This window comes from Triticum urartu, chromosome 7A (genome assembly GCF_056163025.1).
Source record: "Triticum urartu cultivar PI428250 chromosome 7A, HENAU_Tu73, whole genome shotgun sequence".
NCBI classification, from domain to species: Eukaryota; Viridiplantae; Streptophyta; class Magnoliopsida; order Poales; family Poaceae; genus Triticum; species Triticum urartu.
In genome coordinates this window covers 39,206,007-39,278,095 of record NC_141879.1, presented here as the reverse complement: position 1 = coordinate 39,278,095, position 72,089 = coordinate 39,206,007, and the positions used below count along the sequence as shown (strand labels likewise).

The window sequence follows — 72,089 nt, the reverse complement described above, 5'->3', positions numbered from 1 at the left end:
TTGGAGGAGGACGGCGATGTGGAGGAGGAGGAGGAGTACGAGGAAGACGACGACGAGGATGAGGAGGTGGCCTCGCCCGTGTGGCAGATTGAGCGGTGCTGCGACGGCTACGTAGTCCTCTTCAACCGGAGGGCCAAGCAGATCACTGCCTACAACCCTCTCACCCGGGCGCTGCATCTCTACCCCTCGCCGCCCCGCCTCTTCTCCGACGCCACTAACTTCGAGTTCCACGTCATCTCCTCCCAAGAGGACCCCGGCGCACCACCCCGCGTGCTGTGTTTCGCTTTCGACTTCTTTGAGTTCTTTCAGGCCAAGGCGGTCGTGCACATCATCTCGCCGGACAGCAGCGTCAAGTCCAAGTGCCGCAAGTTCCCTGGCACTGGGAGCGGGGTCACCGGCAAGATGGTGAATGGGTCCGTCTATTGGACGCACGTGGGGAAACCTTACATCACCATGCTCGACACCGCGACGCTGAAGTTCACTAGAATGGATCTGCCGCCGCTCTTGGCGGATCAGGAAGGCCCTGAGTGTGCTTTGTGTTTGGTAATACCAAGGATGGGAGGCCCTGTATCGTTTACCCAGATTTTTGCTCGCTTGATGTTTTCTTCTGGAGACGCGAGGATGAGTTTTATGACGATGGTCGCAATTACTGGATGCTGGACCACACATTACCCCTGAAAACGATTCGCCAGTTCGTTAAGTTCTCAGAAGGAGATGATGAATTTATCATTGTGCGGCTTATGGATGTTATCGATGGAGTCATGTACCTGCGTACTGAGTATGACGGGTGTACCGAGGCTCCTCAGTTGTTGCTATCCTTTTGTCTCGAAACAGCGGAGCTGAAAATGATCTGTGAAGATTATCACAAGCCTATCTGTCCCTACATCATGGCGTGGCCTCCTTCTTTGGTACAAAATGACAAGGTGAGCCCATGCGTATACAGTTTCTTTCCACGCTTGAAATCAGATTCTACGCAATTTTTATTTACCTGAGAGCATTGAATTAATGGATTATGTGGGAATCTGCTATCCATTTTACTGTATATGATTCCATTTTGCAATTCTAGTTCACTTGAAATACTCGATCCTATAATGTCTAATACTCTTTGACAGTGCTATATCTGAGATGGACAATTCTATCCTGACAGTGTGCACATATGAATATGATATATCATATCCTTATGGCACTATGGTTTGTTATTCTGTGTTTGATATAAGAAGCACTTGAGTTCCCTAGAGCAGAAATTCAAAATTAGTCATGTAAAGGAATCCATTGGTGAAAGATTATATGTCGATTGAGCTAACATCGATGGATCTTAATTCAGACTTGAAACACAATAGTTGTTTTGGGTTGTTCACAATACTTACATCAGCTGTTAATTCTTTAGGGTCCCTGTTCAAAAGATGAAGCTTTGTCTACCCCAGGATCTGAAGGAAGTGATGTGAAGGCCGGGGGTGGCCCAACAGAGCCTGCATCTGTTGCCAGAGCATAATAGGTAACAATGTGGACCGAAGGTTATATATAAATCCAGAATGTGGATGGTTTGCATAACTTAGGATAGTAAATGTTGATTCTGTTTTCCATAACCTTGCATCTTCAAACTTTCTAGAATGCACCTGAGATGATCTTTTTGTCGCTTTACTTTTTTGACAATGCTAACATTTGGATGCTACCTTTCGGATGCATGAAAGCCTGCTATTCCTAGCTTTTAAATTAGCCTAATATTTAAATATTTTAGGATTAGATGGTAGACTTGACTTAGATTTCCAATGCACTATACTGATGAATGATGCACACTTGTTTATCTTCTTTTTGTAGGATTACTTCGAGACTTTGTGAGATGGTGGTCTTTTGGCGATGCTGATGCATGATGACTCAAGCAATATGTTGATACTTTGAAGATTGAAATCCTGATACCCTTGTTTTATCTTAATGTGCCTTCTGCGTATGCAGTATTCTGGAACTTTAGACCTACTTGAGCCTCCTTCGACCTTAGTTGATTTTGTCACTCGAGATTATGAACAGCATGGTAATTTGAAGTTTTAAGCCTTGTTGCTGCTGGTTTGGTGTATACTGGATTTCTGGGTTGATATATGTCCAGTCTTACTGCTGCTAGTTAATTCTTGTTGAGGATTTTCTTTGCCAATGATCTGCATGCATGGATCATGTGTGGTAATTTTGCATGCTGCGCGCTGACGCCTTCTATCCTCAGTGTTGCAAACCAATTGAGCAAAAAAGCCTTAGCCTTGTATTGTGTAGCACTATCTGGCTGAGCTAGTCTGTTTGGACTCAAATCCACCCTCAGTCGACTCATTTTCTCATATGGTGCGCCTACTAATGCTGAATGCACAGTGATTTTACAATACAGTTCATATGATCATACGAGTTTATGATCATGATTGAAGTACCTGCACCAGTGTTAGTGATTGCATTGCTGAACTTACGACTAAGATAAATTCAGATTCTCATGTTGTGAGGCAACTTCAAAGATCTTGATTGATGATTTACAATTTTTTTTCCACAAGAAGATATATGAATATTTATTTTTCCGTTGCAACGCACAAGCATATTTCATATTTAATCAAAAAGTAACAGAATGTTTTATGAAGCCTGGAGACTCCAGAAACCAAACATGTCGACCGGGAGCTAAATCAAGCGAAAATCTAGCAACACTATGGGCATAACCATTAGATTCTCTACCCTCAAACTTAGAAACAACGTTGTTTAAAGACAGTTTCAACCTCTGATCTTTCTAATGATCGTAGCATTTTCATCTAGAGACCTTTCAAGAATACTTTGACAACACCAGCATAGTCCCAAGCGATTGTCAGGCCAACTCCACCGTGCGACCCTAAACGGACGTCTGTTTTGTCCGGATTCTGTCCCTTTGGGTAGGGATTTGAGGTCGTGTCCGGGCGTGTCCTGGGATGCGGTGGTCGTGCGTCCAGCGCGCGGCCGCAATCTTTTGCCCCATCCTGTCCGCGTCTATTTAAAAAAAAGCGACGTTTCAAATGCCAAGCCTCAGTTCACGACCCCAGTTCATCACGCCGGCAACAAAGCCAGCGGCCTACACATCAATCGCCGGCATCGGCGAGCGGCCGGCAACACAGCCAGCCTCCAAAATGAATAATAGTCCTCGCCGGCAACACAGCCAGCGGTCGGCAACACAGCCGGCCTCCAAAATGAATGTTTTCTTGGCGGCACACTGCCAGCGGCCCAGCGGGCGGGCGGCATCCATGCCAGCCTTCAAAAAGAACGGCCACGCCGATCAGACGTCCTAGTTCAGTCCTTCGGCGTCGAGTATCTCCTTCTGCCTGGCCTCGAACCAGGCCCTCGTCTTGTCGCTCATCTTCGACAAGGCCACGCTCATGATCGCAAGCATGAGGATGGCGTGCGCTTTATTGACGAGGTCCTCCTTCTCGTCGACAGCGGCCTTGCGCCGCGCGGCCTCCAGCTCCTCGCGCTGGGTGGCGAACTTGGCCGCGGCGGCATTGACCTTGACGACCGCTCTCCGTTCCCTCCTCTTCGCCGAATCCGCGTCCAACTTGGCGATCTCCTCCGGCGTGCACTCCGACCGCGGCTTCCTTGGCGCCTTCTTCACAGGGCAGGTCGACGGCCAGGCCGCCGGAACTCGGCGGGGCGTCGGCCATGGACGAGGGAGAGAGGGGGCGGCGGGAGGGACGTGGGAGGGTTTGGGGGAAATGACGCCAAATGGGCGTGGGGGGGGGGGGGTTGGTTTCTCCCACCGACAGGCGGGCCAGGGGAGGACAAGCGCGCGCGTCCCGCCCGTCCGCGCGCTGTCCGTTTCACCCCAAAACAGACGCAAACTTGGGCCGGAGATGGATCGAAAGCAGACAGAAAGCGGACAAAAGTCCGTTTACGCTCGCGCGCTGGGCCGTCTCGTCTGTCCCTTTTACCCCAAACGAAGGGGGACGGACAGGATAGGGTCGCGCGGTGGAGTTGGCCTCATTGAACTCAAGCCTAAATCTTTGGCCAAGCGGATCACCTCCCTGGAAGCTATGGCTTCAATTGTAGCCGGTTCCACTGCTCCATTAGTGACTAGCACTTATGCGGCCATGAACTGTCCCTCTTCTATACGGAAAATCGCAGCAGCTGAACTCCTCATCTCTTCTGATAAAGTCCATCTACTCCATTAGTGACCAGGACCGATGCGCCCATGAATTGTGCTTCCTCTCTTTCCGAAAAAATATGTGCTTCCACGAGAAGCAAATTTGTACTTCTTGTGAAAGCACAGTTTTCTCATAGAAGCACAACTGTGTTTCTAGTGAAAGCTAATCTTGAAGCCTAGATTATTTTTCTCTTTTCGAGAAACATAGTAGTGCTTCTCACGAAAATGAATCTGTACTTCTACAAGAAGCAAATATGTGTTTCTTGTGACAAAATGGTGATTTTCAAATAGTGAACAATACATGAACTGTTCACCTTTCCAAAATCACGATTTTATCATTGTAAAACCTGGCGAGAGGCAGAAGCTGCAGGACGCTGGCTACTTCATCATGGGAAACATATGCGACCAGTGGAGCGACATCCTCTGCGCGCCCGAGGGCGCTCGCACCTTCAAGGTGCCCGACCCCATGTACTACATCGGCTGGGCCTACAGCCATCGATTGCTCGTGGTCTGTTGTTGTTGTCTGGTTAGTTTCCTCAGTTGGGATCAATTGCTACTATCAATAAGACGTACGGGGAGGAGTCACTGCATGTTGCTCAATCAATGGATCCATGGCTGCTTGTTTTCTTTTTCTTTTTTTCGAGAAATTCATGGGATATTGTTGCTTGATGTGTGGTACGTCTGTCATAGTTTGGATCATGTACAATTGCATGGCATAGCGATCTTTTGATGGTTATGCTTAAGGTACTAGCACTAGGTAATAGAATATTGGAAGTGTTTAGCTGCCTGCATATAACTCCTCATGTTTGTAACAATTATTTGATGTCAGGGGTAGGTGACAATCTAGGATTAGTGCTTGCTCCAAGAGATTGAGGAACTAAGGTCTTCAACAATTTTTTCGCCTCTTTTGATTGTAAACTTCTCCGAATATTTGTTCTCAAACCTTTCCTGAGCCAAATGAAAGCATTGGACTTCTTGATAACCTCGATTGTACAGTCTGAATTTCACTTCATATTGCACCGGTTTTACATCAACTTCTCACAAATACTCATTGATAATAGAGTAGCAGGATAAAAGGTATATTGTCATCCCGCAAGTAGATTTTACTGCTTAATTTTCTGCATTTTCTCTCTCCATATATTGTAGTTACATGACCATGAGCTGTAACTTGCAGCTGATTATGCATGCTTCGTTCCAGCTGTAACTTTGAACTAATCATGTATGGTTCACATTTCTCGACTCACACATTAAACATGCCTCAAAATGTTCAAAAATGAAAATGCAATGGTGGACCCTCACGAATATGAAGCGGCGCAGGGAAGCGCGCTAACGCTTCTAATAACACAAGCATTCAGAAAGGGTTGAGGTGGGTGTGTGGGGCTACAAGATAATTTTCCTGACACTGAAGCCCAACAATGTATATCAGATAGTGAGGAGGGTGCTTGGTGTTATTCTTTTCAGGAATACGTAACGTATCATTGCATTGATAGAAGTTAGAATGAGTACAACAGGTGGTACAATAACTGTTTACTTTATCGAGATAATATTTTGGCTGACATGAAATTTTTCAGTTGTTTCGTACTGCATTCTGTGTCCTTATATATGACTCGTCAAACTCCCGGGTTGATCGTTTTGCTTTGCAGACCGGCATGGGATAATCAAAGTAGAAAGTTCCAACACCAGCAATAGTTTCTTGAACGTGACGACCATTGCTTACTCATCCAACAATGTTGTTTGCTGCAGAAGCAACCATGCAACAAATGACTGGATACCATCCTCTGAAACAGTATGATATCAAAATCATGTGAATTTAACCAAACACCAAGCTACTGATCTGAAAGAAGCCGCCATGGTACCTTTTCTTACTACTAAAAGAGAAAGATAGTTTTGTTAAAGAGATCACCGCATTCCATACTTTTTCCACCGATACAAAGCCACCATGGTTGCGCTCAGTCTTATATGAATCAGCCGACCAATCAATCTTAATTTTATTCGTTTCTTTGCTCTGCACGGCGGGCGCAGACAGACATTTTACAAGATGTAATTGTACATTTGACATCATAAACGGAAAAACTAATTTTCAGCTCAGTCAAAAATCAGGTCTCCTGTCGCATAGATGTTGTAGAAGACGATGGCGCTGAAATAGAGCACCGCCGTTAGGGTGAGGAAGGCCTGGAAAGATCCCAGCCACTGGATGAAGTATCCTGCTCCTACCGTGCTAACTATGGCAGCCACCGTTCCGATGCCGTTCGTCAGTCCTGTTCAAGCAGGACAAGAGATGCCAGATATAAGGGCTGAACAATAAATTCATCAATGCAGCAAAATATGGATCTTGTTGTCTACTGATGCTATCAAAAAGGTTTGTGAACATACCATGTAGGGATCCATCGTATGTAGGGGCAATGTCCTGATGGAAAATAATGGAAACACATTCAGATTGTTAATGGAGCTACTGATCCGAAAGAAGAACAGGCACTGGGTAGAGATGATATGATCAGGATACGATATGAGGAAACATGAACAGTAGTTACCTGTATATTACAGAAGTAACCAGCTTGACTGCAGGAATTCAAACCCAAGGCGGCGGTCATGATAACTGCCGCAACCGACGGTGTTTGGGCAAATCTTAAACATAGCAATGACACACCTGGCCCAATAAAACCAATTGACTGCATAATTTTCCGGACTCGCCCAATAGATAAGCCGGATTTGATAATTAAATCTGCAGAAGCTCCTGCAACATATCCTGATAGAGCCATGACGCCCCAAGGTATGGCGCTAAACCATGCAACTTGTTTCAAATTCACATTATATACCTGTTTGGGATAATTGTAAGAAACAACAACATATGGTAGAGTTGTAAGGCAGACCTATTAGAATGATTTTAGAAGCTTAGATGACATACCGTTTTGAAGTACACCGGCATCCATGATAGTAGGACAAAATAGCCCTGCATGGTATTTGAATTTGCAGATGTTAATATCTATAGACATAGTTTCACAAAATATTAATTCTGCTGGTCAGTCATTCATACCCACTTATTTATAACATCAGCTATAATGATGGCCCACATTTCCATCTTTGAGAACACTTGTCTTAAGGATGGTGATTTGCTGCCTTTGACTTTTGATTTACTTCGTCCAGCCAGAATAAGTTGCAGCTCAGATTTTCTTATAGTGCGGCTGTCTATAGGGTCACTTTCTACATTCAACAGCCATACAGAGATCCACAAGTAACCAAGTGATGCGAAGAAGGCAAATGTTCCGGCGAGGCCTATATGTGACATGATGATCGGTGTTGCTAGGAAGCTTACGACATTCCCAAGATGGAATCCTCCCATGGAAAGGCCGACAGCAGTGGCACGTTCATGTGTTGGGAACCACCTGTTTCATGTTCAAAAATGAAATTAAGAGCCTGAACTGGAGCTGCGTTTGGCTGCATATATAAATATATGTAGTGGATTTTTTTTCTAGATTCTGTAAGGAGAATTCGTTACTGATATCGGTGAAAAAGAACATTGCCTGGCATACCCGAAAGTATAACCATGAGACAAAGAATACTTGTAGGCACAGCTAAACTAATTCTTCTAGCACCCTATGTTTTAAGTTTTAACTATAGTGAATACTACTGTGATTGATCTCAAAAAAGTAACAAAAGAAAGTATTTCGCTTATGCTGCTCCAAGTGTTGCTGGAGGTTACTGCTTCTGTCTGCTCCTCTTTAGGCATCTAAGTTAATGGGTGATATGAGCTACTTACTTTGGTAAGAGAGTGCTCATTGTCGGGAATGCGACACCTTGTGCAAGGCCAAAGAGCACGCGTATAGCAAGCAACATGATGGCGGATTGAGAGGCAGCCCATGGAGTGAGGAAAGTGGCCAAGGACCAGAGTGCAGCAGCACCCGCCATCACCTTCTTCCCTCCGTATCTGTCAGCCAAAGCTCCTCCAGCCATGGATGATAAAACATAGCCCCATAGATATGATGACTGCAACAATACAGTAGTGGGTGAAATTTAATCTCGAGCCATTCAATTTGAACATCATTAATCATGCATGATATGACAGTAAGAGGGTAGATATATAGGTTGTGTTTGTTTTGGCTTAGCTAGGTGCTCATGGATATCAACAATTTGCTGTGTTTGTTCTTGTAGGCTTAAGTATATTTGAATCTCCAACCACAATATACATCAAGCAATGAACTCAACAATGGTTGGAACCTGCCCATTTTGTTGTTACTACTTGCTTAATGTCAGATCGAAAGGACCTTTACTTCACTTTGTGCTCATGTTCAACAGTTGAGGTGTAAATTAACAGGGCGTGACTAGGAGTCAGTTGACTGAATTTACAATTTCGGTCAGTCACTTTTTTTTCCGTCCACATCAGCGGCACAGGCATTTGGCTCGACCAGCTACTGGGCTGTGGCAGGTGCTTTTGTTATGTTGCTTCGTCCCACCGAGCGCATGCGTGCGTGTTGCATGATGTGTGCAGGGAATGCATGCTAGCTAGCTAGCTTGCTTGCTTGGAGTACATTAAAGCACAGCCACACCACGTTCCAGTAGATTTAGACAATAAAACTACTTTACGTTGGTAAATACCACCTCTATACCGAATAATGTCAGCATGGCACTATGAGCCTGTTGTTGTTTTTTCAATTTCGAAGAAACGAACTTATACAGCTCAAAATTTCACGCATACAATGTAGTATATCATGCGCATTTGCATAAAAAAAATCATGTTTGTACACGAGAGATACAAATGAGAAAATTTGCACACAATTTACACAAAATTTGCACATGCTCATAATATGTAAAATAAGCAATGCGACATAAAACACAAGCAAAATGTTCTTAGAATATCATGACTTTTTTATTACCATCATTTTAATTATTGTGGGATGTTAACCTGATAACCAAAAGAAGACAAAAGACCCAGTCACCTAAATTTCAGATAGTTGTCATGGTGCCACCTTAAAGAATAAATGAATAAAGATCAACAAAAACAAATGTGAAGTTTTCTAAGAAAAAAATAAAACAAATAATGGCCAAATTTGCACACAGTTTACAAAAAAATTGCACATGTTAATAAACTGCAAAATAAGCAATGCGGCATAAAACACAAGCAAAATATTTTCAAAATATTCTTAGAATATCACAATTTTCTTAATTACCATCATTTTAATTATTGTGAGTTGTTAACCGGATAACCAAAAGAAGAAAAAGACTAGGTCACCTAAATGTCGGACAGTTATCATGGTGCCACCTTAAAGAATAAATGAAAGAAAGAATGAATTAGTGGAACTTGTATTACCCTTTCAGAAGAAATGAAATAAAATAGAAACTAAAAAATCAAAATAATAAAGTTTTCTAAGAAAGAATGAATAAGTGGGATTGGTATAACCCTTTCAAGAGAAAGACAATGAAAAAAGACTATAAAAATCAAAAGAATAAAGTTTTCTAAGAAACACTAAATTAGTTGCATTGGTACTACCCTTCCAAAAGAAAAGAAACAAGAAAAATATTAAAATAGTTCAGTTTTATATGGAAGACAAAATTTGTGGTATTGGTATTACCCAGGAGTAGCACACAATTTACACATGAATTGCGCTTTGTTATAATATGCAAAAATAACATATAATAGTGAAATATTCGCAATAAAAGAAATTTCCTAAGGAAGAATGAAATAGTAGCACCGGAGTTACAAATAAATAAGAAATAAATTAAAAAACGAAATGAAAAATAAAATAATGAAGTTTTTCTACGAAAGAATGAATTAGAGGCCTCGGTATTATCATTTAAGAAGAAATAAAATAAAATAAAAAACAAATAAAAACCAAAATAATGAAGTTTTCTTAGAAATAATGAATTAGTGACATTGGTATTACCATTTAAAAATAACGAAAACAAAAAAAATGAGAAATTTGCACACAATTTACATAGAAATTGAATTTTTATAATATGCAAGAAAGGTACATAATAGTATCATTCTCACTAGAAAGAAAGCCTAAGGAGACATTGATATTATCCTTTAATAAGAAAGAAAAATAAATAAAAAAATGGTAAATTTGCGTACATTTACAGAGAAATTGCACTTTGTTATAATATGCAAGAATAAGTATATGATAGTAGAACTCTCGCAAAAAAGAAAGTTTCATAAGAAGGAATGAATTAGTTACATTGGTATTACCATCAAAAAAAGAAAGAAAATGAAACAAACACTAAATCAAAAACAAAATAATGAAGTTTTGTAAGAAAAAATGGATTAGTGGTTTTGGTATTACCCTTCAGAAAGGATATGAAATAACTACTAAAAACGAAATAATGAAGTTTTGTAAGTAAGCATGAATTAGTTTTGATATTACCCTTTATAAGAAGAAAGAAATTATAAAATAATCAAACAATAACAAAATTTACACACAATATATACAAAAAAATTGCTTTCAATAATACGCAAGAATATGCATATGGTAGTGGAATTTTCACAGAAAATACAATTATAATGAAATCACGCTATTTTAATAGTATGTAAGAAATAAGCACATAATAGTGCATTTTTCACAGAATTACAATTTACACGTATTATAAATTACATACGTTTGTACATTCTGTATTCACCCAACATTTAAAATATACCCATAAAACCGAAAAAAAACAGAAGAAAAAAACGCCCACAAACAGCCTAATAAGAAAACACACAACAGGCTTCAGCCCAACAAGAAATCGACTGACCCAAAATAGGGGTCAATAAAAAATGTCCAGCCCAATACAAGACAGCATACACAATAGGAAAAAAGAACTAGCACGCATCTTGGAGCAGCAATCAACGGCTAAAAAATCGACTAACCCAAAATCTAAAACTCAGTCAGCTGACATGTAGCTAAAGTGAAATTAACATGGCAACAATGGCGACGGACATGACGACCCGGTCGGCGTTGCAGAGCAGCATGACGGCTGCCACGAGTGCCACCAGCTTGGCCCGCTCGGGCAGCGCCGGCAGGCTGGGCACGGCAGCGGCGACCGCCCCATGGGAGACCCCCTCCATGGCGCTGCAGGTGGGTACCACCTCCCCCCCGCCCCTCCTCCTCGCTCTCCCGCCATCTCCAACCATACCAGCAACGCCATTGACCCTGCCGCTGCTACTGACGGCATAGCCGACACCTTTGCCGCAGCCATCCGCGGCCGAGCCTGATGAAGAGGAAGAATCAGCGGATATCTGCAGCCTTGTCGGCTCCAAGGTGGTCGCCCCGACCCTGGCGGATCTGTTCCTGGCCGGGCCAGCGGCCGGCTTGATGGACACGCATGATCTCACTGACGCCATGATCCGCGCGAGGAGGGAACTGAAGCTGACTGAGCGTGCTCAGAGAGGCGCGGCAGAGATCAGAAGATGCTTGGTGCAGGCCATGGTAATTAAGGAGTACGAGGAAGTCAGAAGGCAAGTGGTATATATATGTGCATAATTGATCAACTGGGTTGGTTGGTGGTATAAATTTAGGACCTTGGTCACGGATCCCAGAAGATCTCTACTCGGATTTCAGATTTGATAGCTTTCTCCAAGGTTTAATTTCATTTCACTTTTCAGTCTCACTTGCTACCATTCTCTCTTTCATCTTGGTTTTTTTGCCTCATCTTTCACGGTTCTATTTGACTGGTTTATTTTTGCCTCCGTCCCACCAACCTCATTCACTTGATCTTTTTCCCTCCCATTAAAAACCAGATCTCTACTTCTAAAGGGCGATTTGAAAACTTCCTCTCCACGGTTTAATTTTGTCTTTGTTTTTGCGCCTCATATCCCAACACCATCTATTTCATTTGGGGTTTTTTCGCTTCACCTCCCACCATCCTCTCCCACTGGTTTATTTTCATTTCACCTCCCACCAACCCCTTTCACTGGATTTTTCTCCCTCCCATTAAAAAAAATCAAATTTTATTAAAGGACGAGATCTTGTTTCATACTTGATTTGCGATGTGCTGATTTAATTCAATAATGTGAATAATAGGTAATTAATAATTCAGAAATCACACCGTACATGTGAAATCACCTTTGAAAATACAGACACGGGATTTTTCTCGATAATCTTCCAAAACAAAATCAGATATTCCTCAATAACAAATCATTAATCATGCGCACTATGTCATTTATTATTGTCATTATCTCTACTCCCTCCGTTTTTAAATATAAGTCCTTCTAGAGATTGCAATATGGACTACATACACAGGGCCGGTCCTGAGAATTCGGTGGCCCGGGGCGAAACTAGATCCCAAGGCTCTTAAGATAAACATAGATAAAATACGAGAAAATATGTTGAATTGGCAGCAAAAGAAAATATAGTCATTTGTTGTCTTACAAGCCTTTTCTTTATTAATATGCCCCGTAAAGATTATTCTAATTTCTTGGATCACAATCATCTATAGTAAAAATGGGTACATTGTCAAGACTAGCAGATGATTTAAATGCCCCTGATCACTATTTTGTTATGTAGATCCCTCTCGTCTTATATATTAATATTAGTTTATTCTTCCATAACAAGTATCAGCATGTTGCCGAACTTACAATTGATAATCCAAATGGTACCTATGTATAAACAGTATCTAATAAATCAATTATGAGTGGCCAGTTGCAACAGTGAAGAGGCAATACGGATGACCATTGATAATTTTTGATCAATCATCGTGATAAAAATCTGATACGGCATAGACTGACTGTATAGATGAAGATGAGAGACATACTTTCTCTTCTTGTAACTTGTACGCGATCTCGTATCTCGGAGAGTCAGGAGTGGCGCAGGGAATGCAGCGACGTGCTTATCTCTGGCAGTACGGCACTCCTCCGATTCAAGCCTGCTCCGAGTCTAGGCGGCGGCGCCATGCACGTACATGAGGTGAGTACGCAGCGGCGATCCATTCTCTCGCTTGTAGCGTCTGTTCGCCCGCATATGACCTGATAGTACGCTAGTACTCTCGTGGATTAAGGAAAGAAATCAGGAGCGATTATTTTTCATAACTACCCCTAATTAATCAGACACAATAATTGGTATGCTTCTTAATCGTGTCCTTGCCGGTAAGGAAGGAAATTAGGATAAAACAAATAGGATCCTATTTTAGAAACGAAGATTAAGGAAGGAAACCATGGATTAAGGAAGGTAATTGTAGCGTGAAGAAAATCAGGAGCGGACCCCTCCGCGGGCCCGGGGCGGCCGCCCCTCTCACCCGAAAAAGAATTCTATGAGACCAGGTCTCACGCGAGACCCATTCTGATGGATGACACGTGGCATTCACAAATCTCAAAGCATCCTTCACCCCTCATTTAGAATCAGGGGGTAGGGGGGAGAGAAATTAGATGCTTTGTGATTTGTGAATGCCACGTGTCATCCATCAGGACGGGTCTCATCTGCTAACCGTGAGACCTGGTCTCATATAATTTTTTTTCCCTCTCACCCCCTCCCCCCTCCTGGGCTGGATGCATATACACATAGTTTAGAGTGTTAATTCACTTATTTTGCTCCGTATATAGTATATATATTGGAATATCTAGAAAAAACTTATATTTAGGAATGGATGGAGTATTATTAATTGACAATCATAAATTTCCTAACACAACAAAAATAACATATCTTTTTTATCTTACAAAATCACATATATCTCTACTATTAAAGTGGATTTGGTAGGCTGGTACACATGTTTTTTTTTCAAGTTCATGATTTATTTTCGACTTCACCTCCCACCAGCACCCCTCTATGCTGGTTTTCTTTCCTTGCACACTTCCATCAATTTGTTCTCAACTGAACCCCACTTTTCGGTTTTTCATACTATTTTTTTGATATTTCCACTTAACATCATGGATCTACCTTGCTAGATGGGTTTCATTGGTGGCCTTGTCTTTCGATGCGGGTGCACATGTTCTCCTTTATGTATCAATTACTAAGATATTTCCTTAACAAATGGTTTTTTATCGCATTGTCATTCCATGCGAAAGCACACATAATCTCCTTGGCTCGTAACAAATTAACTTGCAAAAATCTGAATGGATCGGAACTTTTCTTACATTGATACATATGTTTCATTGATGGCTTTGTCTTTCCATGTAGGTGCACGTGATCCTCTTTGTGTATAAAATTGTGTTTATGAACTTTCCTTAACGAATAGATTTCTTTGGTCGCAAGGCCTTTCCATGTGGATGTACACATAATCTTCTTAATATAGCACTTCGGGTATGTGTTTTCTTACCTCTCTTGTCTGTCTTGCTCATCGCTCCGCCGCCAGCTCCCATCCAGTATGTGGCAATAGTGGAAAAAATGAGGTTGTAATAGTGCTAAAGTGGTAAGAGGGGAAAAGTGACAGTGTGACAGTCATGAGACTTCATCCTGCTGAACATTTTTCTTCTTGGTGTCTAGAAATCTACTTATCTTCCGACAGTAACCGGAACTAACTTTGAATCCGGTAAGGCACATGAAGAATTGATCGATCTCCATTGGACTTAAGGTGAAGCAAGACAGGGGGTGGCTCAATAATGCTCATTCTTCTCGTTGACTTTTTTGCCCCTATCTTTCGTCTCCATCTTCTTCGTTGACTTTTTTTATGGGGGATGTGGAGGTCTTTCTTGATATCCAAAAATTCCAAGTCTTTTTTTGCCTTTGGCCCATCCTTGATCTTCTCCGGCATGTTCATCAGTGTGTCAAGCAAGCTCTCAAGGACATTCTTCGTGATATGCATTTGATCAAGGCTATGAGGCGTGTTGAGTTTGGGCTAGTACTCCAAGTCCTAGAAAACAGACCACGTTATACCTTCAGCAGCAGCTCCAGCGCCTTTTTCTTCGGTCCCGACGTGGGGCGGTCTTTTCAGTTTTTTGCCAACTAATCGATTTCGACGCAGCTCCTCGATGCTCAGCCTCACCATTGATTGATCTTCACGCTTTCTCCACGGGTCATCCTTCTCGAACCATCTTTGATGCCCCATGTACATGATTTTCGTAGACCCACCATCTTTTGTTAGCTGCTGAGATGTTATATCATCCCTGCACATGGTGCATCCGCAATATCCATGGCACACCTGGCCTGAGACATACATGTAACCGAGATAGTCGTGCATCGTCATCATCAGCGTGGCTCTCATATCGTAATACTCTCCTGCGCTGGCGTCCCATGTCTTAACCAATGTTGTTCATAACGTGTGTAGCTCCTCTTTCAGTAGCTCAAGATACAAATTAATATCATTTTCCATTTTGTTTCGGTCCTTGAATCAGCATACTCATGTGTATGTACTTTGTCTTCATGCACTTCCAGGGGGAGGTTGTACATCCATACAAACACAGGCCATATGCTATGGCTCGTGTTCTGGTTGCCAAACGGATTCATGCCATCAGCACTCATGCCAAGCACGGTGTTCCTTGGATCATCTGCGAAATATCGATATTTAGCATTGAATGCTCTCCACTGGCTAGCATCTGCGAGGTGCCTTGGCTTTGGATCATCTCCATCGTCGGGCTTCACCCTCTCCGCGTGCCAGCGCATGAGTTTTGTTTCCTTAGGATCTACGAAGTACCGTTGTAGATGGGGAGTGATTGAAAAGTACCATACAACTTTTTGAGGAGCTTTCTTTTCGGCCTTCTTGTGTTGACAAGTATTGCACACTAGACAGCTGGTTTTCCCCATGTGCTCCTTCCAATAAATGATGCAAGCGTTGATGCATGTGTGGTATCTAATGTGCGGCCGATCAAGAGGGCACACGATTTTCTTGGCCTCCATGATACCAGTAGGACACAGGTTCCCCGCAGAAAGAACTTTCTGTAGATATTTCAAATGCTCATCGAGGCTTGCATCAGTCCATTTGTTTTTTTGCCTTCGTCTTTATAAGTTTGAGCGTGAAACTCAAGCGGGTCACCTTGGGATCGCAACCACCATACAATAGACTCTTCGAGTCTACCTCCAGTTGCGCCAGCTTGGCCTTCTCTCTAGAAGCAGCATTGTCGCTAGTTGTCTTCTTACGAAGCAGGTCTCGGACATGAGGGTCCCGCATGACTGAACTCTCATCTGCCGCACCTTCCTCTGCACGGTCCGTTCGTCCCCCGCCTTCTGCCACAGGTTCCAAGCTGTCCACCCATCCCTTTGCCTGCCTCTTTATCCAAGGCTTCATGAATGGCTTCGAGCCCGAGGACTCTTCTTTCCAAGCCAACCACCTCCCCACCGACCGGGACTTCGCCTCCGCTGTCCACGACTGTGATTTTGATCTCACCGGCCTCCTGCTCCCAGACGAGGATGAGGACATAGACCAAGAAGATGAGAACAATGAGGAGGAGCACAATGAACACAACAACATAAAGGAGGGCACGGATGGAGAAGATGAGAACAACGAGGATGAACAGAACAACGAGGAAGAGGAGTACAATGAAGCCGCCTCACCCATGTGGGCGATTGAGCGGTGCTGCGTCGTTTTCTCTTTCAAATTGAGCCAGAGTTAAGGTAAGCAAGAGTTGAACGAACAAATAGCTCTTAGGTCCTGTCATATACACTTAGGATAGTAGTCTATTTGCATTCAGATATGAGATGAGAAAATTTCAAGAAATCGATCAAAAGGAAAACCATGGGGAAGTCCTCTTCAACCAGAGGGCCAAGCAGATTGCTGCCTAATATCCTCTTACGCAGGCACTGCGTCTCTTCCCCTCGCTGCCACACCTCTTCTCCGATGCAATAGACTTCGAGTTAAAGTATCATTGTATAGAAACAATTCTCACTTAAAGTATCAACAAGCATGGCTGGAAGCACGCATCGCGGGCATGGTTAGTTAAGCTAATGGATGAATACATGGAACCTCCCCGCAAAAAAAAGAAGAATACATGGAACCGGATGTGATGGTTTCGATGGAGTGCAAGCAAATGGCGTTGGACCTCCCAGAGATCAGTTACAAGCGTTGTTTTCGAGAACCTTTTTTCTGCGAGAGAGATTTTCAATCTATTCATCAAAGGTAATAAAAATGACAACTAGCTCCATGGACTATTTAGCGACGACTACAAACACTTGAGCGAGCCGAAGGCGCGACGTCGTCATCGCCGCTTCCTCATCGGAGTCGGTCAAACCTTGTTGAAGTAGATAGTAGAGAAATCGTCGTGCTAAGGCCCTAAAGGACTAGAGCACCAGAGCACGAACCATCGCTGATGAAGAGAGTTGTAGATCGGAAAGATCAAACCACTAACCACACGAACGAAGACGAACAAAAACTGGACCCAAATATATCCACCAAAGACCAGCACCGACCAGATCCTGCGAGATCCAATGGAGACACACCTCCACACATCCCCGGTGATGCTATTCACTGTAAAATCGCTAGGCTTAAGCGTATGCAGGGTATCTGTAAGTGCATCTAGTGCCACCCCTAGTTGGTTTTGGAGTATTGACGACAAACCTAGTTGAGGGACTAATGTGTTTGTGAGAATTGCAGGATAACACAGGTAGAAGTCCCTCATTGATTTGGTTTTCCTACCAGAGATGACCCCTAAAAATGTATGAAGACATTGATGTCAAAGGTGGTTTATGAAGATATTCTCATTGAAGACTATGACAAGAGAAGACATCGCATGAAGCCTATGGAGCTCGAAGACTTAGATCTTTCGTAGTCATGTTTCTTTTTTGTTGAGTCATAGGAACCACCGTACTGTTAAGTGGGGTCCAAGTGAACCAGTCAGAATGACTGAAGTGATGCTTAACCAAAACCTATGTCTTCGAGTGAAGACTATGAGAGCGAATCTTGTCCAGTGTCGGACAAGTCAGCTTTGCTTGTAGCCCAAGTAAAGTTGCCGTGTGAGTTTGAAATCTGACCGTTGGAACACGTGTCAGTTCCTTAGTGACCCAGGGTCATTTCGGACAAATCAGGTCGGGTTGCCTAGTGGCTATAAATAGCCCACCCCCTACAACCATAAACGGTTGGCTGCTCAGAGTTAGAGTACGGCTTTTGTCGTTTGAGAGCAACCCACCTCGAAGCCTTTGAGAGAGAATTCCTTGCGAGGATAAAGCCCTAACCACCCAGAGCCAAAGAGTGTTAGGCATCACTTAAGTCTTCTTGTCTGTGTGATCTGAAGACTTATTACACTTGAGGATTGTGAATCCTCCAGCCGGTTAGGCGTCGCGTTCAGAGCATCCAAGAGACATTGTGGATTGCCGGTGAACGAAGTCTGTGAAGGTTTGGGAGTCTACCTTGAAGACTTACCAGAGTGATTGGGCGAGGTCTGTGTGACCTTAGCTCAAGGGGAATACGGTGAGGACTGGGTGTCCTAAGCTGCGTGTTCAGGACTGGGTGTCCAGGACTGTGTGTCCTCAGGTTTAAATACCTAGCCTCCCTAACCAGACGTACAGTTGTCACAACAACTGGAACTGGTCCAACAAATCATTGTCTTCAATGAGTCACTGGTTTCATCCTTCCCTTCCCTTTACTTACTGTTGGTCCTTGTGAAGTCATTGTATGATTGCACTATCTTCTGTCTTCACTAAGTGACTGCGTGTTCTGTTTGGCTTCATAATATCTTCCTACCTGATCCTTACTACATTGCTGCTATTAGTTATTGTGCTTTCACTTCATTGAATACATGACTATGGTTTGCCTAGTGTAGTCTACCTTCCGCTGCAGGGTAATAGGTTTATCTTTATCGTTTGTCTTCGAAACTTCCACGTTTTGAAGACTTTCATAAAAATCGCCTATTCACCCCCCTCTAGTCGATATAACGCACTTTCAATTGGTATCAGAGAAAGGTACTCCCTTGTTTTGTGTGATTCGGTTTAACCACCTGGAGTTTTAGCTATGTCGACTGCAGGGATAATTAAAGTCTCCGCTGCTTGCCCTGTCTTCGATGGAACTGAATATCCCTACTGGAAGAATAAGATGCGCATGCATCTTGAAGCCATTGACGTCGACCTATGGTATGTCGTCAAGAACGGCGTTCCCAAGGCTGGAGAAGGTGTCACTGCTGCTGATGTCAAGAAGTTCATTCAACTGGACTCTACTGCCAAGAATATCATTTGTGTCATCTGACCAAAGGACAGTATGGCCACGTGAGTGCTTTGGAAACATCTAAGCTAGTCTGGGACTGGCTCTCCAAGGTCAACAAAGGCATCTCAACCCAGAGAGATCAGAGAATCAGTGTCCTTCACAACCTCTTCAACCGCTTCAAGAGAAATGACAATGAGAATGTCCAGCTCATGTTTGATCGACTCACTGACATCACAAATGAGCTTCAAGCCCTTGGCACTATTGAGATCACCAAGCATGAAGTCGTCAAGACACTACTGAGATCACTTGACAGTTCGTTTGACACCCTAGCCCTGATGATTCAAGAATGTCCTGATTTCAAGACACTCGATCCGTCTAACATACTTGAGAGGCTCAACACACATGAGTTCCAGCTTTCTGAGAAAAGAGATATCTACGGTCCAAACTATGGGCGAACTCGTGCCTTGAAGGCAAAAGCTGTCTCCTCATCTGAAGAAGAATCTGACAGCAGTTCTGATGATCCTGAAGACATTGGAAAGGAACTTGCTATGCTTGTGAAGAAGTTCCAAAAATTCACCAAGAAGAAAGGTTTCAGAAAGCCTTCACGATCAAGCTCAAGGAATGATGAAGCTTCTTCTCATGACTACAAGAAGAAAACATGTCACAAGTGCAAGAAACCTGGCCACTTCATCTCTGAGTGTCTGCAGTGGGACAATGAGAACAAAAAGAAGAAGAAGAGCAAGGAATATGACTCTGACGACAAGAAGAAGAAGAAATACTCAAAGTCTTCTTCCAAGTCTTCCTCAAAGTCTTCATCACACAAGAAGAGCTCATCTGGCAAGGCACGTGCGTTTGTTGGCAAGGAAATGGATTCAGAGGAGGAGTCCGCTTCTGAGGAGGCGGAGGTGGAGTCTGAGGAGGAGTCTGATTCTGGCGTTGCATGTCTGGCTACAGCATACGTTGCCAAGTCCATCTTCAACACTGAAGACAATGACTTCATCACCAACACCGATGCAAATGACAAGGACTACTCCGCTCCTACCTACTGCTTCATGGCACGCGGTGCCAAGGTAAACACACGCACTACTCACTATCAAACATCTAGTGAAGATGACTCTGATTGTGGTTCAAGACCCAACTACAAAACACTTGCTAAAATTGCAACTGAACAACAGAAAGCTATGGAACATATTCAAAAACTGTTAGCCAAAAGCGATGATCTGTTAGGCGCTGAAATGACTCGATCTGAGTCCTTAATTGAAGACATAAAAAATCTTCACGTTAAGTATGAGGAACTTGAAAGTCGTCATGAAACGCTCTCAACAACTCATGAAAAGCTTTCCTATGATTATCTTCAAAGGAAGCAAGATCTTGAGAAATTGAGAGCGGCTCATGAAGATCTTCAAAAGGAAAACGAGTCACTTCGCGCCGAACAGATCAGTTCCGCTCAGGAAGGATTTGAACCACCATGTCTTAAATGCATTGAGCGTGATAATGCTACTTCTGTTGCTGAATGTTCTACTGCTGCTACTGTTGCAATATCTTCAACTGTTGATGTGGGAACTAACCCCTTTGCTGAGGATACCACTGCTATTGCTGATGAGAATGCTAGGTTGAAGACATTGCTTGAAACAGGGATGTACAAAAGTCTTAAAGGGCATCAGACACTATGTGATGTCCTCAAAAGGCAGATCCTGAACCGAAACCGAGGAAAGAGGGTGTTGGGTTCGTAAGGAAAATGAATGCTGATGGCTCTTACTGGAAACCTGAGCAGTACCCCAAAACCACATGGGTTGCTGCAAAGGAATCTTTAGCAGATCCATCCACTCTATCTGGCTTCACTTGTGCTAACCCCATTGTCATTGATGAATCCTTTGATGCAAACTATAAACTGTTTAAGAATCAGAATGGTGAAGTGTTTGCCAGGTACATTGGTACTAACTGCAGGAATGGAACGCCTATGAAGAAGATCTGGGTACCAAAAAAATGTCTGGAGAATCTTCCTGTGAATGTCATCATGACACCATAGGTGAAGAAGACAAACCCCAGACCACAGGCTTCATACGGTCCAAAGGCTTCATACAGACAGAGGACTCACCTGAGTTGCACTAACGCAAATGTTTTGCAGGGAAACCATACTCAGGCCTATGAATATGAGCGCGGTTCATCAAACCGCCATGTTCATAAGACCAAGAACTATTCTGCTTATTCTTATGAGTACTATTGTCCGCCTGCAAGACTTTTTGCTAGAGCTCCAAAGCCAAAGTTCTCAGACGCTGCACTTAGACTTATTGCTTCTAAGCCACCCTTGAAGATGTGGGTGGCTAAGAAAGCTTAACTCTCTCTTTTGTAGGGAAAGGTCTCCAGCAGAAAACCAAAATCGTATGACGCTATTGCTGGGGACCTTAAACATCTTGTAGGGCGCAAGATCAAATGCCCGAATGGTCTTACTATGAACTTCGTTCCTGAATCGCTTGCTACTCTCCCTATCAGTCCTAATTTGGATCTAAGCTTTCATAACCCACTGGTTCGTCAAATGTTTTTGCTTCACAATTCTCTTCGTGAAGCCTATCCCCCTAACTGCACTGTAGGGTACGACACCAGCGTCTTCAGAATGGATTATTGATAGTGGATGTACCAATCACATGACTGGCAAAAGAAGCCTTCTTATGGACTCAACCTTATGTCCATCCGGCAAGAGTCACATCACATTTGCTGACACTAGTAAAAGTAAGGTATTGGGTTTAGGTAGAGTTGCAATCTCAAAGGATCAACACATGGATAAAGTCATGCTTGTTGAATCCCTTGGCTTCAACTTAATGTCTGTCTCAATGCTTTGCGATTTGAACATGATCGTAATGTTTGGAAAATATCGTTGCCTTGTTCTAATGGAATCTGACAAGTCTCTAGTGTTTGAAGGGTATCGGAAAGATGATTTGTACGTGGTAGATTTCTCAGCAGGACCACAGCTTCCCGTATGTCTTCTAGCAAAAGCTTCGGAATGCTGGCTCTGGCATCGGAGGCTAGGGCATGCTGGCATGAGGAACCTCCACACCCTTGCAAAGAAGAAGCATGTCATAGGCATCGAGGGCGTCAAGTTCAAGAAAGATCACTTATGCGGTGCCTGTGAAGCAGGAAAGATGACGAGGGCCAAACATCCCTCGAAAACAATCATGACAACTACTCGACCCTTCGAACTGCTCCACATGGATCTTTTCGGTCCCACTCATTACTCAACTCTTACTACTACTGCTTGTCTCTATGGCTTTGTCATTGTTGATGATTATTCTAGATATACTTGGGTGCACATAATCCTCTACAAGACTGAAGTGCAGGATGTCTTCAGACGCTTCGCCAATCGAGCAATGAACAACTATGGCGCCAAGATAAAGCACATCAGAAGTGACAATGGCACTGAATTCAAGAACACTGGCCTTGATACATATCTTGATACTTTGGGCATCACACATGAATTCTCAGCCCCGTACACGCCACAGTAGAATGGCGTCGTCGAACGCAAGAACAGAACACTCATTGAGATGGCCCGAACGATGCTTGATGAATACAAGACTCCAAGAAAATTCTGGCCTGAAGCCATTGATACTGCATGCCATACAATCAATCGTGTTTATATTCACAAGCTTCTGAACAAGACATCCTATGAGCTCCTTACTGGCAAGAAGCCAAATGTCAGTTACTTCAGAGTATTTGGCGCCAGGTGCTGGATCAAGGATCCACATCACACTTCAAAATTTACACCAAAAGCACATGAGGGTTTTATGCTTAGATATGGAAAGGATTCTCACTCCTACAGAGTCTTCAATCTCTTTCATTATAAAGTGGTTGAAACAGTGGATGTGCGGTTCGATGAGACTAACGGTTCACAAAGAGAGCACCTGCCAAATGTGCTAGATGAAGTTCCATCCAGTGAATCAATCAAACTAATGGGAACTGGAGAAATCATACCCTCTGAAGCTCAACCTGAAGAGGAACTTATCATATCCGCACCTGATCAACCTAAAGACAATGCTCAGCCTGAAGACAATCCTTCTAACAATGACAATGATCAGCAAGAGCAAAATCTTCGCCCTGTACATCCTCGTGTTTCCAATGAAGTGCAGATTGAGAGAATAATTGATAGCATCAATGCACCCGGTCCGCTCACTCATTCAAGGGCAACTCAGCTAGCAAATTTCTGTGGGCACTTTGCATTCGTTTCAATAACAGAACCCAAGAAAGTTGAAGAAGCCTTCATGGAACCTGAATGGATTCAAGCTATGCAAGAAGAGCTTCAACAGTTTGAGCTGAATAATGTATGGGAACTGGTTAAGCGCCCTGACCCTCGGAAGCACAATATAACAGGCACCAAATGGATATACCGCAACAAGCAAGATGAGCATGGTCAAGTTGTCAGAAACAAAGCTCGTCTCGTTGCTCAAGGATATACTCAAGTGGAAGGGATTGACTTCGATGAAACATTTGCTCCCGTGGCTTGACTTGAAGCCATACGCATACTATTGGCCTATGCAAATCATCATAACATACTTCTATATCAAATGGATGTGAAGAGCGCTTTTCTCAATGGCAAGATTGAAGAAGAAGTGTATGTTGCACAACCGCCTGGCTTTGAAGATCCAAAACATCCTGACATGGTATACAAGCTCAACAAGGCACTGTATGGCCTCAAACAAGCCCCTCGGGCTTGGTATGACACACTCAAATATTTCCTGAAGAGCAAAGGCTTCATACCTGGTTCCCTCGACCCCACTCTCTTCACGAAGACATATGATGGTGAACTGTTTGTGTGCCAAATATATGTGGATGACATTATCTTCGGCTGCACCAATCAGAAGTACAGTGAAGAGTTTGGATATAATGCAAGAGCAATATCAGATGTCCATGATGGGAGAGCTGAAGTTCTTCCTCGGTCTTCAAATATGACAGCAACGCAACGGCATCTTCATATCTCAAGAGAAGTATCTCAAAGATTTCCTGAAGAAGTTCGGTATGCAAGACTGCAAAGGCTTCACGACGCCAATGCCAGCCAAACATCATCTGGGTCCCGACGACAATGGTAAAGAGTTCGATCAAAAGGTATACCGCTCCATGATTGGTTCTTTACTTTATCTATGGGCATCTAGGCCAGATATTATGCTTAGTGTTTGCATGTGTGCTCGATTCCAAGCGGCACCAAAGGAGTCGCATCACTTAGCTGTGAAGCGAATTCTTCGATAGTTGGCTCACACCCCAACTGTAGGATTATGGTATCCAAAGGGCTCAGAGTTTGATCTGGTTGGATTCTCGGATGCTGATTATGCTGGTGACAAGGTGGATCGCAAGTCTACATCAGGCACATGTCATTTTCTGGGACGATCACTTGTATGTTGGTCTTCAAAGAAGCAGAACTGTGTATCTCTCTCCACTGCTGAATCTGAATACATTGCTGCTGGATCTTGCTGCGCTCAGCTTCTATGGATGAAGCAAACACTCAAGGACTATGGCATTCATCTGAAGCAAGTGCCACTCTACTGCGACAACGAAAGCGCCATCAAGATTGCCAACAACCCAGTTCAGCACTCGAAGACAAAGCACATTGAAATTCGTCATCACATTCTCAGAGATCATGTTGTGAAGGAAGACATTGATATCATACACGTCAACACTGAAGAGCAATTGGCAGATATCTTCTCCAAGCCCTTGGATGAGAAAAGATTTTGCAAGTTACGGTGTGAGCTAAATATCTTGGAATCTTCAAATGTCCTGTGATCAGGCACATATCCTAACACTTATGCATATTGATGACTTAGATGTGCAACACACGAAGTAAAGTATATCTTCAATCAATGAAGACATACATTCTAAGTGTGAATATATTAATGTGAAATTTGACTTCGGAGCGCCACGATAATTGTGCGCCGTGTCTGGGTCTAATACTTCCTATACGGTGGGTAACGCCACCACCAAAGGTTCTGTTTGAAGTGTTTCACTCATGGCGTTACATTTGCTATGTCTTCACATTTGGTTTGACTTCAATCTCAACATGTCTTCATGATTATCTTCACTATGTTGATTATATATATATATATATATATATACTAGTGTTCTGTCCTCTACAGCATTCACTTATAGCTATGTCTTCGTGTTGAATCTTTTGAACTAAGTGAATATGATCGGACCCTAACCTCTCTATGCTTTCAATCTCAAACTCTATCTCTCCAAGTCATATGCATTCTATTGAAACTGTCGAATGTCTTCTCTGCGTCCTTGTCAGCAGAAGATACAGAGACAAACATTAAGTCCGTTTTCAATGCTCATTCCGTCACCTGAAACCCGGAGAAGTGGGAACGACCACCCGACAATCCAGGCGTGCGTGGGACGTGGAACAACCCCCGATAGGCTGCATGATGGCCACGTGTTCCTCAGATGTGAATCGCCAGGGGCACCTGTGTAATAACACTGAGCCGCCCCTGTACCTATAAATACACGTCTCACCGCAGTCATTATCTCTTATTCCACTCTCGCGCGAACCCTAGCGCCACCGCTAGCCCTCGACGACGCCGGCGACGAAGCGCTTCGCTGCCGCAACCTCTCCGACACCGTCTTCACGCCGACCGCGGACATCGTCCTCACCGCCGTCGCCGTAGGTGTCCTCCGTTGCCAAGTTAGGGCACGGACGATCGAACTGCTCGGCCTCCTCTTCCACTCCGTCTAGCAGTTCTTCGTGTGGTAAATAAAACTTCCTTTTTACGGCCCCTTTGATCCTATAGCTTCGTCACTTTCTACCACAAGCAGTTTCTGTTCACACAAGTTGGATCTCTTTCATACTGCATCTCATAATATGCCTAGTATATTCACTTGTACTTCACAAAGTAGTTAGATTCCTCACTTGTACTGATCCATGGATTCGTACAAATCTGGAACCAACTCCTTATCTATAAGTGAATGTCTTCGCACGATGAGGTCAATGTCTTCTAAACTGATTTATCTTCAAAATCTTCTGAGAATGCATATGACCTCTTCCCCTTCCCTCGCACCTTAATGCTGTCACAGGTACATGTCCGTGGGAGAATCCCTTGGTTCTCATAGTCTGCATTCATTTGCAGAATTCTTACAGCATCATATAAATTCTCCCGAAGCCAGTTCCTGTTGGTCTAGCAAGCGAAAGCCCTTGAAGCCTTTGAACGTATTGAAGCCTTTCAGTTTAAAGTTCATGGCTTCAGAGAAATCTGCAAGGAAGGGAGGCAGACAGCGTCGTGGCGGAACATCAAGAGATCTGCCTGATGACCTCTCAGAACTTTACAAGACAGATCCTGAAGAGGATTATAATCAGCGCAAGACCCGAATCCAGTGGATTCGAAGATATTGGGTAGAACAATGGTTCAAATACCGGTTTGTGACACAAGAATATGCTGAGAAAAAGGCCATCAAGCGACCGTGGGGAGACATCCTATACAAGAATCTTCAACCCAGGTCCAGAGAAGAAGCCATTGAACAAGGCTTCTATCCCTGCATGGTCCGTGGGCCACAGCCTGCAGATGCACACCCATTGTCACTACTATGGTGCCGTGACGACAATCTGTTCAAGCGCAACTTCCAGTTTGCCAAGAACTCAGCGAAGCAGAACAAGAAGACTTTGGGATTAGACTTCAATCCTGGTCCCTCTGCTCCCCGTGCCGATGGAACTTGCGAAGCTGAACCCAATCTTCTTGGGCCCTTCTACAACCTTGAAGGTCTCATCACCCATATCGTGGTTCAAGGGACTGCCGTGAATGAGCCTGCAGATGACGCTGAATCAGATGAAGCGCCTGCAGCGCCGAAGCCAAAGAAACTGAAGCAGCCAAAAGCTTCCAAGCCTGCCTCTGCACCAAAAATCTCACGGGCGAAGCCATTGGCCACTGCACCTCCTGAAGACAGTGTGCAGTCTGAAGATTTTTCACACATCTCCAAGCCCCAGAAGGTCAAGATGCCTCTGCCACACACCGGCCAAGAACTGACAGCTGCTGCTATTCTGCGCAACGATGCCATTGATCTGTCTAGTGATGAAGATCTTGCAGATGACGCTCTTGAGCAGCTGATCAAGAGCAAAGAAGAAGCAGAAATCTTCAACAATTTGCCTCTCTTTGACGTGGCAATCATCCACGACTTCATTGATGAGTGGTTTGAAACGCCCAACCTCAGCTTTGAAGACCTGCAACTTCCCATTGGTCTCAGTGTCGCCTTCCATGGCGTCATTGCTTCAGAGCTAGCTCTAGCCCAGCGTATTGTTGAACTGAAGCAAAAGATAGACTATGAAAAAGCTCAGTTCAAGAAGCATATGGCCAAGCTCAGCGTCCAAGAGGTCAAGAACTTCAAGCTCATGCTGCACGAGCTTAAAGAAGCTTTTCTCAAGAAGCGTGAAGAAGCTCAAGGTTCTCGTGAGCGCATGAAGAGCCTGGCTGACAAATGTGTGCAAGCCTACAATGAGGCTGAGAAGCACAAGGCCCTTGGGCGTCCTGGCATCGACCCCAGGATGGCTGCAAAGAAGAAGAAGAAGCCCGCTGTGGCCGAACCTGACGCACCAAGGCAGGAAGCAGATCCCATTGTCTTCCCAACTAGCATGACTGGCTCGAAGCCAAAGGCCCGGTCAACCGCTTCAGAGCTGAAGAAGACGAGGACTGCTGAGGCTGAAGCCAGGAAGAGGAAACATCGTGAAGCCTCTGCTACTACCCCCTCCAAGAAGAAGCGGAAGACCAAGAAGGAACGGGCTGCTCCCACAGAGCCCTTGATTGTTGAACCCATCTCCATGGTTCGCCCTGACGCTGAACCTCAGGAGCGCCAACTGACTGTCCATGAGCCTTCTTTCACAGAGGCTCATGAAGCTGAAGACTTTCCAGCAGCTGATCCCATCGCTGCTGAAGACATTGGTCACCATGACCATGTTGAAGATGATGCAGTTCTTCCTCAGCTCGAGCACCAACAGGTATCATCGCCTGTGCTAACGCACAGCGAACTCATCAGCGTTGGTCGTCCTCTGACGCCAATTGCTCAGGATGCATCATGGGCTGATCGCCCACAAGCACAAAAGGAAGATGACTTTGAGGCCCAGCCAACTCCAACTCCACAGGCGTCGCCAGCGTTACGCAGGCTTCACAAAGGACCAAGGCCTCCAATCTCTGCGTCTGAAGCTAATCCTACTGAAGACATTCCGGCTGCATCAGCCGATGAAGAAGAAACCCCAAACGCTGCTACACCCCCGTCTCACCAAGAAGCTGTTCTCGAGGAGGACGTGACTGTGACCGACCCTCCAGCTCATCAAGTGGAGGTTGAGAATTTTGAGGCTGCCACCGACGCCACTAACGCTGTCATGGCTGAAGCCAATGTGGAGCCTTCACCAACCCAAGCACCAGAAGTCAGTGAAGCCAATGATGCTACTGCTTCTGTTCCTGCGCCTGCTGCTGGTCCTCAGTTTGACTACCATGTTGAGCATAGGCCTCAGGTACAGAAGCCAATCCCGAGATTGCCCAGGTTTCCAGGTCCTGCATCAGCACCTGGATCCTTCAATGTCAATGGCTTCAAAGCATACAACACCTTCTTCAATAGCTCCAGGAATCCCTACTCAAGGGAAAGAATATCATCTGATCGGTTCTGGATCTATCCGCAGCGAAGCTATTACTCCTGCATTCTATACAATCAAGGTCGCATCTTCCCACATAAGCGTCTTGACATTGAAGCAATAGCTGGTCTGCCCTGTCTGGAAGAAGCTCTGGATTGCTTCAAAGAGGTTGGATTGCTGCCGTTTGTCACCGACCAAGAGCACTAGAATGAAGAGCTGCTGCTCCAATTCTATGCCACACTTCACATTCGTGGATACAACAGAGATCCGAAGACTTGGGTCCTGGAGTGGATGACAGGAAATGTTCATCACGAAGCCAAAGCCTTTGATATCATTGAGCTCACTGGTCTGCCCACTCCTGGCGATCTCTACGAACCTGGCTGTTAGCTTCACAGTGAAGCTATGGAGAACATCTTTCAGAAGCCTGAACCAAACATGAGTCAGATGCTCAGCATGATGAAGCCATTGCCACAAGATGCTGCCTATCCTAAGGAGTTCCTCGTTGAAGACCTTGAGTATCTGCCAAGGACTATTTATTACATCATAAGGCGAACTCTCTGGCCTATCAAAGGACATTCTCCACATGCCAAGCTGGAAGGTGCAATGAAGACTTTGGTCTTCTATATTCTTCATGGCAAATGCTTCAATGCACAGGACTTCTTCATCCGCCAACTTGCTGCATCAGGCTCTAATCTTTTTGGCTTGAAGTTCTACGCTCCATGGATAATGCGACTGATTAAACTCCACTCCGCTATCTCATATCAGCCATCTGCTCGCAATCATTGGATCTTTCTGCCTGATGTGGATATGTCCGTTGAAGCCATTTATCCTGAGCCTGCCAAGGAACCTCTAAGTCTTCAGAATGCGGAGCATCAAAGTTTTTCTCAAAACATTGAAGGAGTTGAAGCAGTCACTCGTATGTATCGTTTGGCCGGAACTACATGTGCACCACATCCTGCTCTTACTGAAGCCACCGATAGCACAATTGCCCAACAATCCAAGAAGCGCACTCGTGTTCTCAATGACCGAGAGCTTCTGGTGGCTCTTCATCAGAAACAGGATAGACATCATGACTGGCTGAAGCGCCAAATGCAAAGCCTCTTGGTGGATGTTAACCGCATTCGCAATCTTGCCACCAAGAATGCCTTTGTTGCACATGAAACCTCTCGACACACATGGAAAGGGCTGACGCTTATGTGCTCTGAAGATGATCTTCAAGAGGATGGCTTCTCTGAACGCTTCAAGTTTGACTCCATCCCTCCTCGAAGGGCAGTGCTGCGACGAACTCCATCTCTTGAAGACTCTGAGTTCTCTTCCTCTGCTGCAACTGTGAATGCCAGAGTGATCGAGGATGAAGACGATGCTACTTCACCGCCACCTCCTTCAGCACGCTTCGACACTGCTCCAAGTTCTTCTGCACCGCCGAACACCACCGACGACCCTGCTGCTTCACATACTCTTCATGGGAACGAGTAGATGCTCTATGTCTTCAAACCTTTTTGGTCCTTACTGACAAAAGGGGGAGAAGCATATGAGTTTGATAGTCTTCAAGCGGGTCCATATGGGCGGTTGCTTTATATTTTGCTTTGTGTTTACAACTCTCGTTTTGATACATTTGGTTCTTTGAGTTGTAACACTTAAACTCAATGGTCGTCTGCTACTTATTTGCCACTTTGTGATGCGATGATAAATTCCGCATGTGCGACGATAAATTCCGCACTTAGATCATTTTGCAGACGTCCATTTTCCATTATGCATGTCATTATCTTCACATACCTTCATATGCATAGTGGATTGTCATCATAAGTTGAAGAGGACCTCCACAAGCACAACCTGCCATGTGCATTTGCATTCCAAAAGCAAATTACTTATATGCACATCTTCAGGGGGAGCCCTCACAGCATATGAAGACAATTCCTTATCCTTTACAATTTCACATATTATATTCCCCGTTGAAAACTTCAACTAGTTTGTCATCAATCACCAAAAAGGGGGAGATTGTAAGTGCATCTAGTGCCACCCCTAGTTGGTTTTGGAGTATTGACGACAAACCTAGTTGAAGGACTAATGTGTTTGTGAGAATTGCAGGATAACACAGGTAGAAGTCCCTCATTGATTCGGTGTTCCTACCAGAGATGACCCCTAAAAATGTATGAAGACATTGATGTCAAAGGTGGTTTATGAAGATATTCTCATTGAAGACTATGACAAGAGAAGACATCGCATGAAGCCTATGGAGCTCGAAGACTTAGATCTTTCGTAGTCCTATTTCTTCTTTGTTGAGTCATAGGAACCACCGTACTGTTAAGTGGGGTCCAAGTGAACCAGTCAGAATGACTGAAGTGATGCTTAACCAAAACCTATGTCTTTGAGTGAAGACTATGAGAGCGAATCTTGTCCAGAGTCGGACAAGTCAGCTTTGCTTGTAGCCCAAGTAAAGTTGCCGTGTGAGTTTGAAATCTGACCGTTGGAACACGTGTCAGTTCCTTAGTGACCCAGGGTCATTTCGGACAAATCAGGTCGGGTTGCCTAGTGGCTATAAATAGCCCACCCCCTACAACCATAAACGGTTGGCTGCTCAGAGTTAGAGTACGGCTTTTGTCGTTTGAGAGCAACCCACCTCGAAGCCTTTGAGAGAGAATTCCTTGCGAGGATAAAGCCCTAACAACCCAGAGCCAAAGAGTGTTAGGCATCACTTAAGTCTTCTTGTCTGTGTGATCTGAAGACTTATTACACTTGAGGATTGTGAATCCTCCAGCCGGTTAGGCGTCGCGTTCAGAGCATCCAAGAGACATTGTGGATTGCCGGTGAACGAAGTCTGTGAAGGTTTGGGAGTCTACCTTGAAGACTTACCAGAGTGATTGGGCGAGGTCTGTGTGACCTTAGCTCAAGGGGAATACGGTGAGGACTGGGTGTCCTGAGCTGCGTGTTCAGGACTGGGTGTCCGGGACTGTGTGTCCTCAGGTTTAAATACCTAGCCGCCCTAACCAGACGTACAGTTGTCACAACAACTGGAACTGGTCCAACAAATCATTGTCTTCAATGAGTCACTGGTTTCATCCTTCCCTTCCCTTTACTTACTGTTGGTCCTTGTGAAGTCATTGTATGATTGCACTATCTTCTGTCCTCACTAAGTGACTGCGTGCTCTATTTGGCTTCATAATATCTTCCTACCTGATCCTTACTACATTGCTGCTATTAGTTATTGTGCTTTCACTTCATTGAATACATGACTATGGTTTGCCTAGTGTAGTCTACCTTCCGCTGCTTGGTAATAGGTTTATCTTTATCGTTTGTCTTCGAAACTTCCACGTTTTGAAGACTTCCATAAAAATCGCCTATTCACCCCCCCTCTAGTCGATATAACACACTTTCAATATCCAGCTTGCATGAACGCGTGCGTGTTTATAAGGGCACAAGGCCAAGGAGATTTACAGAGTTGATTAGGCTTAGGATTGATCTCCAAGTAATCTATCTATCTAACTACCATGGGATCATATCTCTAGCCTAACCGGTTGTTACAACAGACATACACGCACGCACACAATTACAATGTTTAACACTCCCCCTCAATCACAACTTATCTAAGTTGAGATTGTGCCTAAAAATCTCTAGCTGCCGCAAGGAGAGGGGTTTAGTAAACCCATCCGCAACTTGGTCTCCAGTAGGTATAAACCTGATGTTCAACAACTTGTCAGCCACACGTTCTCGAACAAAGTGATAATCAATCTCTATATGCTTAGTCCTGGCATGGAAGATAGGGTTAGCAGACAGGTATGTAGCACCAAGATTATCACACCAAAGTGATGCTGCTCTGGGGTGAGGAATACCCAACTCTGTTAACAAGTTCTGTACCCATATAACCTCAGCAGTGGCATTGGCTAGAGCTTTGTATTCAGCCTCTGTACTTGATCTAGATATAGTTGGTTGTTTACGTGCACTCCAAGAAATCAAGTTACTCCCAAGAAACACTGCAAAGCCTCCAGTTGATCTTCTATCATCAGGACAACCTGCCCAATCAGCATCTGAGAACGCACTTACAAGCATTGAGTTGGACTTGCCAAGTTTGAGTCCATGACTCTTTGTTCCTTGAAGATATCTAAGTATCCTCTTTACCGCTGTCCAATGTGTGGTAGTAGGAGCATGTAAGAACTGGCACACCTTATTAACTGAGTATGAAATATTTGGCCTAGTCAAGGTCAAATATTGCAATGCTCCTACTATACTCCTGTACCTGGTAGAGTCCTCTGCTCCAAGTACTTCACCATCATAAAGAGACATCTTCTCAGAAGTGTACAAAGGGGTAGACGACGGCTTACACCCTCTCATGCCCATTCTTTGGAGTATCTCTTGAACATATTTTTCTTGTGATAGCAAAATTCCACTCTTTACATTTTTTACCTCAATCCCAAGGAAGAAGTGAAGGCTGCCAAGATCCTTCAACGCAAACTCTTTGCTCAAATCCGCAAGAAGGGCTTCAACTGCTTTAGAGGATGAGCTAGTGACAACAATATCATCAACATAAATGAGCATGAAAATAGTTATCCCACGTCTGTGATAGAAGAACAACGAGGTATCTCCTCTAGAAGGGACAAATCCAAGTGACTGCAATTTAGAAGAGAGCCGAGAATACCAGGCTCTAGGTGCTTGCTTCAGCCCATACAAAGCCTTATCAAGCTTGCAAATATAATGAGGTGCCTTAGGATGCTCATATCCAGGAGGTTGCCTCATGAACACTTCCTCTTCCAGAACACCATGCAAAAACGCGTTCTTAACATCTAGCTGTCTGATGCACCAATTTCTAGATACTGCAACTGAAAGAATTAACCTGATGGTAGCTGCCTTTACTACCGGACTAAACGTGTCCTCGTAATCAATCCCATATCTCTGTTTGAAGCCTTTTGCAACTAGTCGTGCCTTGTATCTATCAATCGTGTTGTCAGATTTCCTTTTTACCTTAAACACCCATTTGCAGTCAATTATGTTTTTGCCCTTGACTGGTGGAACCAAACGCGAGGTTCGATTTTTCATTAAGGAAGCATACTCTTCATCCATTGCTTCTTTCCACCGGGGTTCACCAAGGGCTTCACCAAAACTTTGCGGTTCACCTGTTGCACAAAAAGAACCCCAATGAATACAACCATCTTTATATATTTTGGGTTTAGCAATACCACTCCTTGATCTGGTGTGAGCAGGTGCAGGAGGAGGCGGCGCCGATCGCTCAAAGTGTTGTTGGAGACGATTAGGTAAAACAGGCGACCCTGAATCTGCCACAGAAGATCCTCCAGGCGACTCCTGTAGCAGATCCTGCTGGATCCGAGGCGAATCAGGCATAGGAGAGGCGTCCGCTGTGGAACTGCCACTTGGCGCTCCAGAAGCGCGCCGCAGATGTTGGTCAGGGGCGCGCGCCACACCCGAGTCCGCTGCCCCGCACGGGTGACGTGGCTCGCTGCGGTCCAGTCGCGAGGCTGGCCCACCTGGCCCCGCCGACGGAAGCGGCCGACCGAGGCGACGCGCTGGGGCCCCGCCTGGTCCCGCCACAGGTGCGGCCCGCCTGGCCACCGAATCAGGGACGCGCGGTGATCCCGCGGCGGATTCTCCTGCCGCGCCTGGCGCCTCTGTCGCGGCAGATCCCGAGGCTGATTCACCCTGATCTGCATCAGAGTCAGCGCCAAGATCATAGGTGCCTGCATACATAAAATCATGTGCATTTTCTCCATTTTCTTCACTGTTTTCCTGCATGCTTGCATCAGAGTTTTGGTCAAAGGTATTATTGTGAGACGTTAACATGCGATCATCAGTATCTAGTACTCCCCCTTGATCAAAACAGGATGCTGGGAGAAGATGAGAGGGCAAGAGAACAAGCTCCTTGCGGAGTTGTGCGCCGGCATTAGGGTGTAGTGTGTCGAAGGGAAAGACATGCTCATCAAAAACCACGTCACGAGAAATATAGACTCGACCGGTAGAAATATCGAGGCACTTGTACCCTTTGTGGAGGCTACTATAACCTAGAAATGCGCATTCTTTTGACCGAAATTCAAGTTTGTGCTTATTGTAGGGACGTAGGTTTGGCCATACGGCACACCCAAAGATGCGAAGAAAGGTGTAGTCAGGCTTCTTGCCAAAAAGGCGCTCAAGAGGTGACTGATTTTTGATGACACGGCTAGGCACTCGGTTAATAAGGTAGACAGCGGTGAGAAACGCCTCATCCCAAAATTTCAAAGGCATAAAGGCATGAGCAAGTATAGAGAGACCAACTTCAACTATATGCCTATGTTTGCGCTCGGCAGAGCCATTTTGCTGGTGAGCATGGGGGCAGGAAACGTGATGAGTGATCCCAATGCGCTCAAAAAAGGAATTGAGCTTTTGGTATTCACCCCCTAGTCTGTCTGCATAGCAAGAATTATACAATCAAAGAGGCGTTCAACATGTTGTTGAAAAAGACGAAATTTCTCAAATACATCAGACTTATTTTTGAGCAAATAGATCCAACTAAACTTGCTAAAATCATCAATAAAGCTCACATAATATTTTTGTCTGCCTACAGAGACGGGTCCAGGACCCCACACATCTGAAAAAATAAGCTCTAAAGGAGCTTGAGATTCACTAAAAGATTTAGGATAAGGGAGTTGATGGCTTTTAGCCATCTGACAAGCATCACAGACCAATAAGTGGTCCTTTTTATTTGACACGAGAAGACAAAAATCGCGAAGAATTTTCTGGACCACCGGTAGAGTAGGATGTCCTGGGCGCTTATGCCACCGTGAAGTGGATGGTTTGACCACGCTAAGGACTTGACCATGAGAAGGAGCATCTTGGCGGCCGGAGACAGGAAACAAGCCATCCCTACTCTCGTTTTGCAGAATTGTCCTCCGAGTGGCCCGATCCTTAACAAAAAAGGTTTCAGGGTAAACTTCAAGAAAGGCATGATTATCTTTGATAAGTTGATAGGCAGAAAGTAAGCTCTTATCAGCTTGTGGAGAATGGAGAATATTGTTCAAGTTTAAGGAGCCATGAGGAGTAGATAGAACTGAATGACCAACATGAGCAATGTTCATACCTTGACCACTTGCAGTGTGGATTTGCTCAGAGCCGGTGTAGCGGTCATGGACGGCAAGTTTTTCAAGTTCACCCGTCACATGGTTGGTTGCGCCAGTGTCAAGATACCAGTTGGTATCAACTCCATAGGAGTGAGCAGCGTTGGCCGAGTGATTGCCACCACCGCTATTGCCTCCGCCACCACCACCCCCAGCAGGATTGCGTACGTTGTTGTTGAAGTTGCGATCATAACGCTTCCTGCAGCGCCATGCCCCGTGCCCTTCAAGCTTGCAGATTTGGCACTTCTCGCGGTCACCGCGGTCACCATGAGGAGCGCCGCCGGAGTTGTTGTCGAAGAAACGGCCCCCTGTGTTGGTGTTGTTGTAGCCACAGGAGCCCCCGTTGTTGTTGCTGTTGCCGTTCCCCGAACGGTTGTTGTTGCCGCGGCCTCCACCTTTTGCAGCAAGGTTGGTGGAGTAGGAGGAGGTTTGCGCGGCGATCCGTGATTCCGCCGCGAGAAGCAGCGAGAAAAGCTCGCTCAGGCCGATCGGCTGATCGGTGATGGTGCGTGTGGAGACAGCAGAGACAAATCCACTGTACTCCGGCTCGTGCATGAGACCCTGGATGATGTGGGAGACAATATCATCATCGTCCAGGGGCCTCCCGGCGGCGGCGAGTTCATCAGCTATCCCCTTCATCTTGGTGAAGTAGGCAGCTGTGGAGAGATCATCCTTCCTGGTGTGGCCGATCTGCTCCCGGAGCTGGATGATGCAAGCGCGGGACTGCGAGGAGAAACTCTAGAGAAGAGCGCTCCAAGTTGCGGCGGCCGTCGAGCAGTTGCGGACCTGCAGAAGGACTTCTCGAGAAAGGGCTGCGATAAAAAACGAGAGCACCTGCTGGTCCTGGGTAACCCAGATGGCGTGCTCTGGGTTGGGGCTGATGGTGACCGTCTTCTTGCCGGCGACCTCCGTCTCCGCTTGGACCTCAGCGGCGGGCTCCTTGACAGAGCCATCCAGGAAACCCATCATGCCGGCCGCCCTGATGTGCGGCAGCACTTGGGCCCTCCAGACGAGAAAATTCTCCCGGTTCAGCTTCTCGGTGATGGTGTGGCCAAGGGAGGCGAGAGCGGGCGTGGCCATGGCGGAGGAGGATGAAGACATAGCGAAGCTAGATGCGATGGAAGAGTTTAGCTCTGTATACCATGTAAAATCGCTAGGCTTAAGCGTATGCAGCGTATCCAGCTTGCAGGGACGCGTGCGTGTTTATAAGGGCACAAGGCCAAGGAGATCTACAGAGTTGGTTAGGCTTAGGATTGATCTCCGAGTAATCTATCTATCTAACTACCATGGGATCATATCTCTAGCCTAACCGGTTGTTACAACAGACATACACGCACGCACACAATTACAATGTTTAACATTCACACCATCAAAACAGGGATAGGACGTGGGAGACATTATTTCTACTGAGAGACATCACCACCACTACACAACCCCAAACAAGACGGTGAACCTAACAAAAACGAGAACGGGTCCCTCCAGACGGCCGGGGGCCGAGATCCTCCGCACCTCCACGGCGCAAAGGCCATCGGAGGCGGGGCGAATCGGCGGTGGCACCGACGAGAGGATGAAGGAGAATTTTCTTGAGGAGGAGGAACGACTAATCAAGTAGGTGATGAACTAACCAGACATTCTTTCGGTTCTAGATCTTCTAGCTTATTATAGGACGATGCAATCCCTAACTTTATTTCACATCTTGCGCTTAAAAATAGGGAGTGACTAATTTTCAGTCATTTGTTTTTCCATCTGGTTTAGGTCGTTTTTCTTGTCCACACAGTTCTTTACACGTTTCTTTGTAGTAGTTTCAGTCCAGACTGTAGAGCCCAAAAAACGATTGTTTTCATTTCAGTTTCAGGCCGTATTCTCCCTCCGCCTTGTCGACCTTCAAACACATGTTGGCGCCACTCCCTAACGGGTCACTTGCAAACCCGCTACTGTTTCATACCTTGACATTTTGTGTGGACATGGACTAAATGGGAGTGACAGTATAGCTTTAAAAAGTAACAAAAATAGGAGCCAAGTAAACATGATGCTGGATGCAAACCAGAGTCTCGCTTAGCTATATGTCCCTTTAACTTTCTTCTCTAGTTCAAAACTGACCACAACAAGAATATACCGGAGACCAGAAAACTAAGGATTGAATGGTCACACTGAAAATGAACAAAAAAAGATGCACAAATGGCACCCCATGTATCCGTTGGTCAACACAGTAGAGTTTCATACAGCTTTGCACTCTCTCTTGCCTTCTTCTTGATGTCTTCCGTGAACACAGCAGCCTCAAGCGCTAGATCAGCCTGGTTGGGAGTTGGCGCAACCATGCAACTTTGGCACTGGTCCATCGAGTACAAAACGGAGCAAAACTCCCTCACTGAGATTGTTCAACCTGATGAAGCCCTCCCACCCAACGCCACAGATGCAGGTCCTCCTGTGTTCTTTCCTGATCTCGGTGATGAATTTGCACCCCTCACATTCCTCAAAAAGCATGCGGTCGCCAGTGGCGCAATTGAATTCGACCATTGAGTGGCATGGGATAAACTGCAGAAAAAGGCAAAAAAAAAAGGAAAAGGAAGAACAAAAGATAGGCTATCCTCATGCATGTTGGGGCATGAAACGTTTGCAGATGAGACTGACAAATAGCTAAACTCTAAAAATTGATAGACTAAAAAAGAAAATGAATGCAACAAAAGTAATGACCGAAAATTAGAAAAAAAGAAATCTAAGAAAAAGCTAAAGTTACTATAATTCTGTCAGCTAAAAGGACTAAGTTTATATCTGAAAAGAAAAAAATGAAATCATACACAAACTAAAGAAGAAATGAAATGTTTAACTGAACAGGACAACTATCATCCTATCATGAAACATACAGGGAGGTGTGGTAATTTCCACATCATAGCCTCCTATAAATGAGTGATGAATGAAAAATTGACCATAACAGAGAAGTAGACTGTAGTGATAAATTAATAACTCACCATGACAGGGAACTACACTATACTGATAAATTAAGCATATTACAAACTAAGTTACGACTGAGCTTTCAATGTCTTCAGACAATCAAACACCAAAATTTAAACCCGATGAGCGATGGCTAGCTCAGTCGGACTTGCAGATTGGGCACACCATCCCTGTTACTGCTACACATGTGGCAGAAAAAAAACTATTTGTTAGCAAAAAGATGCCTGAAAAATTAAGAATAGAGACTCACCAGATAACTAATTAAACTATAGGAATTATAAACACATATCAAGTCTAACCATTTCAAAATGAATGCTGAAAATACAAGAACAACAAAATAAATTGAAAATAATAAGCTGAATGGAAAGTACACTAATAAATGACTGAACTTAAAACTGATAGACAAGAACAAATACTGACCAAATAACTAAAGAGAACTAAAATGAGACACTTAAGATACTGAACAAACACTGGCGAAATAATAACCACTTAACATATAGCTGAAGAGAACTGAGACTGATACTTAGGTATACTGACGACTAAAAACTGAAAATAATCTAACAAAAAAACCAGTGCAAAAAACTGAAATTTTTTAGCACTTATAGGAACATAAGGTTCACAACAGAAATAATCATCTACTAAAAGACAAGACCCATGAGAGATAGGACTGAAGAAAGATGCAAATGATAATTAAATATGATAGAATGAAGACTGGTAGAAAGAAAAAATCATACTGAGGAACGCACACTGAATATGACTTGAAGAACTTGATTACTTAATCCGAAGCAGATAACTGATGGAAATAGAGGACTGATAGAAAGAAGAACTCATAAAAATAACTAAGAATAATAAGACTGAGAAGAATACCAAGAAGACTAAGAAATGAAGGTAACTAAGGACTGATAACTAAGAAAAGACGACATGGAGACTGAAGAGTACTGAAAATAAGTTGGACAAATGAGAGACTAATCTACTATCATTTTTAGCTGAAAAAGCTATGCTAACTCAGACTAAAAAAAGAGACTGGATACTGCAAAAAATGAAGAAGTAGAAATGATGAATGCCAAGGAAAATTAATGAAGACTTTCCATCCTGTATAAATGACAAGATGAAGAAAAACAAGGCAGATAAATGAAGAATGACAAGAAAACAGATAAATGAAAAAAATGAAATAGCAAGCCTACAGAATGACAAGCAACCTACAGACTGAAAAAATAGAGGGGGCGAGACTGAAGATGGATGAGAATGAGGATTCGGTAACAGCCATGCCTATCTGGAGCCACTTAAGTAGGACACTCCTATTTATATACAAAAAATGAAAACTAAAGAAAAAAGAGTGAATAGTTACCAAAAGGATAGCCAATTTTAAGTTTTGAACTTGAATTTTAGAAGTTAGACACTTAAGTAGGACACTACAAACTGATTTGCAAGAAGAATAGTAAGAAGTCAGTTGTTCATCTTAGAATGAATATATAGAGAAAATGATAGATAACAACATAAGAGACCAGAACAGGAGACTTAGGAAGAAATGGACAAAAGACAGTAGAGTGAAGAAAATGAACAAAAACCACTAGGTCGTGAGTCGTGACCACACACATCTCTAGCCAGCTGGCCAGCACCTTAGAATAGTGTATAATGACATCGTCGATTCCCTGCTCGTGCAACACTAGCGATCTTCCTAGAAAATATTAGCATATGAGAATGGGCCAGAGCTCAACTGATTAGGAACCCCCCAAGAAGGGAAACTTGGCCACCTCAAGCAATCTGGTTGAGACTACTCATAGAAAAAAAATTGGCGGGACTACAGCTTTTGCATAAGTATCAATACATTCGCAGGAAAAAATGCCCGTATGAATTGGTTGGGGGGGAATGTATATGTTTAACAATTGGAGACAATGAGAACAGCGAGCATGAAGCGGAGGAGGACGAAGACAAAGACAAGAACAGCGAGGAAGAGAACCACATGGAGGAGTACACCGATGTAGAAGATGGGAACAACGAGGACGAAGAAGAAGACGAGAACAACGAGGAAGAGGGGGGTGGTGTAGCCGCCTCGCCCGTGTGGCAGATTGAACGATGACGCGACGGCTACGTTGTCCTCTTCAACTGGAGGGCCAAGCAGATAGCTGCCTACAACCCTCTTAGGCAGGCACTGCATCTCTTCCCCTCGCCGCCACGCCTCTTCTTCGATGCCATAAACTTCGACTCTTCGAGTTCCACATTATCTCCTCCCAAGAGGACCCCGGCGTACCACCCCGCGTGGTGGTGTGTTTCTACACTGACTTCGATCTGGCACACGTCGGCGTCATCTCATCTGAGAGAAGCATCGAGTCCGAGTGGCAGAAGTTCCCTGATAGCGCGATCGGACTCAACGGCAAGATGGTGAATGGCTCTGTCTATTGGACCCACGTGGGGAAACCATACATGAACGTGCTCGACACACCGCGACGCTGCAGTTCACTAGAATGGATCTGCCGCCCCTCTTGGCAGAGCAAGATGACCGTGAGTGTGCTTTTGTGCTTGGTAATACCAAGGATGGGAGGCCCTGTATCGTTTCTCCAGATTTGTGGGGTGATTGCTCGCTTAATGTTTATTTCTGGAGACGCAACGAATATATTGACGATGGCCTCAATTACTGGATACTGGATCAGACATTTCCCTTGAGAACGATTCCTCAGTTCATTAAGTTCTCAGAAGGGGATGATGAATTTATTATTCTGCGGCTTATGCAGCTTATCGATGGGGTCGTGTACCTGCGTACTGCATATGACAGGTATACCGTCCGAGGCTCCTCCGTTATTGTTATCCTTTTGTCTCGAAACAGCGGAGCTGAAAATGATATGTGAAGATTATCACAAGCCCATCCATCCCTACATCATGGCATGGCCTCCTTCTTTGGTACTTGATAAGGTGAGCCCATGCATATTGTGAGAAAATGCTCTGCCACAGTTTCTTTGTACGTTCAAAACCTGGATTAGTATGCAGTTCTTATTGACCTGGGAGCACTTTTTTTTTTTTGCCGGGAAACATGGGGAGTTTTATTGCTTTAATAACATCCTGTTACAATCTGCCCTATTTACCTGAGAACACTGAATTAACGGATTGTTCTAGGAATCTACTATCCACTGTTGCTGTAAAGGATTTCCTTTTTGCAATTCTATTTCACTTGAAAATACTGAACCATTATAAAGTCTAATACTCTTTGACTGTGCTATATATTGCTGAGGCAGTTCTCTGCTGATAGCGTGCACATATGATATATCAATACCCTTGTGGCACCGTATATTTTGGGATCAGATGGTAGACTACTTGACTCAGATTTCCGACGACGCACTATATTGATCATTGATGTGCGCTTGTTTATCTTGTTCCTGTAGGATCACTTGGAGACATGGTGAGATGGATGGCGGTGGTGTCTTTTGGCGATGCTGATGCATGGTGACTCAAGAAATATGTTTATCTGAATGTTGCCTTTTGCTTATTTATTTAGTATTCTGGAATTTCGGACCTACTTCAACCTTACTTGTCTCTTAAGATTGTTAATGGTCAGGTTATGAACAGCATGGTGACTCGAAGTTGTAAACCTTGTTGCTGCTGATTTGACTCAGTACTCGATTCCTGGCGTCATTTATTTCTATTCTTACCGCTGCTAGGTAGCTAATTCTTGTTTACGATTTGCTTTGCCAACGATGTGCATGGATCTTGTGTGGTTAATTTTTCCTGCTGCTTGCTGACAAATCAGTGGGGGCAAAATCCCCAAGCTGAGCCTGAGCCTCTTATTATGTAGCACTCAAATCCGTCCTCGGCCGACTCATTATGTCATATGGTGCACCTACTCACCCGGAAAAAAGAATGGTGCACCTACTAATGCTGAATGCAACGATTTTACAATGCAGTTCATATGCAACGATTTTTGAGTCAAGTGAGGATAACTTAAAACATCTGATCCTTTGAACTGAACACTTGGAACACCACCATACTACAATTAAAGATAAGTAAATTTAAAAGATTTATATCCTCGTCATGTTTCGGTGTTCGGTTCACTAAATTTAAAACATTTAGTACTGTGGATTGACGGCGGGAGTCGGAATGTTCCTATGTATAACAGTAAAAGGGTACACAGTAGTTGCATTAGTTTGCTATATAGATTAAAAGGAGTATAAAAACAACTTTTTAAAGAAATAAAGATGCATTACGTAAGTCGCCATAATGCTCTGTAGCCCAGATGACCTTAGCTGAACTGCTCAGTTGAAACTATTCAAGGTTCATGTCAGTATTGCAAGCAGTTTTGGAGTGTCTCCGATAGTATTACTAGTAGCGACTGATAACCGGCTGCAGGGCGGATCCAGAAAGTGACATGCTATTGTAACAAGCACGACCACTACACCAAAATGCAACAAGCGCATGAAACAGGTCTTCGTATGTTATATTGCAGGGGCCTACTTATGATAGTGTTGGAGATGCCCTAAGGCAAGAACAATTGGAAGAATCGGGATTGACAAGTCCAAAAGTTACCGAAAAAGTTCACTTGTGTATAATATAGATACTTAGAGACAAATGTCTACTTATAATAGATACTCAGACATATAACAGGTAACATATACTTGTAGATAATCAAATAGAAGGGAAGCATAGCCCTAGAAGGCTATGCTAGTTGACACTCAAATCGTGGTGAAGCAACAGAACAGCCGCTGCCACCAGTGTGCGTCCATTGTGTGTCTGTCGCTCACCTTAGTCTTTACGCCTGCCTGCTTGTTCAAGTCCATTTTCCGCGTCACTATGGGTTCCTCGGCCGCAACAATCTCACCATCGTAGTCGGTAGTGTGATGTCCGAGGTCGACGGTGACATCGCAAAGGATGGACAGACAATCGTCCTTGAGGTGCTTCTCCTTGTCCAGATCTTCGTGCTTAATGAATTCTTCCCAGCCCCCATAATCGTACACAAGGAGGCCCCAATAGTTTGTGAAGCGGAGGCCTTGTGGCGAGATTTTAGTGCATGATGGCTTGAGCTCCATGTCGAGTATGCTCATCTTGTAAGTTGCCGTGGCGTGGCCGATCTTACCGTGCCGGATGAGGTAGAGGGAGATACAGCCCTTGGAGTTTCTCTCGTCGCCGTTTGGGTAGCACTGGATACGCCAGTCATGGCCGCCGACACTAAATCGTCTTGATGTGACGGCGGAGCCATTGGCCACCATCTCCCTGACTCGCGAGAACCCTTCAATCCTGAAGATGTGGGAGCCCTTCGCCTGCCTCGCGGTGACGGTGGAGGCGATGATCTGCTGACGGGTCTCGGCGTGAATGGCGCACAAGAGCCCGGGTGTTGACGTGATGGACGCGACCGCATTAGGCTCATGGGTGTAGTGGACCGAGACGTCGCAGAGGACAGACAGGCAGTCATCCTTGAGGTGCTGCTCCTTGTCCAAATCTTTGAGCTTCATGAATTTTGGGTAGCCATGACCAGTGCCCCTGAAGCGGTTTCCTTCTGAAGAGTTAAAAGTGCACGGCGACGACGGCTTCCAGGCCTTGTCGAGTATGCTTATCTTGTAAGTTGCGGTGGCGTCGCCGGTCTTGGCGTGGCTGTCATGCATGAGGAAGAGCGAGATATGGCACTCGTCCGCTTCTAGTCTGCCGTTCGGAAAGCACTTGATACGCCAGTCATGGCCGCCGACGCTAAACTTGTCTGACACGACCGACACACCATTGGCCACCTTCTCCGTGAATCCATGGATCCTGAAGACGTGGAAACCAGTCTCCTGCGTCGCGTGGGCGGTGGAAGCCGTGATCGGCTGCAGGCCGGCGGCGCGCAGGGCAGACAAAACCTCGGACGTTGACATGATCTGCGGCCGGCAGGGGAGACGATCGCCTGCCTAGGGTTTGAATCCAAGATGATATGTGTAGTGTACGTACGGCACGGCAGACTAAATCAGCACACACGTGTCTTATTATATGGTAAGTACTCCTCTGTAGAGATTTTTTCGATAAAGAGTATATATTAATATGGCCTCCTCTGTATATGTATAGATAGATAGATAGATAGACTCTTTTTGGTACGGAAACCGACTTGGTAGCGTATTACTTGCTCCTTTGACATGGAAACCGATTCATATTTCGTCTCTGGACGTGAAATAGAAAGAAAGAAAAATCAATTGCAATTGTAATTTGAGCATGTACAGCTGGACACCCCATATCTGTCCCAAAAGTCAAGTTTGTCTGTCCGTAGCCCGGCGCGCTGGTGGCAGAGCTCTACCCGAACACTACCCAGATCGCCCCCACCAGGCGCCCTTACATCTCCCCCAAATCACCGCACACCTCAATCCAGGGCCTCATAGGGACGCACCGCCAACACGCACGCAGGCACGCTGCCAGGTCCACGGTTAGGGTTTGCGGCGGGAGAGCGTGCAGAAGCGAGAAGTTGAGGCTGCCGCTGCAGACGAAATCAGTCACTGAGAGCATGTCAGGCCGCACCAGTGCTTTGGAGCGCTGATGATTAGTGGTGGAGATGGCCGGATTCAGAGGCAGAGCTGGCGGCGAATTTGGGAGTGGGCAGTGTGGAAAACTGGTCAAAGCTTGTTTGCGTTGCGTGTATGGGGCCTGCATGTACGACACCTAGCACCGATTCCCTACACGCGACGCGACCAGGGAGACGACCCGGTCAAAATCGATACACGCCAAATCCGCTATCAACAGCCTCAATCGCTTCCTAGGAGATTTACCCCTTGGGAGGTTCGTGATTTAGATGATGTGAGCCAAATAGCACAGCTACAGAAACGATTACGTAAAAATTTCTGTGGATGAAATTATCAATAAAAAAATTTGTAAACTGCCAAAGTTTGAATGTAAATATTTGCACTTACGATCTGTTCCTAGAATATTCGTGTGCACAATCTTTGATTGAAGTGAACCTTCTTTTGGAATCTAGCAGTTACGAATTTTAGCAAAAGACACACACACATGCACGCAGACGAACGCACGCACCTACACACTCACACATGCACATACACATACACGTGCGCACGAACACGCACACGCGCACAGACACACGCGCACACACGCACGCAGGCGCCCGTACAGGCGTGCGCGCTCGGAAATTTGTTTGGTTTTCGTATGTGCTTTAGCCCTTAATACATCTTGGGTCTATGGGTGGAACTTTTGGCAGCTCGACCTATCCAACCTCTCATGAGTTTTCTTTTCACTTTAAAATTTGAATATACTATATCTTTTAAACCGAAAGTCCAATGCGTGTTGTATATCCATATCCGTATTCCTTGTAACGAGGGTTTTGAAACCAAGGCCACTCATGAATATGTTTTGCTAAGTTTTACAAACTTCACCAAGCTTCAAATACAGAAACCTGATAGAACCAAATGATAAAATTCACCAAGTTTCAAAACTATAATGTAAACACTATACCATTATAGCCCTACCTAAAACCCTAAACCCTAAAAGCAAATGAAATTTGGTTAAAACTTAATACTATGACTATCAAGTTTTAATATTGAAAACTTGGTAGATTTTTATAAGTTGTCAAAATGTATTGAAATATGATCTTATTCGATTCTTTAGCGGAACCGCAGCGAGTTCTTGGATAGGACAGTGCAGTCGGATGCCTACATGGAAGAAGTCCGGACTCCCGCAAACCTCCCCCAAATTTACTTCCGGTTTGTGATATTTCAGACGCCCGAACGGATTTAATGCATGACATTGAATATCTAATAGTGTCTGGACCGCATGGTGTGCTCCGTACATTTGTCGGCGATTAGATGAACCGTGTTGGTATTGCCCTAACCCAACCTGGGCACACATAGTACTACCTGGTTGGGCCAGGGCAACCATGTAGTACTATTTCGGTTCAGGATCAAATTCTAGCTTGTTTAGGGCAACCATTAGATGAACCGTGTTTTCTGGTGACATAGTAATAAAAGTTCACTATTACGAGTATGTACCTTTAAAATTTTCCACACATGCATCCTTTTTCAGGAGTTTTTGATGGCTAATACCACATTTGGCTGTACAATCGTATATATGATACTTGTGTGCCTTTCAGGTGGATCTTTTGACCGCGCGGACCGGGTCTTCAACGGTCGCCAGGGTGGTGGACAGCCAAGCTCTAGAGAGTTCTACGTCTTGCGAAGGATTGGGCGGTCAGTTTGCGGCGCTGATTGCTGGGTTCCGGGATGTGGTGTCCCCACCATCTGTGGGCATGCCCCCCTCGGGATCAGAGCGGGCTTGTGAGTCGTGCGGCCCCGCTGTGCTGGGTACATCTGATGGCCCACCCCCATGCTGGTTGGGTCCATGGTGATGCCCCTGTCCGACAACTGCGGTAGCGCCCACCTGTTGTCCCCAGGCCACGACAACCCAGCATCGTTGCTTTAGCCGCTGGAAGACGAGTGCCAATTGGATGGCGGGTTCTGCATGCCCGACGCGCCAATCCATGACAGGCCGGACCATGCCTGGGAGATGGTGCATATCAGTATCTCTGCGCTGCAGCCTGAATCTGCCACCTGTCCTGCGCTCACTGGGGACGCGCCATGCACGCCATGCAACCGCTCGGACCCATTGGAGACGCTACATACGGAGCTGGTGGTTGCCCCCTCCCCGCTTCTTGCTAGACCGCAGGCCAGAGAGCCACCAGCTGCCAAAAAGCGCCCCAGGCAGAGGAGACAACCAGTCTCAAGCCCCAGGCGAAGTGTGAGGATCGCGCGTGGTGTGGGACGGGGCTCGCATGCTTCAAAGCAGCAAGGTGTGCTAATTAGAAAACTATGATTGGCGAATGAAGGGGACCAGATTTCGGACGAAGCGTTGCTTGCTTATGCGCAACTGTTCCAGCAACCACTAAATGACGGGCACATCAAGGCCGTTCTGGTTCTTTTCGGTTGGGAGCCATCAATCTTCCCCTTGCTTGAACATGATGAGATGGTGGACGGCACGCGCTAGTGCCCGGTCCATGGAGTTCTCGGTAGGCTTTCGCAATGAGTACACAACCGTACAAGGTCCTTGTGTGGAACGTCCGTGGTTTGAATAGCCCGGCTCATAGATGTGCCATTAGCCAGGTGGTGTTCGCAGCCAATCCTGCGGTGGTTTGCTTCGAGGAGACTAAGATGGAAGTTGTAACGCTTGACATTGTGAGGTAGTGCCTTGGGAATAAATTCGATCACTTCTTCTACCCGCCGGCTGTTGGTACACGGGGTGGGATCCTACTCGCTTGGGATGCCTCGCTCGTGGCGGTATCCAACCCCCACTACACCAATAAAACTCTGACTGCACTTGTGAGGCCTTGCGAAGGGCAAGAATGGTGGCTAACGGGAGTATACGGTCCACAGCTTGACCATGAGAAGATTGACTTCATGCAAGAACTCATTGACATCCGTGACCTTCACATGGGACCCTGGGTGGTCATGGGGGATTTCAACTTGCTTGTAAACCCTGAGGACAAGAGCAATGAGTCGATCAATAGACGGATGATGGCCCGATTTCGTAAGCGGCATAACATGCTCGAGCTCAAAGAGCTATATCTCAACGGTAGACGGTATACATGGTCAAATGAGAGGGCACGAGCAACCATGGAGAAAATCGATCATATCTTCTGCACCAACTCCTGGGAGGATTTGTACCCAAATAACCTTCTCACGGCGCTGAGTACCGCGGTGTCCGATCACAGCCCTATGCTGCCGAATCTTGACGCCGAATTGAACATGGGTGGGAGGTTCAAGTTTGAATCCTTTTGGACGAAGGCGGATGGGTTCTTTCATACAGTAAGGGACGCTTGGGAGTCGGTCCCTCATGGTGGAAACTGTTGGGGAACGTAGTAATTTCAAAATTTTCCTACGCACACGCAAGATCATGGTGATGCACATTAACGAGAGGGGAGAGTGTTGTCTATGTACCCACGCAGACCGACTGCGGAAGCGATCACACAACGTAGAGGAAGTAGTCGTACGTCTTCCCGATCCGACCGATCCAAGCACCGTTACTCCGGCACCTTCGAGTTCTTAGCACACGTACAGCTCGATGACGATCCCCGGGCTCCGATCCAGCAAAGCGTCGGGGAAGAGTTCCGTCATCACGATGGCGTGATGACGATCTTGATGTTCTACCGGCGCAGGGCATCGCCTAAGCACTACAACGATATGATCGAGGTGGAATATGGTGGCAGGGGGCACCGCACACGGCTAAGGAACGATCTCAAGGATCAACTTGTGTGTTTAGAGGTGCCCCCTGCCTCCGTATATAAAGGAGCCAAGGGGAAGGGGGGCGCCGGCCAGGAGGAGGGCGCAGGAGGAGTCCTACTCCTACCGGGAGTAGGACTCCCCCCTCCAATCCTAGTTGGACTAGGATTCCCTGAGGGGAAAGAGAGAGAGGGGCACCGGCCACCTCTCCTAGTCCTAATAGGACTAGGGGAGGGGGGAGGCGCGCGGCCACCTTGGGCTGCCCCTTTCTCCTTTCCACTAAGGCCCATGAAGTCCCATATGGCTCCCGGGGGGTTCCGGTAACCTCCCGGTACTCCGGTAAAATCCCGATTTCACCCGGAACACTTCCGATATCCAAATATAGGTTTCCAATATATCAATCTTTATGTCTCGACCATTTCGAGACTCCTCGTCATGTTTGTGATCACATCCGAGACTCCGAACAACCTTCGGTACATCAAAATGCATAAACTCATAATAACTGTCATCGTAACGTTAAGCGTGCGGACCCTACGGTTCGAGAACAATGTAGACATGACCGAGACACGTCTCCGGTCAATAACCAATAGCGGGACCTGGATGCCCATATTGGCTCCTACATATTCTATGAAGATCTTTATCGGTCAGACCGTATAACAACATACGTTGTTCCCTTTGTCATCGGTATGTTACTTGCCCGAGATTCGATCGTCGGTATCCAATACCTAGTTCAATCTCATTAACGGCAAGTCTCTTTACTCGTTCTGTAATACATCTTCCAGCAACTAACTCATTAGTTGCAATGCTTGCAAGGCTTATGTGATGTGCATTACCGAGAGGGCCCAGAGATACCTCTCCGACAATCGGAGTGACAAATCCTAATCTCGAAATACGCCAACCCAACATGTACCATTGGAGACACCTGTAATGCTCCTTTATAATCACCCAGTTACGTTGTGACGTTTGGTAGCACCCAAAGTGTTCCTCCGGCAAACGGGGGTTGCATAATCTCATAGTCATAGAAACATGTATAAGTCATGAAGAAAAGCAATAGCAACATACTAAACGATCGGGTGCTAAGCTAATGGAATGGGTCATGTCAATCAGATCATTCAACTAATGATGTGACCTCGTTAATCAAATAACAACTCTTTGTTCATGGTTAGGAAACATAACCATCTTTGATTAACGAGCTAGTCAAGTAGAGGCATACTAGTGACACTCTGTTTGTCTATGTATTCACACATGTATTATGTTTCCGGTTAATACAATTCTAGCATGAATAATAAACATTTATCATGATATAAGGAAATAAATAATAACTTTATTATTGCCTCTAGGGCTTATTTCCTTCAGTCTCCCACTTGCACTAGAGTCAATAATCTAGATTACACTGTAATGATTCTAACACCCATGGAGTCTTGGTGCTGATCATGTTTTGCTCGTGGAAGAGGCTTAGTCAACGGGTCTGCAACATTCAGATCCGTATGTATCTTGCAAATCTCTATGTCTCCCACCTGGACTAGATCCCGGATGGAATTGAAGCGTCTCTTGATGTGCTTGGTCCTTTTGTGAAATCTGGATTCCTTTGCCAAGGCAATTGCACCAGTATTGTCACAAAAGATTTTCATTGGGCCCGATGCACTAGGTATGACACCTAGATCGGATATGAACTCCTTCATCCAGACTCCTTCGTTCGCTGCTTCCGAAGCAGCTATGTACTCCGCTTCACATGTAGATCCCGCTACGATGCTTTGTTTAGAACTGCACCAACTGACAGATCCACCGTTTAATGTAAACACGTATCCGGTTTGCGATTTAGAATCGTCCGGATCAGTGTCAAAGCTTGCATCAACGTAACCTTTTACGGTGAGCTCTTTGTCACCTCCATACACGAGAAACATATCCTTAGTCCTTTTCAGGTATTTCAGGATGTTCTTGACCGCTGTCCAGTGATCCACTCCTGGATTACTTTGGTACCTCCCTGCTAAACTTATAGCAAGGCACACATCAGGTCTGGTACACAGCATTGCATACATGATAGAGCCTATGGCTGAAGCATAGGGAACATCTTTCATTTTCTCTCTATCTTCTGCAGTGGTCGGGCATTGAGTCTGACTCAACTTCACACCTTGTAACACAGGCAAGAACCCTTTCTTTGCTTGATCCATTTTGAACTTCTTCAAAATCTTGTCAAGGTATGTGCTTTGTGAAAGTCCAATTAAGCGTTTTGATCTATCTCTATAGATCTTTATGCCTAATATGTAAGCAGCTTCACCGAGGTCTTTCATTGAAAAACTCTTATTCAAGTATCCCTTTATGCTATCCAGAAATTCTATATCATTTCCAATCAGCAATATGTCATCCACATATAATATCAGAAATGCTACAGAGCTCCCACTCACTTTCTTGTAAATACAGGCTTCTCCAAAAGTCTGTATAAAACCAAATGCTTTGATCACACTATCAAAACGTTTATTCCAACTCCGAGAGGCTTGCACCAGTCCATAAATGGATCGCTGGAGCTTGCACACTTTGTTAGCTCCCTTTGGATCGACAAAACCTTCCGGTTGCATCATATACAACTCTTCTTCCAGAAATCCATTCAGGAATGCAGTTTTGACATCCATCTGCCAAATTTCATAATCATAAAATGCGGCAATTGCTAACATGATTCGGACAGACTTAAGCATCGCTACGGGTGAGAAGGTCTCATCGTAGTCAACCCCTTGAACTTGTCGAAAACCTTTTGCGACAAGTCGAGCTTTGTAGATAGTAACATTACCATCAGCGTCAGTCTTCTTCTTGAAAATCCATTTATTCTCAATTGCTTGCCGATCATCGGGCAAGTCAACCAAAGTCCATACTTTGTTCTCATACATGGATCCCATCTCAGATTTCATGGCTTCAAGCCACTTTGCGGAATCTGGGCTCACCATCGCTTCTTCATAGTTCGTAGGTTCATCATGATCTAGTAGCATGATTTCCAGAACAGGATTACCGTACCACTCTGGCGCGGATCTTACTCTGGTTGATCTACGAGGTTCAGTAGTATCTTGTCCTGAAGTTTCATGATCATCATCATTAGCTTCCTCACTAATTGGTATAGGCGTCGCAGAAACAGTTTTCTGTGATGCACTACTTTCCAATAAGGGAGCAGGTACAGTTACCTCGTCAAGTTCTACTTTCCTCCCACTCACTTCTTTCGAGAGAAACTCCTTCTCTAGAAAGGATCCATTCTTAGTAACGAATGTTTTGCCTTCGGATCTATGATAGAAGGTGTACCCAACAGTCTCCTTTGGGTATCTTATGAAGACACATTTCTTCGATTTGGGTTCGAGCTTATCAGGTTGAAGCTTTTTCACATAAGCATCGCAGCCCCAAACTTTAAGAAACGACAACTTTGATTTCTTGCCAAACCATAGTTCATAAGGCGTCGTCTCAACGGATTTTGATGGTGCCCTATTTAACGTGAATGCGGCCGTCTCTAAAGCATAACCCCAAAACGATAGCGGTAAATCTGTAAGAGACATCATAGATCGCACCATATCTAGTAAAGTACGATTACGATGTTCGGACACACCATTACGCTGTGGTGTTCCGGGTGGCGTGAGTTGTGAAACTATTCCACAATTTTTCAAATGTACACCAAACTCGTAACTCAAATATTCTCCTCCACGATCAGATCGTAGAAACTTTATTTTCTTGTTACGATGATTTTCAACTTCACTCTGAAATTCTTTGAACTTTTCAAATGTTTCAGACTTATGTTTCATTAAGTAGATATACCCATATCTGCTTAAGTCATCTGTGAAGGTGAGAAAATAACGATATCCGCCTCGAGCCTCAATATTCATCGGACCACATACATCGGTATGTATGATTTCCAATAAATCTGTTGCTCTCTCCATAGTACCGGAGAACGGTGTTTTAGTCATCTTGCCCATGAGGCACAGTTTGCAAGTACCAAGTGATTCATAATCAAGTGGTTTCAAAAGTCCATCAATATGGAGTTTCTTCATGCGCTTTACACCGATATGACCTAAACGACAGTGCCACAAATAAGTTGCACTTTCATTATCAACTCTGCATCTTTTGGTTTCAACATTATGAATATGTGTATCACTACTATCGAGATTCATCAAAAATAGACCACTCTTCAAAGGTGCATGACCATAAAAGATATTACTCATATAAATAGAACAACCATTATTCTCTGATTTAAATGAATAACCGTCTCGCATCAAACAAGATCTAGATATAATGTTCATGCTCAACGCTGGCACCAAATAACAATTATTTAGGTCTAATATTAATCCCGAAGGTAGATGTAGAGGTAGCGTGCCGACCGCGATCACATCGACTTTGGAACCGTTTCCCACGCGCATCGTCACCTCGTCCTTTGCTAGTGTCCGCTTATTCCGTAGTCCCTGTTTCGAGTTGCAAATATTAGCAACAGAACTAGTATCAAATACCTAGGTGCTACTGCGAGCTCTAGTAAGGTACACATCAATAACATGTATATCACATATACCTTTGTTCACCTTGCCATCCTTCTTATCCGCCAAATACTTGGGGCAGTTCCGCTTCAAGTGACCAGTTTGCTTGCAGTAGAAGCACTCAGTTTCAGGCTTAGGTCCAGACTTGGGTTTCTTCTCCTGAGCAGCAACTTGCTTGCTGTTCTTCTTGAAGTTCCCCTTCTTCTTCCCTTTGCCCTTTTTCTTGAAACTAGTGGTCTTGTTAACCATCAACACTTGACGCTCCTTCTTGATTTCTACCTCCATAGCTTTCAGCATTGCGAAGAGCTCGGGAATAGTCTTGTTCATCCCTTGCATATTATAGTTCATCACGAAGCTCTTGTAGCTTGGTGGCAGTGATTGGAGAATTCTGTCAATGACGCAATCATCTGGAAGATTAACTCCCATCTGAATCAAGTGATTATTATACCCAGACATTTTGAGTATATGCTCACTGACAGAACTGTTCTCCTCCATCTTGCAGCTATAGAACTTATTGGAGACTTCATATCTCTCAATCCGGGCATTTGCTTGAAATATTAACTTCAACTCTTGGAACATCTCATATGCTCCATGACGTTCAAAACGTCGTTGAAGTCCCGATTCTAAGCCGTAAAGCATGGCACACTGAACTATCGAGTAGTCATCAGCTTTGCTCTACCAGACGTTCATAACATCTGGTGTTGCTCCAGCAGCAGGCCTGGCACCCAGCGGTGCTTCCAGGACGTAATTGTTCTGAGCAGCAATGAGGATAATCCTCAAGTTACGGACGCAGTCCGTGTAATTGCTACCATCATCTTTCAACTTTGCTTTCTCAAGGAACGCATTAAAATTGAACGGAACAACAGCACGAGCCATCTATCTACAATCAACATAAACAAGCAAGATACTATCAGGTACTAAGTTCATGATAAGTTTAAGTTCAATTAATCAAATTACTTAACAACTCCCACTTAGATAGACATCCCTCTAATCCTCTAAGTGATCACGTGATCCAAATCAACTAAACCATAACCGATCATCATGTGAGATGGAGTAGTTTTCAATGGTGAACATCGTTATGTTGATCATATCTACTATATGATTCACGCTCGACCTTTCGGTCTCCGTGTTCCGAGGCCATATCTGCATATGCTAGGCTCGTCAAGTTTAACCTGAGTATTCTGCATGTGCAAAACTGGCTTGCACCCGTTGTAGATGGACGTAGAGCTTATCACACCCGATCATCACGTGGTGTCTGGGCACGACGAACTTTGGCAACGGTGCATACTCAGGGAGAACACTTTTATCTTGAAATTTAGTGAGAGATCATCTTATAATGCTACCGTCAATCAAAGCAAGATAAGATGCATAAAAGATAAACATCACATGCAATCAATATAAGTGATATGATATGGCCATCATCATCTTGTGCTTGTGATCTCCATCTCCGAAGCACCGTCATGATCACCATCGTCACCGGCGCGACACCTTGATCTCCATCGTAGCATCGTTGTCGTCTCGCCAATCTTATGCTTCCACGACTATCACTACCGTTTAGTAATAAAGTAAAGCATTACATCGCGATTGCATTGCATACAATAAAGAGACAACCATATGGCTCCTGCCAGTTGCCGATAACTCGGTTACAAAACATGATCATCTCATACAATAAAATTTAGCATCATGCCTTGACCATATCACATCACATCATGCCCTGCAAAAACAAGTTAGACGTCCTCTACTTTGTTGTTGCAAGTTTTACGTGGCTGCTATGGGCTTAAGCAAGAACCAATCTCACCTACGCATCAAAACCACAACGATAGTTTGTCAAATAGACTCCGTTTTAACCTTCTCAAGGACCGGGCGTAGCCACACTCGGTTCAACTAAAGTTGGAGAGACAGTCGCCCGCAAGCCATCTATGTGCAAAGCACGTCGAGGGAACTGGTCTCGCGTAAGCGTACGCGTAATGTTGGTCCGGGTCGTCTCATCCAACAATACCGCTGAACCAAAGTATGACATGCTGGTAGGCAGTATGACTTATATCGCCCACAACTCACTTGTGTTCTACTCGTGCATATAACATCAAACCATAAAACCTGGCTATGATACCACTGTTGGGGAACGTAGTAATTTCAAAATTTTCCTACGCACACGCAAGATCATGGTGATGCACAGAAACGAGAGGGGAGAGTGTTGTCTACGTACCCACGCAGACCGACTGCGGAAGCGATCACACAACGTAGAGGAAGTAGTCGTACGTCTTCCCGATCCGACCGATCCAAGCACCGTTACTCCGGCACCTCTGAATTCTTAGCACACGTACAGCTCGATGACGATCCCCGGGCTCCGATCCAGAAAAGCGTCGGGGAAGAGTTCCGTCAGCACGACGGCGTGAGGACGATCTTGATGTTCTACCGACGCAGGGCCTCGCCTAAGCACTACAATGATATGATCGAGGTGGAATATGGTGGCAGGGGGCACCGCACACGGCTAAGGAACGATCTCAAAGATCAACTTGTGTGTTTAGAGGTGCCCCCTGCCTCCGTATATAAAGGAGCCAAGGGGAAGGGGGGCGCCGGCCAGGAGGAGGGCGCAGGAGGAGTCCTACTCCTACCGGGAGTAGGACTCCCCCCTCCAATCCTAGTTGGACTAGGATTCCCCGAGGGGAAAGAGAGAGAGGGGGGCTGGCCACCTCTCCTAGTCCTAATAGGACTAGGGGAGGGGGGAGGCGCGCGGCCACCTTGGGCTGCCCCTTTCTCCTTTCCACTAAGGCCCATGAAGGCCCATATGGCTCCCGGGGGGTTCCGGTAACCTCCCGGTACTCCGGTAAAATCCCGATTTCACCCGGAACACTTCCGATATCCAAATATAGGCTTCCAATATATCAATCTTTATGTCTCGACCATTTCGAGACTCCTCGTCATGTTCGTGATCACATCCGGGACTCCGAACAACCTTCGGTACATCAAAATGCATAAACTCATAATAACTGTCATCGTAACGTTAAGCGTGCGGACCCTACGGTTCGAGAACAATGTAGACATGACCGAGACACGTCTCCGGTCAATAACCAATAGCGGGACCTGGATGCCCATATTGGCTCCTACATATTCTACGAAGATCTTTATCGGTCAGACCGTATAACAACATACGTTGTTCCCTTTGTCATCGGTATGTTACTTGCCCGAGATTCGATCGTCGGTATCCAATACCTAGTTCAATCTCATTACCGGCAAGTCTCTTTACTCGTTCTGTAATACATCATCCCGCAACTAACTCATTAGTTGCAATGCTTGCAAGGCTTATGTGATGTGCATTACCGAGAGGGCCCAGAGATACCTCTCCGACAATCGGAGTGACAAATCCTAATCTCGAAATACGCCAACCCAACATGTACCTTTGGAGACACCTGTAATGCTCCTTTATAATCACCCAGTTACGTTGTGACGTTTGGTAGCACCCAAAGTGTTCCTCTGGCAAACGGGAGTTGCATAATCTCATAGTCATAGGAACATGTATAAGTCATGAAGAAAAGCAATAGCAACATACTAAACGATCGGGTGCTAAGCTAATGGAATGGGTCATGTCAATCGGATCATTCAACTAATGATGTGACCTCGTTAATCAAATAACAACTCTTTGTTCATGGTTAGGAAACATAACCATCTTTGATTAACGAGCTAGTCAAGTAGAGGCATACTAGTGACACTCTATTTGTCTATGTATTCACACATGTATTATGTTTCCGGTTAATACAATTCTAGCATGAATAATAAACATTTATCATGATATAAGGAAATAAATAATAACTTTATTATTGCCTCTAGGGCATATTTCCTTCAGAAACCCTTATGTAATTCTTGATCAAAAGCTTAGGGCCACAGCCAAGGCCTTGAAGAAGTGGAGTGACCGGTGGGTCGGCAACATTAAGATGCAAATCGCAATTGCGCCTGAGGTCATTATTTGGCTTGATACTGCCATGGACACAAGAGATCTCTCCCCTCAGGAGAGGGAACTGCGCAAGATTTTGAAAAGGAAGCTGCTTGGACTATCCTCCCTTGAGCGCACGATTGCCAGATTGCGTTCCGGCCTCCTCTTTCTTCGCGATGGGGACGCGAACACCAAGTTCTTCCACAGCCACACCCGTCACCGCCAGCGGCGTAACATGATCGTCGTTCTTAGGCAGGGAGAGGCTGTTGCCACGGGCCAGGACGAGCTTTCATGCATGGTGGATGGATTCTACGATCGCTTGTGGGCGACGCCCCACTGCGGACGCATGCTCTTAACCTGGAAGTCCTGAACCTGCCTCATAGAGACCTGACACACCTCGAGGTGCCTTTCATGGAGGAGGAGATTGAGCAAGTAATCAAATCTATGCCCATGGACTAGGCGCCGGGACTGGACGGCTTCACTGGTAGGTTCTATGCTTCCTGCTGTCACATAATCAAAGGCGACATCATGCGCGCCATGGACCTCTTCCACCAAGGTGACATGCGGGGACTACCGGTGATCAACAAACCCATTGTTACTCTACTTCCCAAGATCGATGAGGCGGTGGATCTAAAAAACTTCCGTTTGGTCAGCCTCATGCACGGGGCGATAAAGATCTTCGACGGGGCAATGGCCGTCAGGTTGGCATCCGATCTTCCCACGCTTGTTGGCATACACCAGAGTGCTTTCATTAGAGGACGGTCGATCCACGACAACTTCATGATGGTCCAATGCATGACACGCCGGCTCCATGCCCTTCGAGAACCCACGATCATGCTTAAGCTTGACATCACGAGAGCCTTAGAGATGATGCGGACGATGGGTTTTGGAGTGCGGTGGATCGAGTGGGTTTGTGGACCCCTGGCCACAGCTTCTCCTCAAGTTATGGTAAATGGATACCCCGGCAGGCCCATATACAATGCAAGGGGCATGAGGCAAGGTGTGCCTCTCTCGCCGATGCTCTTCATCTTGGCTATGGAGCCGCTGCACAAAATGTTCCAACTAGCGGCCTCCTGTGCTCTCCTGACTCCGCTGGCCAGAGCAGGGATGCAACAGCGGCTATCACTGTTTGGTGATGATGTGATGCTTTTTATCAAACCGATCGAAGCGGATCTATGTACCAGTCCCTGGATCCTTCAGTGCTTTGGCGAGGCATCGGGCCTTAGAGTGAACCTCACCAAGAGTACAACATTTCCGATCATATGCACTACAGCTGATATGGAAAGGGTGGAGCAATTCCTGGGCTGCCCGATGGGCACATATCCTTACAAGTACCTTGGCCTCCCGTTATCAATAAGAAAGCAAACGTTGGCCCAGCTTATGGGTCTTGTGGACTGCCTTACGCGCAAGTTACCAACTTGGAGGGCTGCCTCTATGCCTAAGAGTGGACGCTTATTGTTGATCAAATCGGTCCTTTGTGCCACACCGATTCATGCGATGATGGTGCTCGACATCCCTTAGAAAGTGATCAAGGCCATGGTGAATATCTTCAAAGGGTTCCTTTGGTGTGCACGCGAGAGCGTGAATGGTGGTCAATGTAGAGTGCCCTGGGAGGCTGTGTGTGCGCCTAAGTGGGTGGGAGGCCTGGGCCTGCCCAACCTCCGATGGCTGAACATTGCCATTCAATCTAGATGGCTATGGCTCCAGCATACTGGTCAATCTAGACCATGGGCTGAATTCCAGATAGTAGTTCTGGAGGAGTCGAGGCAGCTATTCAGGGCCGCGACAGAAATGGTGGTTGGCAATGGCTTGAGGGCTTGCTTCTGGGAAGACCGGTGGCTCGATGGCTTAACAGTTCAGGACGTGGCCCTGTCCATATACGCCATCGTTCCACCTAGCATGCGAGCATCACGGACGGTTCACCAGGCGGTTTCAATGGGCGATTGGGCCTTAGACATCGGGCCCGACCTCACTGGACAACAGTTACACGAATATATGCTCCTTTGGGACCGGGTTACCAGGACAGTGCTCATGCCGGATGTGGCTGATCGCATCACTTGGAGCTGGGAGGCGAATGGGCAATACTTAGTGAGATCTGCGTATGATGCCAGGTTCGCGGGACGGGAAGTAGAGCCGACAACACAATTGACATGGCAATCCAAGGCCCCACTATGGTGCCGCTTCTTCCTTTGGCTCGTGATGCACAATAGATGTTGGACCTCGGACAGACTTGCTAGGCGCGGGCTGGATCATCAGGACGCGTGCCCCTTCTGTGATCAGCACGAGGAGACCATTGATCATATTCTATTGGGCGGCGTCTTCGTCACAGAAGTTTGGGCTATCATGTGTGGAGCGCTTCATAGGCCACAGTGGACGCCGAGTCAGGACTCGAGGCTGCGAGACTGGTGTGCCGTCACTACCACTCAAGGCCAAGGTACAAAGGAAACACGTGTCATCTTACTTCTTGTGCCCTGGGAAATTTGGAAGCACCAAAACACGATTGTCTTCGAGGGCGCCTCCCTCTCTTTCAGGGCACTTGCGAACATAATTGACACCGAAGGACGAGCATGGAAACAAGTTGGCATCCTAAAAGGAGATGTGGAGCCTATCCTCGGAGGGCTAGTTCGGTGGGCTGAGGGGAGAAGTTAGGCTAGATTACTCTTCGGCTACGTCAGTGGAGTTGGTTCTCATGTATCTTTGTAACATGTAAACGTCAACGTGGAGGGGCTTCTGTCCCCATCCTCTTCCTTTAATATATAGTATGCACACTCGTGCGTATTGGAGAAAAAAAAACATATAGAGTACTTGTGTGGATTTTTTTCGTTGGAAGACTGTCCTCCACTCGATCTTCACCAACAATTCTGCCAATTGTAAAGTACGTTTCCTCGTGATGCGCGCTCACACAAAATCTTCAAATGCCACTGACCAAGTCCTCGGTATACTACATTTAGATACATCACAAACAAACAGCTCTATGGCTTCCCTGGTTACATTGAATTTGTGTGGTTGGCAACCAAAATCTCCTTTCAGTTTCTTCTAAAGTCTCAACTTGTCAGTGAGATACAACAAAAGGTCAGCATGGAATGTAGCATCTCATGACATCACGACCAATTGTTGGCGAGCGGACACAAGCATTTGAAATTGTCCAAACTCTAGAGATATATAGCAAGGCATACATAGTGTTGAGTAATGGCCAAAACTTTAGCAAGGTAAACCACACGGAAAGTGTGATATATTGCCGAATGGTGAAACTCATGAGGAGTAACAGTACAAGCATGAGCAATACTCGACCATAATGTTATCATTGATCAAAATGTGAGAACGGCATGAAGGAAGTCGACATTTGTTATGCTATGTATCTAGAATAATCTAGGTCTGCACGTCCGAAATTCAGATAAATTCTCCCTAAATTATCAGGAGTATCTATCTCAACTAATCTTTCTTTGTAGAAGTTTTGTTTTGTGTAGAAACGAAAATAAGTCTGTAGATCACCTATGCCTCTTTGACCGCTTTGAACGCTTTGACCGAAACTCCCAGGCGATGGGAAAGGCGGACTGAGGGGTAGGGGGCCATGGCGGCCGCGCCACCGGCCAAGTGGCCGGTGCAGGTTTGGGAGGCGGATGCCGGTGAGTTGGGTGGCCTCTCCGTTGTGGATTGGAGCACCTTCAAACGGTGGGGAAGGGAGATCCTCCGGCAAGCGCGAGATCCGGAGTAGTGTGTGCGGCGGTTGAAGGCCAAATCTTCGGTGTTCATCAACTCCAATCCAGGTTCGATCGTGACTAGATGTGGAAAGGATGGGAAGGATTCTGTGGAATCAGTGGGGGAGGGGGGGGGATTGAAGATCGGGGAAGTTTCGACCCCTGATTTCTCTAGGAGGATTGAAGATTGGGGAAGAAAATGTCAGGTATTTTCGCCAGTTTTTCTCGCTGCTGCCTCTGTCTTTGTCTGTGTGCTTCAGGGTACAATGGGGGACCACGACGCTGCTGCGATGGAGCTGTCTGCCATCGGAACTGGGCGAGGGTCTGATTTGGGGGCGCCGGCCCCGACTTCTGGGCTCCCTGCTGCGGCCGACAGTGCTGGGCTGGATGCACCTGCCTTGGTTGGAGGGAGCGGCGTCGCGAGCATGGAGGTCGGCCCTGGAGTGTCTGCTTCTTCAGAATTGATCACTTCTCTGTCTATTCCTGTTGTCCAGGGGGCAGGGGAAGCGCTGGTAGTTCAGGCGCCGTCTCCGGCTGCTCTTCTCTGCCTCAGGGGAAGGCTACGGTGGGAGGGCCTTCTGGCCTGGCTCTCTCTGTCACACCATCGACCACTGTTGGCTTCGCTTCGGCGGCGGTGGCTCCTCCAACTCTTCGGAGAGCTAGCAAAAGCAAGGCGTTGGTGGGACGAAGGGCGGTCCACAAGCCGGCCGTCATTGACATGGAGGCCGCTATGCGTGCGGTGGCGGGGAAACTGGCGGTGGCTCGTGTCCTCTCCCCGTACGAGGTCGATCACAAGGCGGTCATCAACGAGCTTCGTGGCCCATGGCGGCTGCGGGGCAATGCGGTGGCCCAGCGGGTCACGAGCAACGATCATCGCTTCGTCATCACCTTCTCCATGGAGGGATACCTGAAGCATGTGCTTCAGGCAGGACCGTGGCACTTCAGAAACAACGCCGTGTTGATCGCAGAGTTTGGCGGAATGAGCAGGCCCGTACCGGACACCTGTTGCAGCATGTTCGACTACACAGGGCCCCCGGCTGGGTAGGGCCCCCAATTTTACTGCTTTTCTATGAACACTGTTATGTAATTCTCTACTGCTTAGGGCATGTATAAATGGTTGATAAGACAATGTTATCTTAAGTTTTGCATGCAATTTAGAGATGACAAAAAAGTATGTCTACAATGGGTTATATCTTGGCCCTATCTTCAATAACTAATAATTCCTTAAAACATGGTGAGGCAAATTGTGCTAAGAGATCATCTCTTGTCTTATATTAAATAAAAGAAGACACGTCTTTTCTTATGAATTCTCTCTCCTTCACATCATTATTTATTGTACGTGGCATCCATAAGATAGCACCATTGTACATGCCCTTAACGATTAATCAAGTCCCAGGGTACTAGAACTTATTCATTGCGAACATGCATCGCGACACAGACAACTACCTGATCTCACGCACGCCTCTCCTCCTTCCGATAATCTTTGTCCTTCCATTTCTCTGTATTCTCTTTAACTTCCAGTGAGCAGTGCAAATCCCGTCCTCCATCAAAGGGCGGGTAGATTAATTCCTTCACGGTTTTTTTCGAAATAAATCAATTGTTAGAATGTATAGGGACGATTCATCCTCAATCCAACAACAATTTATTTGATGTGTTCTTCTCGATTTCTCTTTTTTAGAAAAAGAGGAGAACCCTCGGCCTTCGCATCTGGATGATGTATACAACCACTTTATTAATTATTCACATAAAACCTTACAAAGTCATACAGCAATAGGACTAAAGCCACCGTCTAGACAACATCTGTCGCTACTCATGTCCAGTTGATGTAGAGATCCTTATAGTATGGACCTAATACCAAACAGTCCTCACAGCCAAACCTAACATCTAAGACCTGAGGTCCCAACCAGGACGGCTGTCGGGTATGGGGCACCCACCAGTCCGGTGCACTCCTCAACCAGGACGCCTGCCGGGTATGAGGCCGCCGCAGCCACCTGCCACCAATCCATCTTCAGTGTTGTACTACTACATCTACCTTGCCCGGTCTAGCTGTCGTCGACGCCACCACGACGCCAGACAACGCCACCATCCTGCGCTCGTCTATCATCACACGCCCACCGGCGCGAGACCCTGCTGCTCCATGCCACTGAGACCCGCCGTTGTCGACGTGCCAGATGCCACGCCGCTCCTCCGACGCGAAACATCACCTGTTGCCACTGGTCCCATCCCCTCCGCCTGCAGTTCCTCAAACCGAGCACCCAAACGCCCCAGACGGCGCCTTGAAGAAGGGTACGACACACGCAGTGCCACCGCCGCCCAATCTAAGGAGATTTAGGATTTTCACCCGGGCATGGGGTCGGGGTGGAGGGCAAGGTCCTCGACGGCGTCTGTAAGGAGGAGAACGGTGACCCTGGTCGTCGCCACCGTCGGGATGAATGAGTCATCCAGAGATTCCTCCGGTCCGATGTCATCTCTACCAGCCCCCGCGAATGCACCGAGGCTGACGACCGCGATCGTATGCCACCAAGTGCACTGGGAGAGAGCCTGCAGCGCGGAGGAGATCCACCGGTGACTCACTGCCCACGCGGTCAAGACGTCGTCCATCCACCCCCCGCGAATGTCGCCAGCCGAGGGCGACGTCACCATGCCTAACGGGACCGCCGCCCCTGGTCCAGGTTCCTCCATGAAGGCCGGAGTGGCAAGATCCGCCATGAGCGACGAGATCCGACACTGCGCGGCGAATTCCATCGCCCAAGCGCACCGTCGACCGATCCCGCCGCCGCCGAGAGCCCGCACGCTGTCGGGAGTCCCACACCCATGGATCTGGGCACCCATGCACCGCCGCGAGACCGCCGCCTCTGAGGTCTGCCACACCGACGAGGGGGGGGGGGGGGCTGCACCTCGCAGATCAGGACGCCCGCGGCGCCGCGGATCCGGGAACGGGAGGAGAGACCCTCCTCCACTGCTGTCACACGCACGGGCTTTGCCCGGCGCCGACCATTGGCAGCGGCGGAGGGGGAGAAGGGCGCTGGAGGGACTAGGCGGCGGCGGCTGAGCCCTCCCGAGTCGCCCGCGTGGGAGGCGATGCGAGAGGGACACGAGATGATAAATGGTTTTGTTGTGTGGAACAACTTCTCGATTTCTCATGTCTACTCTGTTTCTTCAGATTCGGTTGCTGCTTGCTACCTATGCTGCCCGACTAGAAATTTAACCAGACTACTACTACTAGACGCATTGCCGTCGGCCACCACATGGTCTTCTTCCGAAGTTCTTTTCATTCCTTTTTGTTTCTATGTTCTATTTGTTTTTTATTTTGCGGGAATTTATTCAAATGACATTTTGGAGAAGATTGCTTATGAAAAACAAGTTGAAGATTTTGTGACAGGAAATGCTAGAAGGATGTCATGCTTCTGCTAAATACCGTACTAATTTTGAGTTTTGAGAATCGCCTTTTGAGTATAAAATTTTATTTTTTGTAATTTCCATTGGTTACATCAAGGGCCTAATTTTGGATTTGGCACGAGGCCCCTGTTTTCTTCGGTACGGCCATGGGAATGAGCAACGCCGCTGATGTTCGCCTAGACTCGTTCATGGTCTGGGTGCAAGTCCACGGCCTTCCGGTGGCGATCAAGACCGAGGCCACATGCAGGATCCTTGGTGTCCAGCTGGGGGAGGTGGTCGAGGTGTCGCATCAAAACAAGAAGATCATCGACGAGCATCTCCGTGTCCGAGTCATTCACAAGGTGGAGGAGCCGTTGAGGAAGACTGTCAACATCACCCCCTTCAGTACCACTGAGGAAATCAGTTTCAAGGTCTAATATGAGAAATTGCCTAACTTTTGCTTATGATGTGGTGTTGTGGGACACATGACGGCCAAGTACTACAGCATCCCCACTGAGCAGCGCACTCCCAGCTACTCCGTCGAGCTCAAGGCGGCAACATGGGGTGGGTCGATTCGAAGGAACCTTGATTTTTGGAGCATGTCGAGAGCCAGTGAAGATGATGATCGCATGAAGAACACCAAGCTGCCGGAAAAGGCGATTTCGGTGATCGCAACGGTAGTCCAGAACCTGTCTGTGGCAGCATGTTCGGTGCTGTAGCCCTCGACGCTGCACGAAGATGCTACGGTGACCACGACAGACCTTGCTCCTCTGCACCTGGAGTCGTCTGGGCAGGCTGCTGGGGGCACGACCGTCACCCGTAAGGGTGTCCCCAGTGATGCAGTGTTGTCGGACTTGGTGGATCAGCAAGGCCCGTCCGCTCCCCTCGACACCAACCTGGGAGTGGTCATGGGCCAGTTTGGGGCTGCTGCTAAAAGCGGCCCTGGGGAGCACCTCGTCAACACCTTTGGTCCTTTCAGGGGCCAGCCACTTGAGCAGGGCATGGTGCAGCCTCCCGTGGCTGTTCCTAGCGCCCAGCAATTGGTGCCTGGGAAGATGTAGGTGGGAGGCAAGAAGCTATCAGAGACTGCTGGGCTACCTGAGGCTGAGGGTGGCCCGGTCGAGGGTCCAGCAAAGCTGGATCATGGAGGACAGCGTCCGAGCTTTGACGCTAGCGGCGCTGGGACCATATGGGGACGCTGGAAGCGTGTCCATGGACAGGAGCGCGAGGAGCGTGCTGTAGTGCAGTACGCCAGAGTCAAGCATGCCATGTTCGGAGTGCCGATGCCACCGAATAGTGGGAGTGAGCTATCCAACCGCAAAGTTGAGTTCGTGGGCATCCTTGAGAGATCTGGAGAGTCCAAGAAGTGGTGCCCAGATGATCAAGACTTCATCGTCAACATGAATAGCACTAGTTCTGATAGCATTGAGTTTTCTGCTTGTAAGAGAGTTTGTGTTGAGAGAGTTGAGACCGTGGTAGGGGTAGATGGGTTAGTCTCTCATGTAACTAAGGAAGTGGATGGGGGAGAGGAAGTGTATCAGGGGGAAATGAGGGAATCTGTAGGTGAGGGGAAAGCTATAGGTGAACCATCTAAGGAAGCTACCCGCCTTGGGGCTGCCGGTCAACTGACGGGCATGGATGTGAGCGCCCGTCAGGAGCCATGAAAATCTTAAGCTGGAACTGTCGAGGCTTGGGTCAACCTCGTACAGTTCAAGAGCTTGTGTGTCTCTGGAAGACGCACCAACCCAATGTTATCTTTCTTTCTGAGAGAAGGAAAAATAAAGAATATGTTGATTATTTGCGTTTTCGGTTGGGTATGAAAAATGTGTTTAACGTTTCAGCTCAAGGCAAAGGTGGTGGTCTTGGTGTGTTCTGGGATGATGTTTACACTCTGGAATTGAACAAGTTTGGTGAGCACTTCATTGACATGTACATTTGTTCTGCTAATGGCACAAAGTGGAGGAGTACCTTTGTATATGGGGAACCTAAGGCAAGTCAAAGGTATGTCATGTGGGATCTTTTGCGAAGAATAAAACCCCTCAGTGTTGGGCCTTGGTTTATGGTTGGGGATTTTAATGAAGCGATGTGACAGAATGAGCATTTCTCTCGCCATAAGAGACCCACGTCGCTGATGGCCAACTTCAGGAAGGTTCTTTCTGACTACAATCTCTTTGATCTGGGCTATCATGGTGTACCTTTGACATATAATAACAAGCAGGACGGCAACAAAAATGTCAAGGTGAGATTGGACTGGGCGGTGGCTTGCCCCCAATGGTCTTTGATATTTCCAGAGTGCAAGATTTCTCATATTATTAGTTCAAGGTCAGATCATTGTCCTCTGCTCATTCAATTATTGGGTTTTCCTTGCCCGGGACGAATTATTAAACAACTAAAATATGAAACCTAATGGGAGAGGGAGGTTATGATGGTAGAGGATCAGATTAAATCTGGTTGGAAGGAAGGTATGTATGTTGAGGATTTGAAGGATGTGGCCAATAATTTGAATAGAGTGCTTGGTAAATTACATGCCTGGAGTAGAAAATACATTGGATATATTCCAAAGAAACTTGAGCTAGCTAGGAAGAAACTTGATGTGCTCTATAAAAGAAATAATCCTGAGGATCTGGTTGAAAGAGAAAGAAATCTCAAAGACATGGATGAACTGTTGTATAAAGAAGAAATGTTATGAAAAAAAGATCACGAATAGATAAAATAAAATGGGGGGATAGGAATACAAAGTTCTTTCGATCAAAAGCTACCTGGAGAGCCAAAAGGAATAATATCTCTAGGCTGAGAATGAACGATGGTACGTTTACTAAGAATGTGGAAGAAATTCATCAAATCACTAATTCCTATTTTAAGCAGTTGTACACCTGCGATGGTATGGTTGATCCTTCTCTTATTATTCCACTTGTCAATCCAATTGTTACTGATGATATGAATGTTGATTTACGTCAAGAAATCAGTGATGCTCTTTTCCAAATTGAACTCCTTAAAGCTCCAGGTCCAGATGGTTTTCCAGCAAGGTTTTTTCAACGGAATCGGGGTTTACTCAAAGAAGATATTATTTGCGCTGTAAAAAGGTTTTTTGACACTGGAGTCATGCTAGAGGGTGTAAATTATATGATTATTGTTCTTATCCCTAAGGTGAAGAACCCCCAACTGATTAAAGATTTCCGGCCCATCAGTCTATGCAATGTTATTTATAAAATTATTTCTAAGTGCCTTGTCAATAGATTGAGACCGCTTCTTGATGGTATGATCTCTCCAACCCAATGTGCTTTTATTCCTGAGAGACTAATCTCTGATAATGCGCTTATAGCCTTTGAATGTATGCATTCTTTGAGCACGCTTAAGGATAGTCGGGGTGAATTTTGTGCTTATAAATTGGATCTGGCAAAGGCGTATGACAGGGTTGTCTGGAACTTTTTGAAGAGCATGTTGGGGGCATTGGGTTTCGCTCCGAGGTGGATAAAATGGATTATGGCTTGTGTTACATCAGTAAAATTTTATGTACGCTTCAATGGCCAACTCTTGGATTCATTCTCCCCTTCCCGTGGTATTAGGCAAGGGGATCCTTTATCTCCGTATTTATTCTTGTTTGTGGCGGAGGCGCTATCTTTGTTGCTGCAGGATGTGTGTACTAAAGGAGCTCTTCTAGATTTCAAGGTCAATAGGCATGCTACGGGTGTTTCCCACCTTATGTTTGCTGATGATTGCCTATTATTAATCAAGGGGACCATTAAACAAGCGTTGGCAATTAAAAATATTATTTCCACTTATGAGAAGGGAACTGGTCAATTATTGAGCCCAGATAAGTGCTCTATTATGTTTGGGAAGAATTGCAGTATGGAAAACCATGTGGCCATTATGGTAATCCTATGCATCACTGCTGAGGGTTTTCAGGACAAATAAATTGGTCTGCCGGTGCCTCAAGGTAGAATGAAGGCTGGTAATTTTCAAACTACCAAAGAAAAAGCTCTCAAAATTCTGTTGGACTGGATTGAAAAATATGCGTCCTGTGGGGCGAAGGAAACTTTGATTAAATCTGTCTTGCAGGCCCTTCCGGTGAATGCTATGGGCATCTTTAAATTTCCGGCATCGCTTTGTGAGGATCTTCCAAAAATTATAAGGAATTTTTGGTGGGGTGATGAGGAGGATAGGAGGAGAACTCACTGGCTAGCTTGGGATAAATTGACTAGGCCTAAGGGTGAGGGAGGCATGGGATTTCGTGATCCCAGATTATTTAATCAAGCTCTTTTTACTAAGCAGGCGTGGAGATTGGTGGTTACCCCTGAATCCTTGTGCGCCAAGGTGATCAAGGCAAAATATTATCCCCAAGGCCATATCCTTGATACCGCTTTTCCACAGGCATCATCACTCTCTTGGCAAGGTATTTTACATGGATTGGATCTGCTAAAATCAGGAGTAATTTGGAGAGTGTGTGTGTTGGGGAACGTAGTAATTTCAAAAAAGTTCCTACGCACACGCAAGATCATGGTGATGCATAGCAACGAGTGGGGAGAGTGTTGTCCACGTACCCTCGTAGACCATAAGCGGAAGCATTATGACAACGCGGTTGATGTAGTCGTACGTATTCATGATCGACCGATCCTAGTACGGAACATACGCCACCTCCGCGATTTGCACACGTTCGGCTCGATGACGTCCCATGAACTAATGATCTAGTAGATCTTAGAGGGAGAGCTTCGTCAGCAGGACGGCGTGATGACGGTGATGATGAAGCTACCGGCACAGGGCTTCGCCTAAGCACTTCAACGATATGACCGAGGTGGAATATGGTGGAGGGGGGCACCGCACACGGCTTGGAACAATCAACTTGTGTGTCCTAGGGTGCCCCCTACCCCTGTATATAAAGGAGCAAGGGGGAGGCCGGCTGGCCCTTGGTGCGCCCAAAGAGAGGAGGAATCCTCCTCCTAGTAGGAGTAGGATTCATCATTTCCTAGTCCTACTAGGAAGAGGCAAGGGGGAAGGAAGGAGAGGGAAAGGAGAAGGAAAGGGGGGGGGCGCTGTCGGTGTCAAAACCGGCGGATCTCGGGTAGGGGGTCCCGAATTGTGCGTCTAAGGTCGATGGTAACAGGAGACAGGGGACACGATGTTTACCCAGGTTCGGGCCCTCTCGATGGAGGTAATACCCTACTTCCTGCTTGATTGATTTTGATGATATGAGTATTACAAGAGTTGATCTACCATGAGATCGTAGAGGCTAAACCCTAGAAGCTAGCCTATGATTATGATTGTTTGTATGTCTATCGACTAGCCTAGCCCTGGTTTATATAATGCACTAGAGGCCTAGGATAACAAGAGTCCTAGCCGACTACGCCGGTGGGGGAGGAGTCCTTGTCTTGACCACCAAATCTTGTCGAATCTTCCTTGTATGCGGCAGCTGTCCGAATTGGCCCATAAGTATACGGCCATGGGGATCCTCGGCCCAATCTAACTGACCGGGAGACGACGTGGTGAGTACCCCCTAGTCCAGGACACCGTCAGTAGCCCCCTGAATCGGTCTTCAAGTTGGGGACGCTCCTCGATTCTTCTAACTATTCTTCATCTTGGGTCGTCGGCCTTGAAAACTGGTTCAACAAATCTTCTTCGATCTTGAGGATGACGAACGTGCATCCGAAGAGTTTATACGTCGGGTATCCGAGGAGCCCCTTTAAGTTTCCGGCCTTTATCAATGCCTTGTTATTTTTATGCCACACCTCGGGTTTGAAGTTGTTCCCGGGCGGCAGTGTCCTCTTGCGTCCGAGTTTCAACGTCGGACTGCATCCGATTTATCTTTCGCAGCCGAGCTCCAACGCCAGGCTGCTTCCGAGCTCCAACGCCGGAATGTATCCGAGCTCCAACGTCGGATTGCATAAGAGTATTGTTACAGCCGAGCTGCAACGCCAAACTGCGTAAGAGTATTGTTACAGCCGAGCTTCAATGCCGGACTATATCCAAGGTGTCATAGATCACCTTGGCTCAAAAAAGTTTGAAGGAGCATAGCCGAGCTTAATGTCGGAAATGCCCGCTATGGAGCCAGCCACTGGCGCCCGAGCTTTATGCTGGACTGCTTCCGAGGTGATGCACCACCTTGGCCATGGGCTGCTTTCGAGACTCAGGTTGGGAGCGGCCGACCAACCTGAGGATACTAATCTCCTCGAAAACTATATTGCACTTTAAATTTTCTGCATTGGATTGTTAATGTAGTAGCCCCGAGCCACTGGTCGGGTGGCAACACCAGATCAAGGGATCGCTGTACCCCTTTAATATTTGTAAATGATAAGCACGAAGCCCATTAGCCCCCGAGCATTAATGTGGGCACGGGTGGCCTAATTAAGGATCGATATCCGTAATAAAATCGCAAATTATGTGTAATGATTCTATGTATCCAAGTACTTTAGATCATTAGTGCTCGGATCCGCATTGTAAAAACTTTGTTGACCGACCATCGGCTTCCACCTCCTTGGCCAGCAGCCGAGGAGTGTTTGTCCTACTTTATAAAGCCTTTATGAGGGCAAAGATTTACGGCAAACAAGGCAATCCGGCCATATGGTTTTATAAACAAAGGTACGCGGAGATATATGTTATATTACTTTTTAACGTAAGAAACATCTTCCAAAGAACACAGTCCCACTATCAGTTCCTTTCTTTGGGTTGTCATGCTAAGCATGATCATGAAACCTCAGTCCCGATCAATGTGGGAGGAAAATATTGAGGATTTAGTTCGGGGAAAGTTCCCGAACTCTATGGTATTAATGAACGAAATTTTTTACTTCCGTCATTGCCGACCAATGTGATCCTTTAAGATTGCTAGCTTTCGGCTTCACCCAGTCTGAGGTACTAACTCGGATGACCCGGTAGTAAAAATCACAGAGGTGCGCCCTTTACCGCCTAGCTGAACAATCGGGAACATAAGGGTAAGCACATGAGCCAGGCAACCTAGCTTGGCCAAAATCTTAAGTCAAATTGATGCATATTTATGGCTTTATATAACGATAATTACGGAAGGCAACGCTTGTATAATGAATACAAATGTTGATGATATATACTTATTTTGACTCCATTGTGACCGTTTATCAGTTGAAAGTGGCCCATCGTCGGCTTTTACCCCTTTGTAGATACTACGCAGGGTGTTTCTGCAATAACCAGACAACCCTTTAGCCGACGTCTCGGTGCCCCGGAGGCGGTTGTGTTAGCGGAAATGAGGCAATCAGATGTCTTGGCTTTATAACTTTCACTTACTCATAGGAGCTTTAAACTGGGGAAGCTAGCTACGAGCCCCTGGTTAGTGTTCAGCGACAGCCGAGGTCAAGCCGTAAACACTTCGGCAAATGTTATGAACGACCCATCGTTTAACACGGTCACCGGATCGCTGACCAGTTTGCGCTTATTGTGATAGTCAGTTTTCGGCCTTCTCCACTGAGATGCTTAACCATGCGAGCTGGAAGCACAATCGCAGTGGTTCTCCCGTTACCGAGAGGGCCCAGAGATACCTCTCCGACAATCGGAGTGACAAATCCTAATCTCGAAATACGCCAACCCAACATGTACCTTTGGAGACACCTGTAATGCTCCTTTATAATCACCCAGTTACGTTGTGACGTTTGGTAGCACCCAAAGTGTTCCTCTGGCAAACGGGAGTTGCATAATCTCATAGTCATAGGAACATGTATA

General features: G+C 45.9%; 3 protein-coding genes and 1 pseudogene across 3 annotated transcripts in view; 2 read left to right on the top strand and 2 right to left on the bottom strand.

The window, feature by feature from the left end:
• LOC125522789 (uncharacterized) overlaps positions 1-2,120 on the top strand; it is a 2,504-nt gene extending 384 nt beyond the window's left edge. The window contains exons 1-3 of the mRNA XM_048687821.2: positions 1-923; positions 1,388-1,495; positions 1,819-2,120. The exon at positions 1-923 is cut by the window's left edge and continues 384 nt beyond it. Coding sequence (XP_048543778.2) covers positions 1-678 — 678 coding nt within the window. The 3' untranslated portion in view covers positions 679-923; positions 1,388-1,495; positions 1,819-2,120. The remainder of the gene's footprint in view (positions 924-1,387; positions 1,496-1,818) is intronic.
• Positions 2,121-6,214: 4,094 nt separating this feature from the next.
• Positions 6,215-11,441, bottom strand: LOC125531980 (putative anion transporter 2, chloroplastic). The gene is made up of 7 exons (XM_048696166.2): positions 11,017-11,441; positions 7,887-8,120; positions 7,164-7,512; positions 7,035-7,079; positions 6,661-6,945; positions 6,503-6,536; positions 6,215-6,387 (listed from the first exon to the last, which is right to left on the bottom strand). Exons 1-7 carry the CDS (start codon positions 11,439-11,441, stop codon positions 6,215-6,217), a joined length of 1,545 nt encoding a protein of 514 aa, XP_048552123.2.
• Positions 11,442-36,863: 25,422 nt separating this feature from the next.
• LOC147957447 (uncharacterized) lies at positions 36,864-42,654 on the top strand (annotated as a pseudogene).
• A 744-nt stretch (positions 42,655-43,398) lies between these two features.
• Positions 43,399-44,573, bottom strand: LOC147957446 (uncharacterized). Its single transcript, XM_087531704.1, has one exon. It carries the CDS (start codon positions 44,569-44,571, stop codon positions 43,399-43,401), a length of 1,173 nt encoding a protein of 390 aa, XP_087387830.1. The 5' UTR covers positions 44,572-44,573.
• Between the last annotated feature and the right edge of the window lie 27,516 nt (positions 44,574-72,089).

Coding starts and splice junctions, on each gene's coding strand:
- LOC125531980 (XM_048696166.2), bottom strand. CDS start 11,441: ATGGCGTCAGTGAGATCATGCGTGTCCATCAAGCCGGCCGCTGGCCCG. Junction 8,121..11,016: donor TCCGTCGCCATTGTTGCCAT/GTTAATTTCACT, acceptor CACTACTGTATT/GTTGCAGTCATCATATCTAT. Junction 6,537..6,660: donor GTTACTTCTGTAATATACAG/GTAACTACTGTT, acceptor ATTTTCCATCAG/GACATTGCCCCTACATACGA.
- LOC147957446 (XM_087531704.1), bottom strand. CDS start 44,571: ATGTCAACGTCCGAGGTTTTGTCTGCCCTGCGCGCCGCCGGCCTGCAG.